Source organism: Oncorhynchus clarkii, chromosome 12 (genome assembly GCF_045791955.1).
Source record: "Oncorhynchus clarkii lewisi isolate Uvic-CL-2024 chromosome 12, UVic_Ocla_1.0, whole genome shotgun sequence".
Lineage (NCBI taxonomy): Eukaryota > Metazoa > Chordata > Actinopteri > Salmoniformes > Salmonidae > Oncorhynchus > Oncorhynchus clarkii.
The window spans coordinates 67,661,715-67,733,486 of NC_092158.1; the positions used below are offsets into that span (position 1 = coordinate 67,661,715).

Consider the following 71,772-nt stretch of genomic DNA (forward strand, 5'->3'; position numbering starts at 1 on the left):
CGTTAGATTAGATGACTTTATTAGTTATGAATGTAAAAAAAAAATTTTTTTTTAAATAATGAAAATCATCTTCCTGGTCCTTCATCATGGTCCTTCACCCTCCTCTTGCTATAGAAGTGTTGTACTGGACCAGAGTTAACTGGAAATAATGTCAGAGGAGATGAGACAGGTCTTGCCCAATTTGTCCAAATGTCGGATCCTAGGAAAGATCCTTGTCACAGTGCATCACTCAGCACTCTAGACCACACATTTCAACACGTTTAATCGTCAAATTAGGTGACGAACAGAAACAGGTATTAATAACCTGTATTAATATATTAATATAATATGAATAACCATGTATTAATAGACTGTAAATGGCGTACACTTATTAATAATATCATGCTTGGAAACGATTGGCCCAGTACACTGATCTCTCTTAGAAAGCCCCTCTCCCTCGACCTCTCACCCAGTTAAAACAACCCTCTCCCCTTCTACCTAGCCCAATATAGTTTGTTCACATGGAAAAGACAAGCTGTGGTCAAGTGGGAAGCGCCATGGTAATATATTTTGGGATGCCAATCATTCAGCATCCATTGAAACCCAAGAAGTGACAGGGCACAAATACATGTAAGGAGTCAGGGATGGTTTTCTTGAAAGAATTTCCTCTTGAAGGACAATACACATCCTCAATCAATGTATCAACCAATGTATGTTTACCCAGTACCTAGTAAACATTTGCTTTTTCAAATGGTAAAGTCATTAAATATGCATTTACCATTATTGATATACTTCTCATACCGCTCAGGAAGGAGACGCGCTCTGTGTCTTAGAGATGAACGTACTTTGGTGCGAAAAGTGCAAATCAATCCCAGAACAGCAGCAAAGGACCTTGTGAAGATGCTGGAGGAAGCAGGTACAAAAGTATCTATATCCACAGTAAAACGAGTCCTATATAGACATAACTTAAAAGGCCGCTCAGCAAGGAAGAAGCCACTGCTCCAAAAACCGCCATAGAAAAGCCAGACTATTATTTGCAACTGCACATGGGGACAAAGATCGTACTTTTTGGAAAAATGTCCTCTGGTCTGATGAAACAAAAATAGAACTGTTAGGCCATAATAACCATCGTTATGCATGGAGGGAAAAGGGGGAGGCTTGCAAGCCGAAGAACACCATCCCAACCGTGAAGCACGGGGGTGGCAGCATCATGTTGTGTTGGTGCTTTGCTGCAGGAGGGACTGGTGCACTTCACAAAATTGATGGCGTCATGAGGAAGGAAAATTATGTGGATATATTGAAGCAACATCTCAAGACATTAGTCAGGAAGTTAAAGCTTGGTTGGAAATGGGTCTTTCCAAATGGACAATGACCCAAAGCATACTTCCAAAGTTGTGGCAAAATGGCTTAAGGACAAAGTCAAGGTATTGGAGTGGCCATCACAAAGCCCTGACCTCAATCCTTTTTTTGTGGGCAGAACTGAAAATCGTGTGCAAGCAAGGAGGCCTAAAACCCTGACTCAGTTACACCAGCTCTGTCAGGAGGAATGAGCCAAAATTCACCCAACTTATTGTGGGAAGCTTGTGGAAGGCTACCCGAAACGTTTGACCCAAGTTAAACAATTTAAAGGCAATGGTACCAAATACTAATTGAGTGTATGTAAACTTCTGACCCACTGGGAATGTGATGAAAGAAATACAAGCTGAAATAAATCACTCTATTATTATTCTGACATTTTACATTCCTAAAATTAAGTGGTGATCCTAACTGACCTAAGCCAGGGAATTTTTACTTGGATTAAATGTCAGGAATTGTGAAAAACAGAGTTTAAATGTATTTGGCTAAGGTGTATGTAAAGTTCCAACTTCAACTGTACATACAGTATGTGGACATCCCTTCAAATTAGTGGATTCGGCTATTTCAGCCACACACGTTGCTGACATGTGTATAACATCGAGCGCACAGCCATGCAATCTCCATAAACAAACATTGTCAGTAGAATGACCTTACTGAAGTGCTCAGTGACTTTCAACTGGCATAGTCATAGGATGCCACCTTTGCAAGAAGTCAGTTCATCTAATTTCTGCCTTGCTAGAGCTGCCCCGGTCAAATGTAAGTGCTGTGATTGTTAAGTGGAAATGAACAACAACTCAGCCGCGAAGTGGTAGGCCACACAAGCTCACAGAACAGGACCTCCGAGTGCTGAGACCACCGAGTGCTGAAGTGCGTAGCACATAAAAACCGTCTGTCCTCAGTTACAACATTCACCACCAATTTCTAAACTACCTCTGGAAGCAACGTCAGCACAAGAACTGTTTGTCCTGAGCTTCATGAAATGGATTTCCATGGCCGCCCACACGCCTCAGATCACCATGCGTCATGCAAAGCGTCAGCTGGAGTGGTGTAAAGCTCGCCAACATTGGACTCTGGAGCAGTGAAAACGCGCGATGAATCACGCTTTACAATCTGGCAGTCCGACGAACGAATCTGGGTTTGGCGGATGCTAGGAGAACACTACCTGTCCGACTGCATAGTGGCAACTGTAAAGATTGGTGTAGGAGGAATAAAGGTCTAGGGCTGATTTTAATGGTTTGGGCTAGGCCCCTTAGTTCCAGTGAAGGGAAATCTTAACGCTACAGCATACAATAACATTCTAGACGATTATGTGCTTTCAACTTGTAGCAACAGTCTGGGAAGGCCCTTTCCTGATTCAACATGACAATGCAATATGAATGGGCTCCCGAGTGGCGCAGCGGTCTAAGACACTGCATCTCAGTACTAGAGGTGTCACTACAGACCCTGGTTCGATTCCAGGCTGAATCACAACCGGCCATGATTGGGCGGCGCACAATTGTCCCAGCGTCATCCGGATTTGGCCGGGGTAGGCCCCCCATTGTAAATAAGAATTTGTTTTTAACGGACTTGCTTAGTTAAATAAAGGTTCAATGATTAGGTTATTTTTTTAAATGTCCCCGTGCACAAAGCGAGGTCCATACAGAAATGCTATGCGAGCCAGGCCTAATCGCCCAACATCAGTGCCCGACCTCACTGATGACCGTGTGGCTGAATGGAAGCAAGTCTCCGCAGCAATGTTCCAACATCTAGTGGAAAGCCTTCCCAGAAGAGTGGAGGCTGTTTTAGCGGCAAAAAGGGGACCAACTCCGTATTAATGCCCATGATCTTGGCATGAGATGTTCGACGAACAGGTGTCCACATTCTTTTGGTCTTGTCGCGTATATCCTGCCTCCACTGTGGCCTAGCTAATAACTAGAGACTCAAAAGCTGAGACTAGTAATATTCCATTTATTTCCATTCAACTCAACAGTTTAAATGAAGTTGAGCAGACATTAAATGATTGGGAGAAGGGCTTTGAGAAGTGCGTTTGATTAGCACAGCGGTATGTCCTGGATGGAGGAAGTTGACACTTCATTTAGACACTGATAGTCTAAATACCCATATACTGTAAATAGATTGTATGACTGTGAGGTAGGCTATAGTTTCGTATTGGTGGATGAGACCTTCTTGATTACGATATCAAGAAGGTCTCAACATGGTCGCCATCTGCTGGCTATATTATATTTTGCATGCAGGACATTTACCACAGAGAAAGAAAGAGAGAGAGAGCGAGAGAGAGAAATAAATAAATAGAGAGAGAAAGAAAGAAAGAAAGAAAGAAAGAAAGAAAGAGAGAGAGAGATTAAGTCAAGGTGATCTATGGCGTGAATGGAGTCTGAGAGGTGGAAGGGATCCCTGTCGACAGATAATGACGACACTGTGCAGTCAACAAAAGCCACCATCTGCAATGATTGCATTATTTTAGAAGTTCCAATTGGTGTATGTCCTGTGAGCAGATACAATAGGGACACTGTAGCATGTAATACATTTTCTACAAGAGTCCATATCTATTTCCCCCACAGTTGACCAAAGAACATCTAAAACCCCTTTCATTTCAATACCTCGTAACTTTGCATATCTGGATCAGAGAGAATTTATTCTCATAAAAATAATCAAGCTCCATCACTCAGTGGGGACAGCATGAATAAATAATGTCCATAATTGAGATAAAATGAATCATCAATCTATTTATACAACAATCTAATCAAGCTTCGACGTCAGCACTTTGTGTCAGAATATATTTTTTATTCTGATTCAGGCAGTTATGCAACCAGGGACACAAAAAGATCCATGAGGCGAAGAATGTGACAATTGAACACTACCTATATGATATGGGGATGTCATGCTTATTTTTTTTGTTGCTATGAATTTGTTATATTCTTGGCCATAAACTCTCAAATGTCGGTGATCTTCTGATGTGCTACTCCTTTGCCATATCTGAACGCCGCTCCAACCCATTTCACCGTCTTCTATTGGTAAAAACTGCTCGGTTCATCACAGAATGGGAGTGTAAAGAGGGGTGGGGTGGGGTGGGGGGGCGTCACAAGCATCCACAATCCAACCATTGTCGATGCAAACCGCAAATGAACGGTGGCGTTTTGACCCCCTTCATCGCTATGGGTTTTTCACAGTATCTCACGAGGAAACGTAAGTGTATCGTGGTATTTGTTTGACAGTTTATTGTTGTGCTTTTGTAGAGTCTTTTTTTAATTAAACAGGTGTTAAGTAACGCTCACGGCAATGTTTTTTAATTTTTATAAAAAGAGCTCGACAGGAGGAGGAAAGGGAAAAGCGCGAGCTCGTTGTTTTAGTTGGGAGAGATGGAGAGAACAGCGTCGCTGTATACAGCCATGTTGTAGACTAGGCTAGCTACTGATTGCGCTACAAAGTGAGAATGGCAACGAGCACTGTGTCTTGCCGTAAGGAGAGAAACGATATAGATGCTCTATTGTGAGTTATCACAGTACAAATGTAGTCTACACAACCACGAATAGCATACGACGTGGTTGTTGGTTACGGAGATATTAATGCACGTGATTGATTGTTGTGTTTTTGGTAACTGTCATGACATAACTATATTATTGTCTCAATGTTGGTGCTTCTGGCTTTGAGAGATCACCACTACCGTACACTGGCCAGTTCCCGACTGGTTTAGCAGCGTAAACAAACTTGCGCTGTTCACATGCTAGTGGTGCTGAATGCTCATGTTGACAATGCTTCAGACCAAAATGGTTGTCTCACTTATACATGTATGTAGAAATACAAACGTAGCCTACATACTATAAACGAAGTTGCCTTGGTAACGATGTCTATGAACCACCCCTATATGATAACAGGCACCAAATGCATTTTACACGGGTAGGTCAACGGAAGTTTATTCAAATTAAAATGTCCTTGATCAAACATGGTGCTTGACATTTTTGTTCAGTTATGTAAACACCATGCGTAGGTCTTTAAATTATCTAAGTTGTCCTGTTTATACGTTGAAATGTCCCTACTATGACAGACCATGACCATCGGAAAAATGTGTGCCATTAACAAAGACAGCTGGACGTGCATTTGTGGAAACAAACAGGCAGAATCCGTTAAATCAGAGGAATCGATCCTTCTGTGCATGGTGTTAAAGCGCGGCTCACCGGTCACTGTGAGTAATTGACTGTCCATTAACCACCCAACGAACCAGTCAGAGGCTGTTAGCGAAAGGATCAGCTAACGGAACCCGCAGTGAATAGCATCTCTAGATGCTTGACATTCGGCTTCGGTGCATAGCCGGTAACTACTGTATCTGGGGGTACTTTGGAGAGTGACGTGTTGGTATGAGAGTATTATTCAGTTAACTTATGTTACTAGTAAAGGTAATGCCTATCGGCTGAAGTATATTTTAGTAAGAAATCAGGTTTGCCTGAAAGTCATGGCTTGATTTTTGTAGCCCCATCTATTCGATGGATTTCAATGATTTCCTTTGATACAGCTGTTTTATGGAAACGTTCAAAGTTAAGTGTCTGGTGTCTTTCTTAAGGTCTAACATCACTTAATGTCCCTCCTGACATCACAAGTAGGCTATTTGGCCACCTTCTGTTCTCAGACCATCATGACCTTCCACATGCCACAATGATGATGTAGACATGTGCACCTAGCAATATTGAACATTCCTCAATGATCTTTCAAACCCACAGCTTTCTGGATGCATTGTCACCAGTTGCTTTTCAGTGTGTAAGTCAAATCCATTACTGGAGAAGACAGTACAGATAGGCCTGTACAGCACTTGATGCATGAGGAAGCATGCTCGTTGAGCCATTGACAGTGATAATGATTATAATGTAGTCTATTATATAACATGTTCCACCAGGTCGACTGTAAGAGAGGTTAAGGGTGTGCGTTCCAAGTGGCACCCTATTCGCTTTATAGTGCACTACTTTTGACTAGGGCTCTGGTCAAAAAATGGCCACTATATAGTGAAAAGATTGCCATTTGGAATACAACCTATGTGGAGGTGAGACACCTCGCCCATCACCAATTGCTGTGTTGTGCCTTTTGGCTGTATGATTGTGTTGGGTTTATTTTGTTTGGAGCACGGCATTCAATTGGGGTTTGTTGTAATGTGAAGGTTGATGGAGAACGGTTGGCTTTCAGTTCGTCACCTGTGTGTGTGTCTGTCGTATAGAGGATTTTCTGCACAGGGCTACTGTGGATTAGGTCGCTGGCTCGTTGCACACACACCTGTCTCGGTGTGTCTGTCCCTGTCTGTGTCCCAGTCTGTGTCCCTGTTTTTCTGGTCTGTCAGAACTAGGTTACCCATCTCCCCATCACAAGCGCATATGCAACATCTATTTAAGCTGTTGGCAGTGTGTGTGTGTGTGTGTGTGACCCCTCCCCCAGTACTGGCCTCAGTTCTCCCCTCACATGTAGGACGGTGCCAGTCCTCAAGGACACCCTCTATCCTTCCATCCTCTTCCTCTCTCTCCCCCTTTCCTTGTTTTGCTTAATCTCTTTCCCTGGGTTTGTCCTCTCATCCCTCCCTCAAATTATATGGGAATAAAGAAATGCATTCCTGTCAAAAGACATTGTTTTCCTGCCATTTGTTTGTCTTTGCAAGGACCATGTACATTCTAAGGGCTCGATTCAATCCGTAGCGCTGGAGACGCGATGCAGCGCAATATCCATTTAAAGGCAATGTTTATGCGTTTGCCCGAGACTGCATTCATGGTAAATGCTGCCGATGTCGGCTCAGCCTAGTGGTTAGAGTGTTGGACTAGTAAGCGGAAGGTTGCAAGTTCAAACCCCCGAGCTGACAAGGTACAAATCTGTCGTTCTGCCCCTGAACAGGCAGTTAACCCACTGTTCCTAGGCCGTCATTGAAAATAAGAATTTGTTCTTAACTGACTTGCCTAGTTAAATAAAGGTTAAAAATATATATATATATATATATATATATATATTTTTTTTTAATAAAAATTGGAAATTACCTTTAAAGCTAGTTGAAACATACATTTTTTTTAAACTTGTAAATTAATGATATACACATTGATTCTTGAACAGTATAATTTATACATGCCTCATGAGCTTAATTCAACTGTCATACCCCACCAGAACCCAAAATATAAGCTTGTTTTACTCCAATGTTTATTTAAAAAAAATGTAAATCTAAACAAACATTCTATATCCTTAAAACTTACATCCATAGCTCTGTGAATTAATTTGAGAGTGGTTACATTTCTACAGGCTCATCCATCAGCTTTTTTTTTTACCGAGGCGGGGTGCCTGCTTTGTCATCGTTTCTATTAAGGATTCAAGCTTTAAAGTGTCCAGTGCCAGTCCTGTACCTTTTAAGTGTCAACCTTTGGCATCGTTCTGCATACACTGAAGTGGCCAATATGATAGATGCAGCCATCCATCTATAAAGTATTTGACCTAAGTACACAATTATAAGCAGCAAGGATATAACCAATTTACTAGAGCAGAGTTCAACGTTCATCTGGAGATGACGTGTAGTCCTACCTGAAGACCAACTCACTGGCCTTGTGGTCAGTGTCCACCCTGAGATTGAAAGAAGGTAAAAATGGGACCCGATCTCTGCTTGGCACTCAGGATTAATGAGATAGATTGGGGGTAAGGCCCTGCGATAGACTAGTGTCATGTCCAGGGGTTGTACTTGTACATCAAGCTGCCTCACACTACAGAAACAGGAGATATGCTCCTGCTTCTATGAGCCGTTCTGGCTCGCTCGTGCGAGGCTACTTGCTTAAGTATAACCAACAAATACAGCACTGAAGCGTACTATGATGCTAAACTATTGCAGTAGCTAGCTTACAGAAGCATAGTGCTAAACAAACACTGAACCAAAGTGTAGAAGCATATTGAATCTCTACAGTACATTTGGTTAGCCTAGTGTTTGCTCGGGGCATCCATTCTGGCTGATATCCGGAACATTAAAATATGAATTAGCCATGTGACATTGACATATGGGCTTGTTCTGATTGGCCCTGGGGTGAATGGGCTCGCTAGCAGCTCCTGTTTGACTGTCGCTACTCTGTCCTCTGCTTTCTCAACAGAGAGAGGATGTGTGTGTGTGTGTGTGTGTGTGTGTGTGTGTGTGAGTCAGTGAGTTGAAGCATGTGTGGGTGTGTGTGTAGGTGTTAGTAAATGAATGTGTGTGCGTGCGTGTACTGTGTGTGTGTGTCAGTGAGTTGATGCATGTGTGGGTGGGTGTGTGTAGGTGTTAGTAAAGGAAAGATGCTTGACCCTTCTCGGCAGAAGTATAACTGTCTCCAGGCTTGGCTTCAGTCGAGGTAGAAACGCAAACCACATGCAACCAAAAGGAGACTTAGAAAAGAAGAAAATTGGCAGAGGTGCCTATTTAAAGGGATTCACATGCACAGAGGCACAAACCATATGTAAGCACATACCATGGGTGGGTCCACAGAAAATGTTGGGCCTCCCCTGACTTAAAACTTTCCAACTTGCACACTGTCAAGTGTTTTGATATTCTGTATTATAAACAACTCTTTGCTCCTGCCTCAGTTCCAGAAACCTGAACAACCGACAAAAAAAAACCCATTCTTAACATACTTTATTGTCATGCTCTGGTGTACAGTAGCCTTAACCAACTCATTCATCCAGTTGTCATCAGTCTTGCACCCACCCAGCTGTCTCCTCCCTCCGGCGATGAATACGTGATAGAGACTCAAACAGCGGAGGGTTGGCAGGGAACGTCTGCCGCTGGGTTACATACACGTTGGGTCGTTGGGGCTCATCCGCCATTGAAACAATAACAAAGCGGGCACCCTGCCTCTGTTTTGGTGAAAAGCTGAAAGATGGGGCTGGTGAAATGTAACCCCTCTCAAAACTGACCATGCGTGATATCAAATGTATAGTTTTAACCATGTTTTGGGGATATACAAGGTTTGTTTACGTTTACATTGTTTCAAAACATTGGAGTAAAACAAGCTTATATTTGGGGTTCTGATGGGGGTACGACGGTTGAACTAAGCTCATGAGGCATTTCTAAGTTCTATTCTTCAACAATCTATGGGTCGACACTGAGTGTACAAAACATTAGGAACACCTTCCTAATATTGAGTTGCACCCCCTTTTGCCCTCAGAACAGCTTCAAATTCATCGGCGCATGGCCTCAACAAGGTGTCTAAAGGTTTCCACAGGGATGCTGGCCCATGTTGACTTCAATGCTTCCCACAGTTGTGTCAAGTTGGCTGGATGTCCTTTGGCTGGTGGACAATTCTTGATACACACAGGAAACGGTTGAGTGTGAAAAACCCAGTAGCGTTGCAGTTCTTTATACACTCAAACCGGTGCGCCTGGCACCTACTACCATAACCAGTTCAAAGGCACTTCAATATTTTGTCTTGCCCATTCACCCTCTGAATACACAATCCATGTTTCAATTGTCAAATGGTTTAAAAATCTTCTTTAACCTGTCTCCTCCCCTTCATCTACACTGATTAAAGGCGATTTAACAAGTGACATCAATAAGGGATCACACCTGGATTCGCATGGTCAGTATATGTCATGGAAAGAGCCAGTGTTCCTAATGTTTTGTACACTGATTTAAGGTTGCAAAATTCCCGGGAACTTTCAATAAGTTACCTGGTTTCCCAGCAATCCTGGTTGGAGATTTCTGGATTCCCTTCTTATTCTGGGAATCCTCCAACCGGGATTTCAGGGAAACCAGGGAATTGATTGAAAGTTCCCGGGATTTTGCGACCCTACACTGAGTGTATATCATTGATTTCAATGTTCAACAGTGCGTGTTGCAACTGCAGATTGCTCCTTTTAACTCAAAAAGCGGCTCGTCTCCAACGGGCGAACCTCGTGGGCGTTTACAGGATGCCACGGCACCACCCACCTGGAGCAATGTGGCAGCTGCAGTTCCGAGCTCCAGGGACAAGGGTGGTTATTTGGGGAAACAACTGGTTGATGTCTGTTAACATGGTTTCAATGCAATCCAATTCAGACTTTATTATTATTCACCCCAGAAGGGACACCTGGGCTGGGAAAGGCTTTGTAAAACAAGGTCCCAGATTGGTTTCTAGTGGTCACTTTCTTTTTGGGGTATACTGATGTTAGAGGAGGGATGTTGACCATGTGGGTACTCAGAAAGGGACATGGTTCACCATGGTACCTGAGCTGGAAAAGTCTCTCTTTCATTGGGCTGTTTCCATATCTATTCATGCCTTTGCCATGGAGATGTTGAATGTTGTTGAATCCGAAATGAGAGAGGCAGCTGGCAGACCCAACAGCATCAAAAGGACACCACTCTCTCGGGTCTCCTGTAATTGTAAATACACAAACCAAGCTGAGCGTAACAACAGACTATGATTCAGTCCTTCAGCCTTTGCAGGCCAGGGGACTTCAGCATGATTATATGTATATGTATGCCCGATGTAGATTTGTTAGTGTATGTATTTGTTTTTGGAGAGGGGAAGGGGAAAATAGTTTAGGGGAATCACATTTTCTATGTGGAGTTGTATGGATACTTTAATATTGAATATATTATCGTTACAGCGTTGGCCACCTTAATGTGTTTTGGACTGGGAAACCTTCCACATACACAGGCAATGGCTGTCTGTATGTGACAGTCGGTTTGGCCTACATCTAGGCTACAGCACGCCATGACGCTTCTTTATATTTCTTTAGTTGACTATTCCAGATTTCCCGACCGAGTGGGGAGAGGGAGCAATAGAAGAAACAAGGTGGTTTTTATGTTTCGGGATGTGGGATGGCATAGCAATCATGGCAACAGCCAATCGGATTTAGCCGGTGGCAGATGGAGTTGGCAATGTGTAGCCTAGCCTAGACTGTGGACAGACTCTGCTGGGCAGGTTTAGCACACGCCCACTCTATATGCCCCGTCGACCATGGCTCTCACTCACACCAGAGCTGTGCCAGGGCCCATTGCTCTGCCATTTGAGCCTCGTTAGCTCCCCCTTCTGCGAGGAGAGTGCTGGCGGAGAGAGGGTAGCGCCGGAACGACCACAGCCTTCTGTTCCCTCAGTAGTGTGTGTTCACTGAACTGGAAGAGGCCTATGGGCAGCTGCCCTGTTGCCTCTATGCTGCGATGAGGTGATATCCTTCCTGTTATCCTGGCCTTCTATGCTAGAGGGCGCTGTGGTCTGTTTACAAGTCAACCAACATGAGTTACAGTGTTGTTTGGTGTTGTTGTTGAAGTGATTGTTCTTCACTCCAAAATACCAGTTTTATAAGATTCTTTGAACTGTGTCAACGCAATCTGTTGTGTTTGTGTAGATCCAGCTATATGTCTCAATCCCACATGAATGGGAAAGAAGAGAGCATTTTCTGAATAAAAATCAAAAATAGTTTCCAAGTGACACCCGTTTGGGACACAGATTGGGTATTGCAGTTCATAACATTAGTATTACAGAATGACTGACTCTAATGACTTTACCCTCCTTCCTGTGTGTCCCCTCAGTTAGCCATTGACCTGCCTGAGGGATGGAGTCTCTCTTTGGGGGCGAGCTGGGCCTCCTGGGCGGGGGCGAGGGGCTGAGGGATGACGGCTGCGGCTTGGGGTCGGGGGTCAACTGGTCGTCCTCACCCATCCAAGACGACATGTACCCCTCCCACTTCGCCCTGGCCGCCGCCTACCATGACATCAAGACGCGATTGGCCAGCCTGGAGCGAGAGAACAGCAGCATCAAGAGGAAGCTGAAGAACTATGAGGTCAAGGTAGGTTGACTGATCTATTCATGACAGAGGCTACTTCCCAAATGGCACCCTATTCCCTTTATACTGCACTACTTTAAAGGGAAGTCCTATGGCCTTATGGGGCCTGGTCAAAAGTAGTGCACTATATAGGGAATAGTGTGTCATTTGGTTACACAGGCATTGATTGGTCAGATTGTATGCAACACTGATGTTGTAGGTCTACATCAGCCATCCAATGTCCCTTTTTGAATATTTTTAAAAGGCATCCCCCTTAAAGGGATAGTTAGGGATTTTAACCCTTTATCTTCTTCCCCAGAGTTAGGTTAACTCTGGATACTATTTTTATGTATCTGAGTCCAGTATGAAAGAAGTTGGAGGTAGTTTCGCAAGAAAATGCTAACTAGCCTAGCACAAAGACTGGAAGTGCTAGTTATTCCCATATACTTCCAGTCATTTTGCTAATGCTAGTTAGCAAACGTGCAAATGCTAGTTAGCAATTGTGCAAATGATAGTTAGCAATTGTGCAAATGCTAGATAGCAACTTTCTCAAAACGGCATGCAGATACATAAAAATGGTATCCACAAGTTCATCTGACTGTGGGGAAGTAGATACAGCTTCATTGCCAAAATCCCAAACTATCCCTTTAACCTCTCTGATCTACCCATCCCGGATCCGGTATCGTGAATACAGACTCAAGCTCATTACCATTACGCAACGTTAACTATTCATGAAAATCGCAAATGAAATGAAATAAATATGCTAGCTCTCAAGCTTAGCCTTTTGTTAACAACACTGTCATCTCAGATTTTCAAAATATGCTTCTCAACCATAGGAAAACAATCATTTGTGTAACAGTAGCTAGCTAGCGTAGCATTTAGCGTTAGCATTATCGTTAGCATTTAGCATGCAACACTTTCACAAAAAACAGAAAAGCATTCAAATAAAATCATTTACCTTTGAAGAACTTCAGATGTTTTCAATGAGGAGACTCTGTTAGATAGCAAATGTTCAGTTTTTCCTGAAAGATTATTTGTTTAGAAGAAATCGCTCCGTTTGGTGCGTCACGTTTGGCTACCAAAAAAACCCGAAAATCCAGTCATCAATTACGCCGAACTTTTTTCCAAATTAACTCCATAATATCGACTGAAACATGGCAAACGTTGTTTAGAACCAATCCTCAAGGTGTTTTTCACATATCTCTTCGATGATATATCCTTCGTGGAAGTGTGCGTTTCGTTCTGAATCCCAGGACAAAATGACCGCAACTGGAGATTACGCACGAATTTAGATAAAGGCCACCGGGCGGACCCCTGGAAAATGTAGTCTCTTATGGCCAATCTTCCAATGATATGCCTACAAATACGTCACAATGCTGCAGACATCTTGAAGAAACCACAGAAAGCACATGGTTGTTCCTGCTGCATTCACAGCCATATAAGGAGACATTTGAAAACAGAGCTTCAGAGATTCTGCTCATTTCCTGTTAGACGTTTCATCTTGGTTCCGCCTGTAGAATGAGTTCTGTGGCACTCACAGATAAAATCTTTGCAGTTTTGGAAACGTTAGACTGTGTTCTTTCCAAAGCTGTCAATTCTATGCATAGTCGAGCATCTTTTCGTGACAAAATATTGCGCTTAAAACGGGCACGTTTTTTTTATCCAATAATGAAATAGCGCCCCTATAGGCTTAAAAAGGTTAAAGCCATCACTGATTTTACATGACTGAATTGGTAAAAGCTATTATATGGAACCTGTGCTTTCACCTATGTAATTGAGTTCGATCAGTGATTACTCCCAGGAGAGGAGGAAGGGAGGATTGATTTTGAAAGTATTGAAACATTCAGGCATACCTGAATGAGGCCATTATTCCGTTGAAACTCACAGTGGAAAAGCTTGTGGTAGAGGAAGGTTATTTCCTAACCTCTAATAATAATCTGACCTCGACTTGCACTCGTGTACTCTTTTTTTTTTCTCTCCTTTTGCTTTTTCCATCTCCTATCTTTTGTGCCGTGACACTCCGTGTCCTATTCTCACCGTCTTCCTTTGATCTACTTTCTCACCTACTCATCTAATTTTCCTCCTCTGTCCTTCTCTTGTACCTCTCCCCTCCTCCTCTCTCCCAGTTCCCTATGATCAGTGAGTTTGAGGAGGAGAGGACCCTACAGTGCTGCTCCTGTGAACCCAAGGAGACCTGCCTACTGCAGTCAGAGACCACCAACCTGCAACAGAGAGTCAACTCACTCACACAGGAGGTAAGAAATGGAGGAAGAGAGGAGAGGGTAGAGGAAGAGAGGGGAGAGTGAGGAGAGAAGAAGAGAGGGGTGAGGGACGCGAGACGGAGGGAGGGAGGGTTGTGAGGGGAGAGAGAGGTAGGAGAGGAAAAAAGAGGGAGAGGGGTGGTAGGAACTGCACATCGAACACATTTTTCTTTCTCCTACACTTTTCCTGTAATGGCATATTTTCTCTATTCCTTCCAATAAATATGACCACTGCCCTGGTGAGAGATGGGCTGTTTTAGACACTCACCCGCCGCAGGCTTTACTGCACGTCCGTAGAGATGATGGCTGTGTGGCACTTCGGATTGCAAGTTTACAAACAAAAGGATGCTTCTTCGTTCAAGAATATAAAACTTAGACTTTCTAATATAAAAGATGGGAAACAAAAATATTCCTTATAATTCCTCTAATTCTAATACCTTATAAGTGGCAATAAATGAAGACTGTTTTGTGCAGTAAATTCAAGATATCATATGAGTAAGTGCGGTCAAAAAACTCTACCAACTCTAACCAAGACTCCTCCTCGTAGGCCTGACTTCCTCCCTCCAATAACCTTTCCTTCTCTTATAGCCACTGCACCGGCCGCAAGGGGGGTATAGTCATCTCCAATAATGGCTTCACACTAATAATTCAACTTATAATGCTCTGGTTATTGTATACAAATAGGCTATTTGGCTTTAACATTCCGGCCCCTAATTGTAAAATGCACAAAATGCATCAGTTACCTAAAATATTTCAAGTAGAGCCCATAACAACAAAAACTATACTGCATCAGAGCGTAATCGTAGTTCATAATTGTCTAAGGTCCTACATAGACCTAGATGTATGGCTGTGTGTCAGTGAAAAATCCATAGTTCCTGAGCTCGACATCTTGGGATGCATGTCACTTAAAAATGGAGGTTGGGGCCCAACATCAGGCTTTTTTCATAGGTTTAGTCTGCCTCAATGAGCAGAGAGAGCTTGGTGATGGGCCTGTCTAAAATGCTAGTCTGTCTAAACTAAGATGCTCCGGACTAGGCCTTTAGCCCCTGGCAGGGCCTTCACCAGGCATCCCATTAACCATGAGTTTCTTGGAGCTATCTCATCCATGATGACAACCAGGTCTCCAGGAGTGAAATTTCTCCTAGTGTTATTCCACTTGCTCATTTTTCTGCATCAATGGGAGATATTCCCTAACCCACCTCTTCCAGAAGAGGTCGGCAATGTACTGCACTTGCCTATACCTTCTCCTGGAGTGCAGGTCTCCTCTCTGGAATAGCCCGGGGGACATGACAGGTTTTGCCCTCAGCAGAAGCAGGTGGTTAGGAGTGAGAGGCTCAAGGTCGTTGGGGTCGTTGGTCACCGTTGTTAATGGCCTGTCATTAATGATTGCCTCGACCTCGCACAGAGTTGTTTGCAAAGCCTCGTCATCCGGTGCTTGTTCTTTGAGGGTTGATGCTAGAATCTTCTTCGCTAGCCGAATCAGCTTTTCCCATACTCCTTCATGGTGGGCTCCTGAGGGAGGGTTAAATGACCATTTTACTCCAACGTTCCGTAATGTGTTCTGGATCTCCTTGTGATCCAGTTCCTTCAGAGCCTCTGCTAGCTCCCTTTGTGCACCCACAACCTCTGTGCCATTATCAGTTCTGATACTAGAGGCTGGGCCTCTTCGGCAGGTAAATCTACGTAAAGCGTTCATGCAAAAAGCTGTGTCTAAGTAGCTAGCAACCTCTAGATGGATGGCACGACAAACAAGGCAGGTAAAAATCACACCCCATCACTTCACAAGAGAGCAGCCTCGCTTGACCTGTATAGGCCCAAAGTAGTCCATACCCACATGTGTAAAGGGTGGCAGGTCACACGGTCCTGTGGAAGGTCAGCCATCTTTTGTTCTCCAGCTTTGGCCTGCATACGCCTACAGAAGACACAACTCTTGATGATCTTTCTTGCCAATGCATTGGCACAGGGCATCCAAAAGCATTGGCTATGTCTGGACAGCATATGGCCCTTCCCACAATGACCAACCTGCTCATGAATCTGTCCTAGGATCAGTTTGGAGGTGCGGGAATCTTTTGTCAGTATCATGGCATTCTTCAGCTCCATAGGCATGGATCCTTTATTTATCCGCCCTCCTACTCTCAGTAGGCCTTTATCCATGATTGGATTGGGTCCATCTTACCGATTCCTTTAGCAGATTGACTCCCTTTCTCTATCTTCAGGTGCTGCTTCTGCTCGTAGCAGATAATTGCTTGCTCAGCTTCCTCCATGTCCTCCACAGTGAGGCTTTGTGTCTTGACAGACAGCTTGAGCTGGGTCGAGCGGGTAATTCAAACCTTCATGTTCTGGCTTGATTGGAGCAGCGGCCCTTTTAGCTTCAGCGTCCAAGCTGTTCCAAGGTGAATAGTGCTCGGTCAGCTTGCTAGTTGGACTCTCCTCTGTCACGCTCACACTCTTTATCGTGAGATCCTTCCTTACCTCGGGGTCGTCCTGAGGGATAGAGCCCAGCTGTGGATTCTTTGGCCATTGTGTTTCTGGTTTCCCAAAACTCTGGTCCTGCCAGCCATCTTGAAGTCAGAAAGGTCTCAATGTCCAGGCCACGTGAGGTGTCGTCAGCTGGGTTCTGTTTTCTATTGATGTATCTCCACTGCTCTCCTCTTGACAGATCACGAATCACAGAGTCTTGGTTCGCTACACAAGTATGGAATCTTGTAGTCTTGTTGTTGATGTATAAAGTCGAGTCTTGTAGTTCAATCTGGACCTCTGTTCTGAGCAGCTGATCTACTCGCACAGCTTGTGTTGATGCTAAATTCCAGCCTGGGGATTGTCTTCTGCTTAATGGGAGTCACTCTGGACTTACCTAGCACAAATCCAATGTGAACCTTTTCTTCTTCGCCTGTGAGCCTCAAGTAGCTTGCAATTCTGCAGCCTTGTTCACTTGCGTCACAGAAGTGATGCATCTGGAGCAGATTTAACTGGACCAAAGTTTTCAGGCTTCATGCATCTATTCACCTGGAATCTGGAAAGCTAGTCTAACTCTGAGAGCCATCTTTGTCATGGTTTACAGAGTTCATCTGGAATGGGCTCATCCCAGCCACACTTGATCTTGCAGAGCTCTTGGAGGATCTGCTTGGCCTTCAGAATAAAGGGAGCAAGGACACCTAGTGGATCGTAGAATGAGCTTACGGTTGATAGGATACCTCTTCTGGTAGCTGCTCGGCCCTTGATCATGACCCGGTAGGTGAGTAGGTCATTCTCGATGTTCCTTTGGATACCAAGCGCTCGTTCGAAAGGTAGCTTTTCTCTGTCGAGATCCAGTTCCTTTATCTGCTTGGCTTTATGTTCATCAGGGAGGGAGGCCAATACAGCACGGCTGTTACTGACCCATTTGGTCAACTCAAATCCACCTTGAGAGCACAGATCCCTGAGATCTCTTGTGAGAGCTATAGCTTGCTGTTTCTGTGCCCACTGACTTGAGACAGTCATCAACATAGAAGATATACAGAACAGTATCGGTAACCTCCTTATCATATTTCTGACAGTTATCTTCTGCAACCATTGTTTGTGGGTCCTGTTGAGTATTTTTTCCATGTTTCCACCTCATTCAGAAACTCCGCAAAAGTTTCCATCTTTGGCTCAAACCGATCAATTGTCTCATTCCTTTAAATTCATCAGGTCACAATATTTGCACCGCTTCATGAGCCTCCTTAAATTCAGTGAGGATCGAATCAAATATTTCAACAGCTTCAATTTACAATTTCAAAACGTCCTTCCTTAAGCAAAGCTTCAAATTCCGTTCATTTTGCGTGTGCACCGTCCATGTTTGCCTCTACGTATAGAGCTGAGCAACTTTAATTCATCTTTATTTTCTGCCATAGCAGTGATTTGGGTTTGCCCGTGAGACATTTATTTCCCCTTTTATTCACTTTGACACTTTGTCGTTTCAATACGTTCACACGTTTTGATTTGCGCAGTTCATTCCTTCCTTTGATTGCGCCTTAGCTCCGTCGGTATATTTTCATTTGCAACACGCAAAGTAATTCCATTTTCATTTATTTGTTTAGTATTTTAGTTTCTGTTTATCAAACATTAGCACCCATCGGCACTTCCATCCTTTGCTTGACCAAACAAATTGTATGGAACCGATGAGTTCCTTCAAAAATTCTCAGTGGTTACTGAGGACTGCAGAATTGTAGGACTTGAAATCCTTCCAGAGAACGGTCCTCCCGGTCCAAGTGCGCTTCAGTTAAAGAACAATAATCCAGCACGTGTAGCGGAGCTTTGGGGCTGAGATTTTTGACTAATGTAATGGCACATTTTCTCTATTCCATCCCATAAATATGACCACTGCCCTGGTGAGAGAGGGGCTGTTTCAGACACACACTCGCCTCAGGCTTTACTGCAGGTCCGTAGAGATGATGGCCGTGTGGCACTTTGGATCGCAAGTTTACAAACAAAAGGATTGCTTCTTCGTTAAAGCGTATAAAACGTAGACTTTCTAATAGAAAAGATGGGAAAACAAATATGTTCCTTGTAATTCCTCTAATTCTAATACCTTATAAGTGGCTATAAATGAAGGCTATTTCGCGCAGTAAATTCAAGATATATCAAGCTGCTTACCTATTGCAGATTCAGTCTTCCCAGCCTGGTGCAGGTCTACAATTTTGTTTCTGGTGTCCTTTGACAGCTCTTTGGTCTTGGCCATAGTGGAGTTTGGAGTGTGACTGCTTGAGGTTGTGGACAGGTGTCTTTTATACTGATAACAAGTTCAAACAGGTGCCATTATTACAAGTAACGAGTGGAGGACAGAGGAGCCTCTTAAAGAAGAAGTTACAGGTCTGTGAGAGCCAGAAATCTTGCTTGTTTGTAGGTGACCAAATACTTATTTTCCACCATAATTTGCAAATAAATTCATAAAAAATCCTACAATGTGATTTTCTGGATTTTCTTTTCTCATTTTGTCTGTCATAGTTGAAGTGTACCTATGATGGATATTACAGGCCTCTCATATTTTTAAGTGGGAGAACTTGCACAATTGGTGGGTGACTAAATACTTTTTTGCCCCACTGTAAGTGCGATCAAAAAACTATACCGCTCCCCCGTCTAACCAAGACTCCTCCTCGTAGGCCCAACTTCCTCCCTCCAATAACCTTTCCTCCTCCCATAGCCACTGCACTGGCCGCAAGGGGGGTATAGTCATCTCCAATAATGGCTTCACACTAATAATTCAACTTATAATGCTCTGGTTATTGTATACAAATAGGCTATTTATCGCTAACATTTCCCTTTGTATATCTCCACCTTTCCCTCAGCTCCAGAAGAGTAAAGAGCGAGAGGAGAGACTCGAGGATGTGATTCAGGCCTATGAGAAGATCCACATGGAGAAGAGTAATGTTCAGAGAGACCTGGACAAGATGGTGAGACGCAGTAGGAAACAGTGCCCCCTCCTGGACACCATGAGTAGTACTGGTAGAGCGATGGCGGGAGGGGACAGTATTATAGGCTAAAGCATTATAATGAAATAGAATCCTTTACATACTAATTTAAGCAAACACTGTATTGACCATCAGTTTTCCATCAGCAATGTACATCAGCGTGTGTGAGACCGATTGTACCGCTACCTGCACACGTGCCACACGTACCCTACATTTGTGTGTGTGTACCCTACAGCTATGTGTGTGTGTGTGTGTGTGTGTGTGTGCTCTCCATCAGACAACACTAGCAGAGCAGCACATGGAGCGTATCTGTGGTCTGGAGTCAGCTCTGAGGCAGAGGGAGGGGTCCCTGCAGAAACTCAGTGCTCAGCTGCACAGCAAGAACATTCATTACCTACAGCTACACACCAGTCTGGACGTGCCTCGTGGTGAGTGTGTTTGTATGTTTGAGTGAGTGTGGACGTGTGTGTGTGTTTCTGTTTCTCACTGTACCTGGATGTGTACTACAGAGCGGAACGGGCGGGGTCCCACCCTGCAGAGCTCTCGTAGTCTGGACGCCGTGTCCGACCTGAAGCTGCAGCGGTTGGAGGCGGAGCTAGAAGGGGCGCGGCAGCAGGCCCAGGGGGCGTGTCAGAGAGAGACGGAAATGAAGGAGGAGCTACAGAGGCTGCAGACAGAGATCAGACAGCTGCAGCAGGATGTACAGACACAGGTCAGATAGTGACACACACACATGAGGTTGGTGGGACCTTAATTGGGGAGGACTGGATCATGGTAATGGCTGGAGAGGAATAAGTGGAATGGTAACATTACATTTGCTACGTTTCAGCCATTATTATGAGTCGTCCTCCCCTCAGCAGCCCCCACTGACACACACACACACACACGTCTGTCTCTGTCCAGCAGGAGGTGACCACACTCTGTGAGCACTGTGACGTGGAGTGGATAAAGAAGGCAGGAGATGAACAGTGAGTGACAGCTGCCCCTCTAATACTCCTGGCATGTAACTATGTCAGTAGAATAACCAAGTCTCAAATGGAAAACTATTCACTATTTAGTGCACTACTTTTGACCAGGACCCATAGGGTGTGGTGCCCTATATATGGAATAGGGTGCCATTTTGGACGCAATCCTAACATTGTCCCTCCTGTGCAGGGTGAACCTGGCGTTGGCCTACACTGAGCTGACCGAGGAGCTGGGTCGTGTGAGAGGTCTGGCTGTCAAACAGACTGAGATCCTCAGGAAGGCATCCCACGAGCAAATGGGTCAGTAGAAAACATGTGAATATTAAAGATTGTGCTCCATATGGATGTTGAATGGAGTGGAATTGCAGTATGCCCAATGAGGGTGCCAATAGGGACACTAATGTAACAATAAATGCGATTTAGCAGATGCTTTCATCCAAAGCGACTTAGTCACGTGTGCATACATTTTACGTACTGGTGGTCCCGGGAATTGAACCCGCTATCCTGGCATTGCAAGCACCATACTCTACCAGCTGGGCTAGAGAGGCACCAGTAGACTATAATAACCATCCCATTCTCTCTCCTCCAGTCCTAAGACACTCCCCAGCCCCCCAGCGTCGCTCCCCAGCCTCCCAACGCCCCTCCCCAGACCGCCTCCACCCTCACCCCTCTCCCTCTCCTCCCCTCTCACCTTCCTCAGCCCCTTCTTGCCCCGCTTCCTACTCCCCCACTGGCCTCTCTTACTCCCCCACCGGCCCAGCCTCCTACTCCTGCCGTCCAACCAGCCAGCGGTTGCGTGCCCGCTTCCAGGGGCGCCGCAGCTACTCGGAGGTGGCCGACTCGTCTGCCCACCAGAGGCCCCCACCCAGGCTGCTCCGTGACCCAGTCTCCACCCTGCCCAAGCCCAGGAACATGGGGGAGTCTGGGGCCTACTCCCGTCGGCCGGCCTCGGCCCGTGGAGCTGTAGGAGGTGGTGGTGGAGGAGGGGGAAACAGCCTGAGCAGTAGTCCCCATCACCATGACCTGGAGCAGGGCTTCCTTCTAGATGCAGAGGTACACACCACATGTGTATATATTTGTTTAAATATAACTTATATAACCTTATTTTGTAATTTTTTTAAAACTCACCACTCGTTTGGATGAGTTTTATTAGGGAGTAACATTTTAAAACATTAAAACAAAAACATTTATCCACCAAGGGGTGCCACTTCTGTCATCTGGAGGATTCCCCGGCCCCCACTCCACTGGTCACCCCACCCCAGTCGTCTGATGATGAGGAAGAGTGGAGATGCCCATCCCCGGTGGCCAGTCCTCCCAGGACACTGGGGGTCATGGGGGTAAGCTCACGGGAACCCCCTCCCTGCCCCTCCTTCTTGGCCCCAAATGGCCCAGCTACTCTCACCTGCCACCTGCCAGGGTACGTGGATGCAGACCACGCCCAGTCCTGGCCCTCCATCAATGTGAGTTGTTGCTGCTAGACTTCAGAGCTCAGTAGTGTATCTCAATAGCAGTAATAAATCAGAGCATCCTTACCTGACATGCAAATAGAAAACCGGTTATTCAGTCATTACAATGAGTACATTTACAGTGTTTACCTTTGAGTTGAGTGTTTACACATCCTAACGGGTGCCGTTTTGTGATTGGCTGCCTGCAGTTGTGGATGGAGACGGAGGAGAACGACACCCGGAGCTGCCCGCTGTGTCAGCTGACCTTCCCCACCGGTTACCCTGACGACGCCCTCATCAAACACATCGACACGCACCTGGAGAACAGCAAGATCTAACCGTTGCCCCCAGACACAGATCTAGGAACAACTTACCCTGCCAAATTCAAACCTAAACCATTACCAGGAAAACACAAAACTGACCTTAGTGTCCAGAGGCGAATTCGTCCTACTCCAGTCTGCTTCGCGTCATGACTCCTGCTGTAAAATACAGGATTCACGATGGGCTCACCCTTAATAAAAGTGACAGCACCACAATTGCGGATCCCCTTGGCAATATGGCACTCGAGAGGAACAGACTCCATCTAACTGTAGAGAGGTGATACTGTCAAGCCTCTAGTCGTTTTCTAAACTGGAAAGTTTCCTTACCTCTGGTTTTTGACCATGTTAGTTTAGGGCTATAACAAGGGCCAGTGCTGTTTCTGAATGCTCCCTCTCTCGCCCATGTTATCAGGTATGGTCTTTGACATGGTTACCTCGCACTGTTTTTAACACCATCAGTAAAATGGGTCACACCCCTAACTACATGCTTCATCATAAAGTTGACTCTCCGTCAAACCAGAAGGAAGTCTTTGCCCAGACTTTAAGGGCACATTCATAGCTGGAGGTACACAGCACTTTTTTTGGAATTTAGTTCAAATGGAAAGAAGAATTTTCTTGAATCTTGATGAAAACCGATCTTTAAATGAATGAATTACAGTATCTCACGTGTCTTCATATAATTCAATGAAACAAGTCAAGGATGACTGATGGGTTGGCGATAATCGCTATAAATGGTTGAGCTATGGCGGGATGTCAAGGACCCTGAAAACAGGGATGGACCACTATAGGTAACTCATAAGAAACTCCTTTGTATATTGACATTCAGGGATTCAGGACATTGTACAACAGTGATTAAAACTAGGGTAAATAACAGGCCGAAGACGTTCTGGTTTGCAGGAGCTGTACAGTGAATCCAGGCTGTTGTTCTCCATGGATGATTTGTGAATCTCAGAATAATGAAGCTTTATATGCAGTCATCTCCGGTACTTGCCTACAGGTTGTCAATACAATTCACAGCAATCCATTTAAAACCCAACGGGGGGGAGGAATTTGACAGATCCAGAACACCAGCGGATTTCTCAACTCAGCCTATTGTGAAATTTGCACAGCAATCAATATGATCCGAATACACTGGATGGGGATCTACCATCAGTACGTTGTCTTACGTCAGATCAGTCGGCACTGATCAGTCGATCGAGGGACGAGCGTCGCGCAGGGTTGACGCCACCAGTCGGAAGACAAAACACCATTAGTATAGATACCATAGAAGGTAACACTGCAATCAACCACAAAAATGCGGGATCGCTTCTGGAGGAACACCAAGACACTCTGCCAATGAGAGAACAGTACGGCGCTACAGGAACCAGCGATCAAAAGGAAATTACATTTGAAAATAGACATGAACCCACGTGCTCACATTGCATTCCAACACACTACAGTATTCCTTCTCTGAATCTTTTCTTCCTTCAGTAGAATCACGAGGCATAGTTTACCCTTTATAGTCATCTTTCGGTTTTCTGTAACGCAAATAATAAAAACCTAAATCTCAAAATGATATAACTGGTTGAACTTCAGCTCATCTCAGTCTTCAATGACTAGTCTTAAACAGCAACTGGTTGGACTGGGTTCCACGCTTCGATTCAATTCATTAGACGTCAACTCATAAGGGAACACGTTGTACACCCATAGGCATTTTACATTCCCTGCATTGGGCAATAGTTAAGAGATCCTTCCAGTTAAACAACTGCTTACAATAGCCACAATATGTTGCAGTGTCAAAGAAAACCAAAATTGTTTGAAGTTCCGTATTTATTTGAAAATAGACTAGAAAACAATTCATTTTGGATGATCCCCCCCCCCCCCCCCCCCCCGCTATAGCCCTCCCAATTGTTTTTACACTGAAATGTAACAATGGTTCTCTTTTCCGTAAAACCCACTGTTGAAACATACATAAAAAAAATACTTCATAGTATCAACCTAAATCAAGGTTGAAAGGATCACCCTAAAAAGCATTAAACATCTATAAACTCACTCTAGATAAATACAAAAAACTAAGGAAAGCAGTGAAAGTGTTATATAGATCACTGTTCTTTAAAACGGGTGAGGAAGGAGACAGACGTGAGGCATTCAGTGACTCAAACCAATGTGTTATTTAAAAACAAGTCCAAAAGATGTAAAGTACTGTACAACTAAATATACAAAAACACAGTAAGACCCATCGAGAGTGCAAGAGGTAGCCCTTCTTACCCCATAAAACCCCATTAAATCCACAGCAGTCTTAAAAACAATCCCCTACCCGGTTAGTTCCTCTTTAGAGTGAGAGTTTGATATCACAAATTGATTTAAATAAATCTGCATATAGACCTAAAAAGTCAATAAGTAAAAGTGTTTAAATATAGACATATTACATTGACAAAAAGCATCATGCATCTCTATAACATGCAAGGTAACATTATTCAAAACTCTCTGTTGGATCTCCGACCACCAATGGGTAAACTTGACAGTTAAATGCATGAACCAATTTCAATCTGGTGATTTTCAAGGCAGTTTATATTTGCGGACACCAGAGCGTTCACTGAGGTGTGGAAGATCGGCATCAATGTGGGAACATCAGACTTGAAGGAAAAGATCCATAGTAGTCCTCATCTACTCCATGTTGACATTTCCTCTCTCCAATGGCAGACAGTCACCCTGGAATGATTCATCCATGCAGTCAAAACTCCCTTCACCTCTCCCGTCAGTGGAACGTTAGTATCTGCGTTCAGTAGTCTCATTGGGAAGTCAGTCTATGATGAAGCCAAAATGACAGGAGGCTCTGCCAGGTCTACTCAACACCACAGATCCAAGTTCTTGGTGTTGGCAAAGCCTGGCTGATTGCGGATCTTCCAGTAGGTTCCGTTGCTCAGCCAGATATCATTCCCGGCCGCATCCAGTTCTTTCCTGAAGGAGGGAAGAGTATATTTACTTTCTAGTGTGAGGTAACCTTATAAAAAAAAGGGGCATCAACAGATACTGTGCATGAACACAATATAATGTCAGTGGTCACCAACACAAGTCATGGAAAAGCTACAGGTGCAGGCTTTTATTCTAACCCTGCCCTAACACACCCGATTCAGCTAATCACAAAGACCCTGGATAAGCAGAGATGATGACCACTGCCTTGCTATTTCTACAATAAAATGCTCTTTGATTGCGTAAGGGACGGTTGGTGAGACTCACCTGAAGAAACGAGGCACGTGCTCCTCTCCCTTCTTGGCCAGCTCCTTTCGTCGGTCCCGCTGTTTCTGCTCTACTTCCTCCTTCTTACTGTCAGCCCCAGCTACATCTCCCTCCTCCAGGATCCTATGGGGAAAGAACAGTGGAGAGATACGACATTCAGCTGCACTCTGCATGACCGGATCAAAAAAGCATTAACAGGGTCAATTGCGTGTACAGTACCATCGCACGCAGCCACATCGGCTGTGGCATCACATCAATGCACAACACAGCTCCCTGACATTTGAGGAAGTAGATGTCACTGAACGATATCACCTACATGACCTACTGTACAGGACCCAGAGTTTCTCCTGGTTAGATACTGTTCAAGAAGTATTCCTAGCCTTACTTCCAATGCATTTTACAAATCTAAATGAAGTGCACACAGCTGAACATCCTCTACGTACGCATTACTGAGCAGGTTGGACGGTGGTCTCACCTCTGGTCTGGCCTGTAGCGGGTGTCTGAGGGAGGTAGGACCTTCTTGAGTTCAGGGGTCAGCTCATTGAGCTCCCTGGCGTAGCGACTGAAGCCGTAGTACTGGAAGTGGTCATCAGGCTGAGGGTCTGGGGATGGGAGAAACAGGGTACTGTGTGAGGCGATACATAGTGCTGGTACTATAGAGTGGATGACGGACTCACGGATTGAGGAAAACATCCATAAGATAGAATTCACTGAAATAGTGTGGATTAGGGAAAATATAATAGGCACAATGGTGTGGATTAATTACACCATTTTATAGGATAAACTATAATATCAAGATCGGATTAGAGATTAGGATTATCGTACATAGCAAATAATAGATCGTTCAGATAATAGCAGTACTCACTGGGCTTCCAGATGCACTTTGGGTTAGGCAGGGTGTCGCAGAAGATGCCCTCATGCCACAGCCCACCGAACCGGTGGACCACCTCTCCCGCTTGGTTCAGAACCTGGCCCTGCACCTCGTTCTTACTGGTCTCTGAGGTCCAGTAGCGGGACTGAGGGAGAGACGCAGGGAGAGAGAGAGGGGGCCGTGTCAATGGAGACTTGTCTAGACCCCATTCAGGCTGTTAACCTTTTATTGTATTCATTATGGGTCCCATTGTGGGGTTATCCTTCAATTGAGCTTTATGTTCTGTGGGCACCGGGTCTCACCTTGACGAAGGAGATCTTGCAGGTGCACAGGTCACTCTTGGTGTTTCTGATGGTCACCTCGCCGTAGTGCTCCAGCCACCTCTGCTGACTCAGGACGTTGTGGACGCAGGTCACCACCTTGTTCCACTCGTAGTGATCCCCATATCTAGAGGGCAGAGGGAGACATGGGTTTAATGCAACTGGATGAAGACGTGCACTCTTCAAATTCATGGACACCTGGGCCGGTTTCAATACTATGAACATTTCATTGAATAAACACAGTAAATGATACTTTCAGGCTTGTTACAGCTCATTTGGCAAGCTAACGCCTTTTCAAATCTTCAATCAGCTCAATCAAAACACTGTCCCCGAACTTCAACTTTGAACAACGGATCAAGACATTCAAAACGACGATGTGAAAGTAGGGTTACGTTACCTCTTTTTTTTGGGGTCAAATAATCATGATTTTGCATAAATTTGCATAAACACTCACTTTGGCAACTTGACATTCACTGGACCAGAGGAGATGATCTCCAAAGACTTTCCCCAGAACTTGTTCTTCCATTGCTGGTCTTGCCAGAAGGTGAAGTTCTCAGACTCTGCGTGCACGGCGGAGCAGGGCGGGTGATGGCTGACCTGGGAACAGAAAGGAAAAACCTTAAATAACTGAATCTTCAGTGGAAGACACCCTGGATCAGTTAAGGGTTACTTGCCGTGCAGATGGAATCTAGGATGATTCTGGGTCAGGATTATTCAAGTCGTACCTGCTCAGCGACGTAGCGGAAGCCGCGCTCCTTGCGGTGGCTCTCGTAAGTCTCTCCCAGGACGGGGTTGAAGGGCTTGTAGCGGTTCCGCCAGGTAGCCCAGGCGTAGCCAGAGATGGAGAAAACGCCAATGTACAGCTTCATGAAAAATAAGGTATGGGAAAATGGATGAGTGAGATCGCACCCATCAAATGGCACCTGAAGAAAACTGCTACCACAAAATACTATAGTATTTTACATGCTAAATCTGCAATTCAAGTTGACCCCATTCATTGTTTGTGGATTTCACAGTTTCTCTTGCAATGGCTCTAATGCACAGACTCTACCCACACACATACTACACTGACACTCCAACAACACACACACGCTGCTGCTATTATGTTTATTATTGATCCTGATTGCCTAGTCACTTTTACCCCTACCTACATGTACATACTGTATTACCTCAACTACCTGGCACCCCTGCACATTGACTTGGTACTGGTACTCCTTGTATATAACCTTGTTATTGTGTTATCATTTTTTTATTACTCTGCATTGTTGGGAATGGGCTCGGTAAAGTCTAAACCGGTTGTATTCGGCACGTGACCAATAGCATTTGATTTGAGAAAGCATAGACCTTTTTTTCAGATTTCAACTAAGCAAATCTACAGGCGCATCAATTCACTTGAATCAGCACCAACGCTGGTATGGCAGCACAAACCTATACTTGAGCTGCTTCGTTTCAATGTCAGGCACACGTCGGGCCGCCTTACCATCCTTTCGAAGGGGTCCTCTGTGCGGTTGGCGATGTCCAGAAGCTCAGAGTACTCCAGCTCTTCGCTCACCCTCTGCAGCAGGTTCAGAGGTTCATTCAGGCCACAGGGCATGGACACACGTGACAGGTCCTTGCCAATGTTGTTGTACAGAATGGTCATGATGCCAATGTGGCTGTTGTCGACACAGTTGGCGGGCAGGACGGTGCGGCGGCCTGTGTTGGTGGGCACGGTGCTGACCATGTCCGGGGCTCTGGACACGCTGGTGCGGTAGTTCAGGGTGGAAGAGGCTGCCAGGGGGAGAGGGCATACAAAGGTTAGATGGAATTCTATACATTTCCTATTGAATCTCACGTTTTTTTACAATTACGCCCAGCACTTAAGGCTTGAACATTTAAAAAAATAGACATGATTCAGCCCTTAAAGGGAGAGTTCAAGATTTTCTCCAGGGTCAGATAAACTTGTGGATACCCTTTTATGTCTGTGTTCAGTTTGAAGGAAGTTGCCAAATAGCGTTAGCACAATGCATGGAAGTCTATGGGAATAGCTAGCATGCTAGCTGTTCATGTTGACTTCGTCATTACACTAACAATAGTTAGCATTGGCTGGCAAAACTACAGGTAACTGGCAGCCCTTGTGGTGTGGGGTGCATTTCCCTGGCATGGTTTGGGGCCACTCAACCCCTTAGAGGGCAAGGTAACAGCCTGTTAATACACAGCCATTCTTAGTGATCACCTTCAACCTACGGTGAAGCATTTATATCCGGAGGGAAGTGGCCTCTTCCAGAATGGCAATAATGCCCCCATCCACAAGGCACGAGTGGTCACTGAATGGTTCGATGAGCATTAAAAACTATCCGTCTCAGTCACCAGATCTCAACCCAATTGAACAGCCTAGCTAACGTTAGCCGCCTAGCTAGAATTCGTAACATCCGTTTTGCAAATTCGTAACATATAATACAAATTGTAATTTGTAACATAAGAAATGGCCGATGGATTCCACAAATGAATACATACCATACGAAACATATGGAGTGTCTTGGATTTACATGACAGAATAATACGAAATGCTCTGAGACCAGGTTGAATTGAACACTTATGGTTGATTCTGGAGCGGCACTTAACAGCATTTTCTACCACAATCGACAAAACACCAAATTAAATGATGGAATTTCTTGTGGAAGAATGGTTTCGCAACCCTCCAAGAGAGTTCCAAGGCTCATTGAAGTAGTTCTGCCAGGCTCGTGGTGGCCCAGCGCCTTATTTAGAGCCATGTTGGCGTATCCTTTATTCTGCCGGCTCGTGGTGGCCCAGAGCCTTATTTAGAGCCATGTTGGCGTATCCTTTATTCTGCCGGCTCGTGGTGGCCCAGTGCCTTATTTAGAGCCATGTTGGCGTATCCTTTATTCTGCCGGCTCGTGGTGGCCCAGCGCCTTATTTAGAGCCATGTTGGCGTATCCTTTATTCTGCCGGCTCGTGGTGGCCCAGAGCCTTACTTAGAGCCATGTTGGCATATCCTTTATTCTGCCGGCTCGTGGTGGCCCAGAGCCTTATTTAGAGTCATGTTGGCGTATCCTTTATTTTGGCAGTTCATTTCATACTGGACGCAGAGACAAAAATGGTATCCACAAGATCTTAAGTAGATAAACAATAGACATTCTGTATGATTGAATGTATGCCAGAGTGCCAATGTCTCTTGTTTTAACTTGCACAGCAACCATTAGAGGACCACAATGGAAACAAATCTTTAGACTTGTGCATATAATCCTCAGCAATTCTTGGTACATTTATTTGTTGCCTTGTTTCTTTTTGCATTTTAAAATTGTCAAAATCAAGGCTTCTTTGCCAAAACGCTGAACCATCCCTTTAAAATGTCTGAAGTCCCAAAGCTGTCAAGGAAACGAGGATGGTGAAACAGGAAGAAAAATTAAGTAATGACAGTCACTCGATTTCTCCATCTCCCAAATTAGAGTTTGATGTTGGATTGAGGTGGAGGGTATGATGTTTAAAGAATGAAATATCTATACAGATTAGACAATGCGTTTGTTAAATTGTCACCAATCCCACATAACCAAAGAGACACCTCAGGAGGACAAAGAGGGAGAAGAAAGAGAGAGATGATAAAATCATGGTAATAAAATGAGTAGACTACTATAGGGCGTTTTCAGGGTCCAATCAGTATGCTTGCATGTACAACATTGAAAATGTACTGTCTTCAAATAAATTATGTGCATCAATGAATTAAACGATCCATATGGGACTTCCAATATGGCCGCAATTCACCACCACTCCACCGATACTTCAGTTTGACCAGTCCCAAAATACCTTTTGTTTGCGGTTGGTCCGGTGATACTGCCTCTGCAGGCAAAGTGGAAGCTATGTTCAGAAAACGTAATAAAAATACATTTGTACACAGATTACATATATACACACCCAATGTTGGTGTCAGCCGAGTTCATGAGTATAACTACCTAGATAGAGCTGGGCGATATAGACACAAATCCATATCACATTAAAATGACTAAATGATCACGGTAAATTGAAAAAGACAAGTTTACAATAATGTGCACCAGTTAATTTTTATATTACCCTTAAAACTACTCATTTGAAGGTTGTGGTCATTAATTGTCTTGTTAACAGCCCACATTCAACAGACATCTCATTTCAAACTACACATTCCTCTAGTAAAGGCTACTTCTTGTTAAAAAGCGATATCAGTAAAACGTCCTCGATAAATGGTTGGTTCGGTCGGTAGTGATCATTTTCGGTTTATCATCCCAGCTGTACTAGATACTGCATGTTTTTACTTATTTTTCAAAGACAAAAACTCAAACGGACCACGTAGACCGAACTGTATTCAAGGTATAATGGGACTGCTCAAACACAATATTATAGAACACATCCTTAGAGTGGCCGTTCTAGTCATTCTACTTCTAGGACCACAGCTGAACAGTGATGTCCAAAGAGTGGCGGCTCACCATGGACCTCGTCTGGCTCAGAGTTACTGGTGGTGGTGATGTCACTCAGCCCGGACTCATCAGACTCCTCTTCTCCGTTTTCAGAGGAGTTCTCACAGACGATGACATCTCTGGCGTCATAGTACTCGGCCATGGAGTCGGCCAGCGAGGGGGTGCGCTGCACCGAGCAACCCTTAGAGGGCGTCTTCTCAGCATTCTGGAGTGAGGGGGGGGTGACCGAAGTAGGAAGAATAAGACTATAGTTAACAGGAAGCATACAAAATCAATGCTTTCAGATGGATAAAAGTGATGTCAATAATGTCTTACAAAAGAAAGTTAACGAAGAAAATCCTGCTCACTTGATAGAGAACCCAATGCATACAGGCACAAACACAGATACAGAGACAGGCAGACAGTACACAGCCAGACACGCATTCAGAAACAAGTGGCAACCTGCCTCTTGCTGAGTGGGGGTTGGCGGCTGAATACACACCTGGTCCTGACGCACAGTGCTGTAGGACTCCTTGGAGCCCCCCGTGGATCCAGAGGAAAGGGACAGGGAATGAACTTTGGTTTGGCAAGACTGCACCTCCAGCTGGATACACACAAACAGTGACTTATTAGTATACTGTAGAGAATTGTATGAAAACCAAGCACAATATTAAGCTCATTTCCCCATTATCAAACTTGGCCCACATGCAGGTAAGTTGGACAAAAATGTACAGTATGCACATTTGGTGGAGGATTTCCCTCAGAACTCTTTCAGCTTAGTCAGATCCATCCAGGACAAAACAATAGATGCAGCGTTCAACCAAAATAAACTATCCTAGTTCCATTTTCATAGTAATTAGTGAAGTTCAGAAACATCTAGTAACTCAGATCAAATAGATACGTTCGGGGGAGGTTTTAAGTTGTTTCACCAAGATAAATCTAATGTTTGAACAAGTGTCTTTACATTTGAAAAAGGCTTTCGTTTCATCCAGGCAGGCTCAAAACAGGAGAGCAGGGGAGGAATGGTTCTGCCCCTGATGGGTAGTACCGAGATGTCCCAGCCCCAAACAGCCCAAACCAGTTCTGGCTGGCTTCTCACACGCTTGAACAGCAGCACACTGAGACGGGACTATATTTTGTAAGGAGAGAGCAAAAGAAAGCGAGAGAATAGGTGTGGCCCATCGAAACGTCTGCTGTGTGTGTTTTAAAAACAGACACCACAGTGTTATTGACTAAATGTGAATAAAGCCTTTCTATTGGTCGCTAGATCTCTTCCTGTTCTTCTTGTTACTTCCGAAAAAACAAAACAAAGAAACGTAGGTCTCGCCTTTGGAGCCATAAACAATGGTTTATGTTCTTAGTGTGTAGCAGGAGGTTCCGTCTCAGCGAGTGTACTGTATATGTGAGTGTGTGTCCGGGGCAGGCCTTTTACCTCAGACAGTGTGCTACACAGGGTGGCCAGTTGATTGGAGGTGGAGGAGCGTAGGTCTGGACCGGTCCAAGCCTGTCGGACCCGCTCACGTTCCAGGGCGAGCACTTCGTGGATGGACTTGAGAGATGCATGAACTAAGAAGATTACGGCAGACAAATGTCATTTCCATTTGATTTCCCGTGTTCATCCACACCAACATAAATCCCTGAGTAACTAAAGTAAGTCAATTACTACCAGATTGCAGTGGTCTACATAGGTCCTCTTTTTTTAATGTTGCAGAACCAGCCTCACTATAACCAGCTCTACACATGACTTTCCTATGAGGAACTTTATGAACACCCCATCGAATGAGCCCCAAAACCCTGTAACACCCCTCTCTTACCCCTTTGGGACAAAGCACAGATGTCCTGCTGGATCTTCTTGGCTTCGGGGGAGGTGATGAGGGGGTTGGAGAGCTGGGAGTACACGTAGTCCGGGATGGACGACACCGAGGCGGCCCCCACACTCAGGTGGTTGGACGATGTGCTCAGGTGGCTGGAGGTAAACTGAGGGAGGAGAGGGGGAAGGAGGGAGGAAAGTTGGGCAGGGGGGGGGGGGGGGGGTGATGTGTGTAGAGAGCCATTTTGTGTGTGTTACTTTCGAGCTTTACATTGATATCGGGACCTTGACAAACGCAACAGTGAGTGATAACCATGAAAACAAAACTGATGGCTAGAATTATGCTCAACAAGTACATTATTCTCCTGGCTTTATCTAGCTCCATCTTTTTTAAATGTTTTATCTTGCCTGTTGCTAGCTCGCTAGGTCAGATGACATCTGCCATGTTGTAGAAGACCATCTAATTACATGTTTGTTAGCTTGCATGAGCTGCCTCTGAAGTTGGAAGTCGTCATTCACTTAAATGTAAACAAGCCCCTTTGGATGCCTAACTGTAAACAAGCCCCTTTGGATGCCTAACTGTAAACAAGCCCCTTTGGATGCCTAACTGTAAACAAGCCCATTTGGATGCCTAACTGTAAACAAGCCCCTTTGGATGCCTAACTGTAAACAAGCCCCTTTGGATGCCTAACTGTAAACAAGCCCCTTTGGATGCCTAACTGTAAACAAGCCCCTTTGGATGCCTAACTGTAAACAAGCCCCTTTGGATGCCTAACTGTAAACAAGCCCCTTCGGATGCCTAACTGTAAACAAGCCCCTTCGGATGCCTAACTGTAAACAAGCCCCTTCGGATGCCTAACTGCGCGTTTCATGACGCGGCCAGGAACTTAGTTTATATATTGTATGTTAGTAGCCTTACTTCTTTTGTAGAATCTCTACAATTTCTATTGCTGAGTTTAACTTTCCTCATCTTTAGAAAAACCCATCTGGTCAGCTATAAATATACTAGGGTGCAACCATCAGATGATTGTTAATGCAATGTGTCAATGTGTTTGTACCGGTCCCTAAACCATACATGAAAATGGAGAGGGGACATGCGGGAACAGTGGGTGAAAGTAGAAGAGGATGACTGAGACAGCCATGACACAGAAATGTCCAGAAAACGTTCTTATCCAATGACGAATGTCTTGAATACTTATGATACACTGTACAACTCCTTAGAGGTCACATTTTCCTGTTACAAAGTGGGATTAAAAAGGATGCAATTGTGCTCTCTTTTTTGTCAACAATCAACACAAACATTAAACACTAATAAACCTTGATGAGAGAAGTATTCACCCCCTTGAGTCATTACATGTTAGAAATACTTTTTTGGCAGAAATGACAGCTGTGAGTCTTCTTGGGTTAGAGCGTTGCACACCTGTATTATGCAATATTTGCCCATTATTCTTTTCAAAATTCAAGCTCTGTCAAGGTGTTGGGGATCATGGCTAGACAGCGATTTAAGTCTTGCCATAGATTTTCAAGCAGATTTAAGTCAACTAACTTGGCCACTCAGGAGCATTTACCATCTTCTTGGTGAGCAACTCCAGTGTAGATTTGGCCAAGGAAGGGGATTCCTCTCCCAGTGTCTGGAATAAAGCAGACTGAAGCATGTTTTCCTTCAAGCTATTGCCTGCGTTTATCTCCATCCAGTTTCATTTTGTCCTGAATCTCCCCAGTCTTTGTCAATGCCCATAACATGATGCAGCCACCACCAGGCTCGAAAATAAGAAGGCAGTTACTCAGTGATGTGTTGGATTTGATCCAAACATACAGCTTTGCATTTAAGCGAAAAAGTAGTCATTTTTCAGGTTTTTTTGTGGGTTTTTTTTCCCACACTAGGATTACTTTAGTGTTTTGGAATATTTTTTATTCTGTATACCTATTTGTATTCATCTTTTCACTCTGTCATTTAGGCCATCATTGTAGAGTCACTACAATGTTGATTCATCCTCAGTTCGCCCATCACAGCCATAGAACTCCATAGTCGTTTTAAAATCACCTATGGCCTCATGGTAACATCCCTGAGTAGTTTCCTTGCTGTCCTGCAGCTCAGTTCAGAAGGACGATTGTATCTTTGATGTGTCTAGGTGGTATAACGCATCATCCACAGCACAATTATTAACTTTACCACACAGAGTTATTCAATGTCCGATTTGATATCGTTACCCATCTACCAATCACTGCCATTCTTTATGAGGCGTTTGAAAAAGCTCCCTGGTCTTTGTAGTTGAATCTGTGCTTGAAATTCAATACTTGACTGAGGGACCTTAGAGGTTCAAATCAAATCAAATCAAATTTTATTTGTCACATACACATGGTTAGCAGATGTTAATGCGAGTGTAGCGAAATGCTTGTGCTTCTAGTTCCGACAATGCAGTAATAACAAGTAATCTAACTAACAATTCCAAAACTACTGTCTTGTACACAGTGTAAGGGGATAAAGAATATGTACATAAGGATATATGAATGAGTGATGGTACAGAGCAGCATAGGCAAGATACAGTAGATGGTATCGGGTACAGTATGTACAAATGAGATGAGTATGTAAACAAAGTGGCATAGTATAGTATAAAGTGGCTAGTGATACATGTATTACATAAGGATACCGTCGATGATATAGAGTACAGTATATACGTATGCGTATGAGATGAATAATGTAGGGTAAGTAACATTTATATAAGGTAGCATTGTTTAAAGTGGCTAGTGATATATTTACATCATTTCCCATCAATTCCCATTATTAAAGTGGCTGGAGTTGAGTCAGTGTCAGTGTGTTGGCAGCAGCCACTCAGTGTTAGTGGTGGCTGTTTAACAGTCTGATGGCCTTGAGATAGAAGCTGTTTTTCAGTCTCTCGGTCCCAGCTTTGATGCACCTGTACTGACCTCGCCTTCTGGATGATAGCGGGGTGAACAGGCAGTGGCTCGGGTGGTTGATGTCCTTGATGATCTTTATGGCCTTCCTGTGACATCGGGTGGTGTAGGTGTCCTGGAGGGCAGGTAGTTTGCCCCCGGTGATGCGTTGTGCAGACCTCACTACCCTCTGGAGAGCCTTACGGTTGAGGGCGGTGCAGTTGCCATACCAGGCGGTGATACAGCCCGCCAGGATGCTCTCGATTGTGCATCTGTAGAAGTTTGTGAGTGCTTTTGGTGACAAGCCGAATTTCTTCAGCCTCCTGAGGTTGAAGAGGCGCTGCTGCGCCTTCTTCACGATGCTGTCTGTGTGAGTGGACCAATTCAGTTTGTCTGTGATGTGTATGCCGAGGAACTTAAAACTTGCTACCCTCTCCACTACTGTTCCATCGATGTGGATAGGGGGGTGTTCCCTCTGCTGTTTCCTGAAGTCCACAATCATCTCCTTAGTTTTGTTGACGTTGAGTGTGAGGTTGTTTTCCTGACACCACACTCCGAGGGCCCTCACCTCCTCCCTGTAGGCCGTCTCATCGTTGTTGGTAATCAAGCCTACCACTGTTGTGTCGTCCGCAAACTTGATGATTGAGTTGGAGGCGTGCGTGGCCACGCAGTCGTGGGTGAACAGGGAGTACAGGAGAGGGCTCAGAACGCAACCTTGTGGGGCCCCAGTGTTGAGGATCAGCGGGGAGGAGATGTTGTTGCCTACCCTCACCACTTGGGGGCGGCCCGTCAGGAAGTCCAGTACCCAGTTGCACAGGGCGGGGTCGAGACCCAGGGTCTCGAGCTTGATGACGAGCTTGGAGGGTACTATGGTGTTGAATGCCGAGCTGTAGTCGATGAACAGCATTCTCACATAGGTATTCCTCTTGTCCAGATGGGTTAGGGCAGTGTGCAGTGTGGTTGAGATTGCATCGTCTGTGGACCTATTTGGGCGGTAAGCAAATTGGAGTGGGTCTAGGGTGTCAGGTAGGGTGGAGGTGATATGGTCCTTGACTAGTCTCTCAAAGCACTCCATGATGACGGATGTGAGTGCTACGGGGCGGTAGTCATTTAGCTCAGTTACCTTAGCTTTCTTGGGAACAGGAACAATGGTGGCCCTCTTGAAGCATGTGGGAACAGCAGACTGGTATAGGGATTGATTGAATATGTCCGTAAACACACCGGCCAGCTGGTCTGCGCATGCTCTGAGGGCGCGGCTGGGGATGCCATCTGGGCCTGCAGCCTTGCGAGGGTTAACACGTTTAAATGTCTTACTCACCTCGGCTGCAGTGAAGGAGAGACCGCATGTTTTCGTTGCAGGCCGTGTCAGTGGCACTGTATTGTCCTCAAAGCGGGCAAAAAAGTTATTTAGTCTGCCTGGGAGCAAGACATCCTGGTCCGTGACTGGGCTGGGTTTCTTCCTGTAGTCCGTGATTGACTGTAGACCCTGCCACATGCCTCTTGTGTCTGAGCCGTTGAATTGAGATTCTACTTTGTCTCTGTACTGGCGCTTAGCTTGTTTGATAGCCTTGCGGAGGGAATAGCTGCACTGTTTGTATTCGGTCATGTTACCAGACACCTTGCCCTGATTAAAAGCAGTGGTTCGCACTTTCAGTTTCACACGAATGCTGCCATCAATCCACGGTTTCTGGTTAGGGAATGTTTTAATCGTTGCTATGGGAACGACATCTTCAACGCACGTTCTAATGAACTCGCACACCGAATCAGCGTATTCGTCAATGTTGTTATCTGACGCAATACGAAACATCTCCCAGTCCACGTGATGGAAGCAGTCTTGGAGTGTGGAGTCAGCTTGGTCGGACCAGCGTTGGACAGACCTCAGCGTGGGAGCCTCTTGTTTTAGTTTCTGTCTGTAGGCAGGGATCAACAAAATGGAGTCGTGGTCAGCTTTTCCGAAAGGGGGGCGGGGCAGGGCCTTATATGCGTCGCGGAAGTTAGAGTAACAATGGTCCAAGGTCTTTCCTCCCCTGGTTGCGCAATCGATATGCTGATAAAATTTGGGGAGTCTTGTTTTCAGATTAGCCTTGTTAAAATCCCCAGCTACAATGAATGCAGCCTCCGGATAAATTGTTTCCAGTTTGCAGAGAGTTAAATAAAGTTCGTTCAGAGCCATCGATGTGTCTGCTTGGGGGGGGATATATACGGCTGTGATTATAATCGAAGAGAATTCTCTTGGTAGATAATGCGGTCTACATTTGATTGTGAGGAATTCTAAATCAGGTGAACAGAAGGATTTGAGTTCCTGTATGTTTCTTTCATCGCACCATGTCACGTTAGTCATAAGGCATACGCCCCCGCCCCTCTTTTTACCAGAAAGATGTTTTTTCCTGTCTGCGCGATGCGTGGAGAAACCTGTTGGCTGCACCGCTTCGGATTGCGTCTCTCCAGTAAGCCACGTTTCCGTGAAGCAAAGAACGTTACAGTCTCTGATGTCCCTCTGGAATGCTACCCTTGCTCGGATTTCATCAACCTTGTTGTCAAGAGACTGGACATTGGCAAGAAGAATGCTAGGGAGTGGTGCGCGCTGTGCCCGTCTCCGGAGTCTGACCAGAAGACCGCCTCGTTTCCCTCTCTTTCGGAGTCGTTTTTTTGGGTCGCTGCATAGGATCCACTCCGTTGTCCTGTTTGTAAGGCAGAACACAGGATCCGCGTCGCGAAAAACATTCTTGGTCGTACTGATGGTGAGTTGATGCTGATCTTATATTCAGTAGTTCTTCTCGACTGTATGTAATGAAACCTAAGATGACCTGGGGTACTAATGTAAGAAATAACACGTAAAAAAACAAAAAACTGCATAGTTTCCTAGGAACGCGAAGCGAGGCGGCCATCTCTGTCGGCGCCGGAAGTAAGGTTTTATTATGTATGGGGGACAGAGGAAGGGTTAGTCATTAAAAAAAATAAAAAATAAATAAAAATCACCCCTATTTTTCACACAGAGTGAGTCCATGTAACTTATGTGATTTGTTAAGCTACATTTTTACTCCTGAACTAATTTTGGCTTGCCTAAACAAAGCATGTGAATATTTATGCAACTATATTTTAGTCATTACATTTTTGTCAATTTGGAAATTGTCTAATTGTATTTTTCACTGACAGAGTATTTTCTGTACATAAATTACTTAAAAAAAAAGTATTATATCCATTTCAGTCCCACTTTGTAACAACAAAATGTGGAAAAACATACTTATGATACCCACTATATAGGACATGAGAACTTACCATGCCGCGGGTTTCGACTCCAGACAGGGTGCGAGAGTGACCAAATATCTTGTTTGTCGTCTTCCTCTCCTTCTTGGCCTTGGGGGTATTAAGGGTCAGATTCTGAAAGACAGGTAGAACAGATACATGCTCAGACTAAAGAACAGCCAACCACTAAATGAATACTCCAATGTCACACTCACAGGTGTACCATTCTTTCCAACCATAGAGAACATCTCATATACAGCACGTGCGATTGTAGAGTAGTGGTTAGGGCGGTGACCTTACCTGCATGTTGATTCGTCGCTCTAGGTCACTGTTGGAGATTGGTTGCTGGTCACTCTCCAGCCAATTGAGCCTCTGGATGAGCTGGGCCAACTCAGTCAAGTCCAACTGAGAACGAGCTAGCTCTGTGGGGGTCAAGGGTCAGAGAAGATTATTGATAAAGCTTTGGAGTGAAAGCTTAGCTCTGAAAATAACTGGATATTCTTTTCATGCTGAATTGTAAAATGATAGCCTTGATTCCCTAGCCTCACCATGGAAGTACCTTACCTTGGGAGCAGGTATCGGACTGGTGGGTCTGCTGGAGCCACGCTGCCACCTTGCCGTTGACCCCTGGGGCTGCTGTGGGCGGAACCTCCATCTCAGCCTGGTAGACCGAGGCAGTGCTGTCATAGTGAGGGTACTGGAACCACATGATTTGGGGACAGAGGAGGGAAAGAGAAAGAAGAGTAGTCAAGTTTCAGTCAAAGCCAATTTGTATAAAGTCCTCTTGTTCTATTCAGAATATACCTTCACCTATTTCGGTGTGACCAGAGCGTATTTGGTTGTAGCACTGCAAGTAGGAGACCACATTGCATCACACCCCTGTTTCTCTGTTCACTCACCATGCCTGGCATGGCAGCTTGGTTCCTCTGGGCTAGACTGGCCATGGCTGGCAACAACGTGCTGTTGCCCATGGTGAGGGCATGGAGGACTCCGTGGTGGACGCCCAAGGCCTCATTCTTCTTGAAGACACGATGGGCACACAGCTTGGTCAGCCATATGTAGAACAAGTCACTGTTCTTGGCCTAACAGGAGAGTGAATTTGACATGAATAATTACGTTAATTGGGGACAACACATGCTACTTCTTCTGGATAAGAAACAGATGTGAAAAGGAAACCGTTGAGCGTGATAAAAAATACATCAGCACTGCAGTTCTTGACACAATCCGGTGTGCCTGGCACCCGTTCAAAGGCACTTAAATCTTTCGTCTTGCCCATTCACCATCAATGCCACACAATCCATGTCTCAAGGCTTTAAAAAAAAAAAAAAAGTGTTCTTCTACCCATCTCCTCCCCTTCATCTACACTGATTGAAGTGGATTTAACAATTGACATCAATAAAAGATTAGCGCTTTCACCTGGTCAGTCTAGGTCATGGAAAGAGCATGTTCTTAGTAACTTGGGATACTCAGTGTACCTTGACGTGGTATAAATAGTCTCCACCATCCAGATCGATGCGATTGGACTTCTTGTTGATGGACATGACAGCGAGGCTAACGTCCAGGGAGCCGTGGAGTTTTCCTCTTTGGATCTGACCAGTGGAACATTAGAATGGATGAACCCCCCCCCCCCCCCATTGTATTGTCCAACGTGTATAAACAAGCATTACATAGCCTGTAACATTTACAATACGGCACTGACCGATTTCAGAATGATTGCAATCGTGAGTTGAATTTGTGTTTTTGGAAATGTATTGTGAATACATACATCCTGCTGTGTCTTGGAGTACTTGAGGATCCCTTTTTCCAACAGGAAGTACCTCTGAAAGGAGAGCGACAGAACCACATCAGACAGGGGTCTATTCATAAGTGCACACCAGTAGCAATGAGAACAGATTTATTTTTTTGAGAGAGGTTTAGATTAGTTTGGGAAACCCTGGATTAGTCCCTTCCAGCCATTTACTTCCATTTGGCTACTAGTGAATCCACCCCAGGAAGTCAGGAGTGATGGTGAAACAGAACTAAAAAGCAAAACTGTGCTTCAAATTGGCTTTCAACTGTTCTTCAAATTGGCTTGCCAAGTATAGCCTTCACATTACCTTGTGCCAGCCATTCAAAGGGTACTTCCTCCTCTTCATCAGGAAGCCCTCACAGATACCAGGTATGCTCATGTCCAGCCCTGACCCGATCCCTGAAGCCATGTCCATGTGGTCTTCCAACACCTCCCAGTTCCTGGAGTTCTATGGGGGGGGGGGGGAATACAGTTTTCATTAGTTTGGCTCCCAAGTGGCACAGCGGTCTAAGGCACAGCATCTCAGTGCTACTAGAGGCGTCACTACAGACCCTGGTTCAATCCCGGGCTGTATCACAACCGGCCGTGATCATGAGTCCCATAGGGCAGCGCACAATTGGCCCAGCGTCGTCCGGGTTAGGGGAGGGTTTGGCCGGGGTAGGCCGTCATTGTAAAATAAGAATTTGTTCTTAACTGACTTGCCTAATTAAATAAAGGTTAAATAAAATAAAAATGTTGCATTGTCCATAAAGAACTTAATACTCACAAAGTGGGTTTCATCCATTCAGCCATCCATTCATAGAGATATTCATGATGGTTATATACATCATTGGTTGCATTATAGTGTAAAGAGGAGACCCGTCATATACAAAAGCCAGGCACACCCCACTCGCACTTTTAATAAAAAGAAACGGCTCAGAAACTACCTGCCGGGAGTTGCGTGATGACCCAGCGCTGTCGTTCCGTGAGTGTCCGGCCTTGAATCCTCCAGAAGGAGACTTGTCCAGATTGCTCATCACTGATTGGCTGCTGTTGAGTGAGGGTGGGCACACCCGAGGGTCCATCATTATGATTGGATGAACAATGTCGCTTAAAGTAAGCTCTGCTTTTCAACAAGGTTCTCTCTCAGAGGAAACACAAATCTGTTGACACAAAAGGAACAGTAATGTGAGGAGACAAAAAAAGGCATTTTAACTGGTTTCACATTTAGCAGCTTCATACACTTTTTAATGTCCCATTTTAAATGATGAGAAATCAGATAAATAGACTTGAGGATGTCTTTTCTTGAAATGCAAGTGTCAGGAACACACATCACGTGTGCTGCCCTGCTGCAGTGGGCCCTTGGATCATAAGTTCAGGAAAATGAGGAAGACAATTTACACATAATCCACCACAACCTCCTCAACCTTATGGTTGGCTTGGCCTTATGAAGACCGTGGTGGACAAAGCAGTACTAGACAAGGTCCAGGAGTACTGACCAAAGAATAAGACAATGCATTATTCAAAAATAATCAGATTCTACTAGCAATTTTTAAATTGGTCAGCTCTTTTTTTAATTTCAGTCAAAACAATATTTTCCTGAAAAAGTTTAAATTAGACCTAATCTACAGCATGAGATATTATCAAAAGTATCAAACAGATATAATTCCACAGTAAAAAGAAAATTGATCGATCTACTGGTACTCCAGCGTTATCCTATTCCATGGAAGAATGTCTTTAGTCCCTTGATAGCATCCAACACCACAGTAACACACCAATGTTGAGATGTAAACACATACAGTGCCTTCGGGAAGTATTAACACCCCTTGAGATTTTTTCCAAATTGTTAGACTTATTCTAAAATAGATTAAATAAAACCGTTTAAATCAGCAATCTACACACAATAACCCATAATGACAAAGCGAAAACAGGTTGACATTTTTACAAATGTATTAAAAACAGAAATACCTTATTTACATCACTATTCAGCCCCTTTGCTATGAGACACCAAATTGAGCTCCGGTGCATCATGTTTCCACAACTTAATTGGAGTCCACCTGTGGTAAATTCAATTGATTGGCCATGATTTGGAAAGGCACAAACCTGTCTATATAAAGGTCCCACAGTTGACAGTGCATGTCAGAGCAAAAACCAAGCTATGAGGTCCGAGACAGGATTGTATCGAGGCACAGATCTGGGGAAGGTACTGTGGCCAGACGGAAGCCACTCCTCAGTAAACGGCACATGACAGACCGCTTGGAGTTTTACAAAAAGCACCTAGACTCTCAGACCATGAGAAACAAGATTCTCTGGTCTGATGAAACCAAGATTGAACTCTTTGGCCTGAATGCCAAGCGTCACATCTGGAGGAAACCTGGCACTATCCCTTCGGTGAAGCATGGTGGCGGCAGCATTATGCCGTGGGGATGTTTTTCAGCGGCAGGGACAGGGAGACTAGTCAGGATAGAGGGAAAGATGAAAACTTGCTCCAGAGTGCTCAGGACCTCAGAATGGGGCGAATGGTTCATCTTCCAACAGTACAACGACCCTAAGCACACAGCCAAGACAACAACAAAAAAATTGCTGTGCAGCGACACTCCCCATCCAACCTGACAGAGCTGGAGAAGATCTGCAGAGAAGAATGGGAGAAACTCCCCAAGTACCAAGCTTGTAGCGTCATACCCAAGACGACTCAAGGCTGTAATCGCTGCCAAAGGAGCTTCAACAAAGTCCATGCCAACAACAAATTCTGAACCTATACATCCATGCATTAATAATTTTATATTACTTAAAGTGTGTGGAAGAGGTGATTTTTATTTTTTATCAACAATGACAATCCACCTGAGTCTGATAACCTGGATGGAAAATTACTGAGGATGATAGCAGATGATATTGCCACTCCTATTTCCATCTCTTCAATCTAAACATACAGGAAAGTGTGCCCCCTCAGGCCTGGAGTGAAGCAAGTCATTCGATCAAACAGCCGACCAATCGGCATGTTAACAACCTTTAGACAACTTTTGTAAAAAAAAAATAATTTTGACTAGATAAAACTTCCTCTCACTGTCAAATGAGTTTATTTTCAGCAAACATATGTTCAGACAAATATTTACACAACAAGATTAAACAACAGACACACTGAACAAGTTCCACAGACATGTGACTAACAGAAATTGAATAATGTGTCCCTGAACAAAGGTGGTGGTCAAAATCAAAAGTAACAGTCAGTATCTGGTGTGGCCACCAGCTGCATTAAGTACCACAGTGCAGCTCTTCCTCATGGACTGCGCCAGATTTGCCAGTTCTTGCTGTGCGATGTTACCCCACTCTCCACCAAGTTCCCATGAAAATAAAGGAGAGCTGCACACTCTAGGAGCTCAGATTCAAAAATGTAATACCCAACGTTTCGACAGCCAAGCTGTCTTCATCAGGGTATAATCACAAACACTGCGGGATGACTCATTTATAGTGTCAAAAGACGCTATGTAATCATGGCCAAGAGTGGCCTAATATCATTGGTTAATTCTCAAATATTAAAATCGCATACAAAAAACAAATGGATAGCATACGATCATAGATTCATTTTAGACTACACAAGCTTACAAACAATTACAATGGCAAAGTCACAATAATCACAAGAATGGCTTCAGATCAAAGTCTACGTTGAGACCGAAGGGAGCAAGGGTCTTTAAGTTAAAGATCCAGGCAGCCTCTTGTTTTAACAATAAATTCTAAAAGGTCACCCCCTCTACTAGGGAGGGTGACGTGTTCGATGACAATATAACGCAGAGGCGAAATCGAGTGGCCTGCCTCCAAAAAGTGGGCCTCAACTGGGTAAGTCAAGTTTTTGCACCTAATGGTGACCCCACTCTCCACCAAGGCACCTACAAGTTCCCATGAAAATAAAGGAGAGCCACACACTCTAGGAGCTCAGATGCAAAAATGTAAAAAATGTAATTTTAAAAAAGACGCTCTGAGATACGTACTTTTAATTCGCGCTTTGTTTTACCCACAATTTTTACCACAAGGACAAATAACTGCCTTAGTGGAGCACGTAATAACACCTTTGATTGGGATCGATTTCCCTGTTTGTGGGTGTTTGAAGGATCTACATTCATAAGTGCCATTGCATTGAGCACAGCCATTACACTTGTAATTTTCATCCAGTAGGGGTGCAAATAGACATTGCTCAGGAATATCTTGGGGTGGTAAATCAGGGTGTATCAATTGGTCTGAGATTTCTGCCCCACGAGAATATGACCAAGGGAAGGTCTGAAAACACATTACAGAGACTATCATCGGATTTTAGAATGTGACAATGTTTGTGAAAGATTCCCTTAATTTGTTCAGAGCGCTTTGAATAGTGGGTAGTTAGAACGCAAGAATGCGTGGTTTTGCAAGACAGACCTTAAAAAAGGTATTGTCTCGTTTTGTTTTAAATTTTCTCAATGGCAAGATTAATCTGATAATTTTTGTACCCACTTTTGAACCTACAAGTTCCCAGACATTTCTGGGGGGGAATGGCCCTTGCCCTCACCCTCCGATCCAACAGGTCCCAACGTGCTCAATGGGATTGAGATCCGGGCTCTTCGCTGGCCATGGCAGAACACTGACATTCCTGTCTTGCAGGAAATCACACACAGAACGAGAAGTATGGCTGGTGGCATTGTCATGCTGGAGGGTCATGTCAGGATGAGCCTGCAGGAAGGGTACCACATGAGGGAGGATGTCTTCCCTGTAACACACAGTGTTACGATTACCTACAATGACAACAAGCTCAGTCCGATGATGCTGTGACACACTGCACCAGACCATGACGGACTCTCCAACTTGATCCCACACCATAGTACAGGCCTCGGTGTAACACTCATTCCTTCGACGATAAACGCGAATCCGACCATCACCCCTGGTGAGACAAAACCGCAACTCGTCAGTGAAGAGCACTTTTTGCCAGTCCTGTCTGGTCCAGCGACGGTGGGTTTGTGCCCATAGATGTTGTTGCTGGTGATGTCTGTTGAGGACCTGCCTTACAACAGGCCTATCAGCCCTCATTCCAGCTTCTCTCAGCCTGTTGCGGACAGTCTGAGCTGTGATGGTGGGATTATGCATTCCTGGTGTAACTCGGGCAGCTGTTGTTGCCATCCTATACCTGTCCCGCAGGTGTGATGTTTGGATGTACCGATCCTGTGCAGGTGTTGTTACACGTGGTCTGCCACTGTGAGGACGATCAGCTGTCCGTCCTGTCTCCCGGTAGCGCTGTCTTAGGCGTCTCACAGTACGGACATTGCAATTTATTGCCCTGGCCACATCTGTAGTCCTCATGCCTCCTTGCAGCATGCCTAAGGCACGTTCATGCAGATGAGCAGGGACCCTGTGCGTCTTTCTTTTGGTGTTTTTCAGAGTCAGTAGAAATGCCTCTTTAGTGTCCTAAGTTTTCATTACTGTGACCTTAATTGCCTACCGTCTGTAAGCTGTTAGTGTCTTAACTTCTTTGGGACTGGGGGGCAGTATTGAGTAGCTTGGATGAATAAGGTGCCCAGAGTAAACTGCCTGCTACTCAGGCCCAAAAGCTAGAATATGCATATAATTAGTAGATTTTGATATAAAACACTGAAGTTTCTAAAACTGTTTGAATGATGTCTGTGAGTATAACAGAACTCATATGGCAGGCAAAAACCTGAGAGAAAAATCCAACCAGGAAGTGGGAAATCTGAGGTTTGTATTTTTTTAAGTGATTGCCTATCCAATATACAGTGTCTATGGGGTCATATTGCACATCCTAAGGCTTCCACTAGATGTCAACAGTCTTTAGAACCTTGTTTCAGGCTTTTACTACGAAAAGGGAGCGAATAAGAGCAGTTTGAACCAGGGGTCTGGCAGAATTTCATGAGCTAAGTCACGTACGCGGCCATGAGAGCGAGCTCCGTTCCGTTTCATTTCTAAAGACAAAAGAATTGTCCGGTTGGAATATTATTGAAGATTTATGATAAAAACATCATAAAGATTGATTATATACATCGTTTGACATGTTTCTACGAACCCTAATGGAACTGTTTGACTTTGAACTAAGTGCCTGCGCCCTGTGAATTTGGATTTGTGAACTAAACGCGCAAACAAAAAGGAGGTATTTGGACATAAATTGACTATCGAACAAAACAAACATTTATTGTAGAACTGGGATTCCTGGGAGTGCATTCCGATGAAGATCAAAGGTAAGTGAATATTTATAACGCTATTTGAGTTTTGTGACACCTCTCCTTGGTTGAAAAATGGCTGTAGGTTTTTCTGTGGCTAGGCGCTGACCTAACATAACTGCATGGTGTGCTTTTTACCGTAAAACTTTTGAAATCTGCCACAGCGGTTGCGTTAAGGAGAAGTTTATCGTTAATTGTGTGTTTACACTTGTATCTTTCATCAATGTTTATGATGAGTATTTCTGTAATTTGATGTGGCTCTCTGCACTTTCACCGGGTGTTTGTTTGAGACAATGCATTTTTGAACATTGTCCAAAAACCTAATTTGAAATTGTTGCACTTAAAGATGAACTTTATCGAACAAAACACATTTGTCTAACATGGAGTCCTGGGACTGCCATCCGGTGAAGATCAAAGGTTAGTGATTCATTTTAACGCTATTTCTATATTTTGTGACACAGCCATTTTCCAAAGAAGGAGAGGTATGTTTTTCTGTGGCTAGGCGCTGACCTAACATAACCGTAAAGCCTTTTTGAAATCAGACACTGTGGCTGGATTAACGAGAAGTTCATCTTTAAAATGGTGTATAATACTTGTATGTTTGAGGAATTTTAATTAGTAGATTTCTGGTTTGAATTTGGCGCCCTGCAATTTCACTGGCTGTTGGCGAAGTGGGACACTACCGTCCCAAATATCCCAGAGAAGTTAACAACCGTTCCACAGGTGCATGTTCATAGTTCTTTGAACAAGCATGAGAAAGTGTTTAAACCCTTTACAATGAAGATCTGTGAAGTTATTTGGATTTTTACGAATTATCTTTGAAAGACAGGGTCCTGAAAAAGGGACGTTTCTTTTTTTTGCTGAGTTTTACAGTAAACAAATTCACAGATTTTCATGGCGCTTATAGGGAAGGGCATTCAAGATGTACAGCACATACACAGATTACGGACGATTGTCTTAGAGACATTTATAAAAAGATTGTGGGAGCTGTTTTCTTAGTTCAGTTTTTGACATTATCATTAAAGAACACAATGGAAGCCTCTCCAACATAATCCAGGTAGAGTCAGGCATTCACCAGGGCAGCTGTCTAGGCTGTATTTTTTCAATCTTTACTAATGACCCGCGACTGGCTCTGAGTAAAGCCTGTGTGTCTATGCATCAGCTACCACAGCAAGTAAAATCACTGCAACACTTAAAGAGCTTTAGTCAGTTTCAGAATGGGTGGCAAGAAATAAGTCCTAAATATTTAAACTGAAAGCATTGTATTTGGGACTAATCATTCACTAAAACAAAATTACAATTGGTCCAGAACCGGGCAGCACAACTGGCCCTTAAATGTACACAAGAGCTAAAATTAGTGTCAATCTGTCCTGGCTCAAAGTTACATGTGTGAGAAGTATTGACATGTTGAATGCCACATGTCTGTTTAAACTACTAGCACACAGTTCAGACACCCATGCATACCACACAAGACATACCACCAGAGGTCTCTTCACAGTCCCCAAGTCCATAACAGACTATGGGAGGTGGCACATGACTACATGGAACTCTGTTCCACATCAAGTGAAAACTGATCAAAATACAACTGATTAAAGAGCCGGGACTGAAGAGGCACAGACACACACACACATGATAACATGCATACTATACCAGCATATCCCAAACTCCATCCTCGGGACCCCAAGGGGTGCATGTTTTGGTTTTTGCCCAAGTACTACACAGCTGATTCAAATGATCAAAGCTTGATAAGTTGATTATTTTAAAAATCAGCTGTGTCGTGCTAGGGCAAAAAAAACATGAACCCCTTGCAATGTGTTGTGAAATGTAATGTTTTGAATTGTGTAGAACTGCCTTAATTTTGCTGGACCCCAGGAAGAGTAGCTGATGCCTGGGCTTGCAAGTGGCGCAGCGGTCTAAGGCACTGCATCTTAGTGCCAGAGGCGTCACTACAGACCCTGGTTCGATTCCAGTCTGTATCACAACCGGCCGTGATTGGGAGTCCCATAAGGCGGTGCACAATTGGCCCAGCATCTTCCGGGATAGGGTCATTGTAAATAAGAATTTGTTCAACTGACTTATGTTAAATAAAATAAATGGGGATCCATGATAAATACAAATGTATCAAGTCTGGTAAGACTTTTGCCATTCTGTTGCATTGGAGTTTGGTTATAATTGTATTGTCGCAATTTATTAAAATCTGCAATCTGTAGGGGACTCCAGATTTTCATGGTTTTAATATAACGGAAATAACTGTTTTATACATGGAACTCGGAAGCACTGAATTGAGTGATTGATGTCATTTGAGTAAAATAGGGGGCTACTTTCCATTTTTAGTGATTATTTTTTTATCTGCTGATAGTTGCTTCAGAGTCCATGAAGGCTATAGGTTCAGTCCAACTTATTTCATTCTGATTTATAAAGAATTTCATAGTAGCTTTTAAAATGGTTATTTATAGCATTGTCTCTATTTTTAGCATTCGTATCCTTATCTTTTCAAATTATAACTGGTCTGGCGTGTATTCTTTTTGTGAGCGCTACGAGGTGTTTACCAGGTTTATTTACCATTAAATAGTATGCTTCGAGTTTAACCTGTAGTTGTTGGCGCTCTTCAAAAGTAAAAGATCATATTCCTGCTTAAATTCTGATGAACAGCCAATAACATGGCAAAATTGAGCTTCTGATGTGATCAGAGCAAAAACTGCCTATAGGAAAGCAAAGAATCAATGACAGTATTGTTGTTTCTAACTGAGGTATGTTACAATTCGTGTCCTGTTTGCACATCAGTTCAAAAGAGTGGAGTGACCTTCCAGGAACTGTGTGTGGGAGAGCAAGCTTTGCTCAAACAGCCCACACAACAGAAAGACATTATAGACAATGAGGTAATCAGAGGATTACATGAAATATTCTGCTAAACCATGCATGCTTATGATTGGACAAAACAGATGAAAATGAGCTTCATGTCAAATTGTGAAACATTAGTTTCACGCGGAATTCTCGTTTCGTTACATTTGTCAACTAAAATGAAAAGTCATTTATAATAGGATTTTTCCAGGGCTTCTCGTCTTGTCATCTTCATTATTTTGTCAAGAAAAATAGGTTGTTGACGAGTAAATTTCATGGTAGTTATTGCTGACAAAATTGACTGAGGGGGCATCATCAGAGTACAAAAAAACAGAAAAACTCCAATATCCCGCAGATTACATTTAGCCGAGGAGGCCATTTTGATTACAGTTTCTCCATCAACTGGTGGTAAACACAAACAACTTTCTAGGTAATTGACTGTATTTTCTCATTTCTACAGGGAGTAATACGAGTTGCTGTTGCTGATTATTTACAATATGTCATGAACAATGTATTACATACTGTAGTCAACTGAAACTAAACTCACTTGGGTGGCTTTGAAATCATTTTAAAATATACTAAAATACAGCCATCAAACAATGGCATTCCTGAATCTCGCAGACCAAATGACTTGAGGCTTATGCCGTCATGATACATGGTCAGCTTTATGCTAAGTCGGGACGAAGAAGAATGTTACAGGGACTGACACACACAATAACGATGTGGAATATGTCGTTCAACCAGATAACAAGGATACAAACAGACTTCTTTTGAGTAAGAGGGCAACTATGTTTCTCAGGCCTTTTAAAAAACACGCGGACTGAAAGTGTGGTGACGTTTGGGGAAAAAAAACAAGAGCTTCCTGTCAGCATTGATAAAGGGCTCTTGATAGCCGCATCTCTTATGGTTTGAATCAGAGAACTTCTAACTATTGACACATACCTGACACCAACAAAACATGAGCCTGTTCTGGATGCTTGGTTCATTTGGATCTGGATCAAATGTTCTGAACAGCTGTGTGCAGTAACACAACCATAGCAACTGCCGAGTTACTCCTAACAACCAAGAGTAAAACGTCTACAAACAACCCCGCCGCTGTAGCTTACTCCTGATGCAGTCCAGAGTAGCAATCACAACATCGGAGTCTTGGTTGGAAGAGGAACGCCTAATAATCAGAATGATCTTTGAAGCAGATCACGGGAACACCAAGGAGAAAACTGCCAGAAGAGATAAAGAAAGTCACGAGAGAGAGAGAGAGAGAGAAAGACAGCATCAGGTGCCGGAGGCATAGGGTGATCAAACAGGTTCCTGTGCTCCAGGAATGTGCCTGAGCTGCATCAACACACAGGGCCCCTTACAGCCGCAATGACACTGCTGCTGCTACTGGGACACCTGGGATGTTCCACCTTCTAGACTAGGTTCAAGGTTTAGAAATACAACATGAGGCATACAATGAAAGTGTTGTGGGGTAAGGAGGATGCTTTTTGAAGGGATTGCCAACATAAGCTTTGGCGGCACTGCAAGTTCCAAGCCTGTTCCAAGAGAATTCCAACATGGCTGACATTGTGCAGGACTGTATCTATGGCTGTGGGACATACTCGTACCGTAGCATTGGTCAAATCACATTTGATGGGCCCACATGCATACCATAGCCACTCCCTTGTCCACAACTTGGGTTTATCAGAACCAGAATCAGGGGTAGACACACGGTGCAACCTTCAGTAAGGCCGGGATACAACATTCCTAAATGCTCACCCTGGCTGGCCATCTGTAAAGCATTATATAAACCATAGGCATTCAGCATTACCCATATATGTTCTGATGGAAGTATGGACTGTCACCTTAATCACCAACTAGGCCATTAACTGTGTGACTGACAACCTTCCTCATCAAAATAGCTAAATATACACTAAAGAGCCAGAAATGTGTTTATAGCCAACTTGTGCATATTCCTAAAAGCAAATATGAGCGCAATACAAATGTTACCATTTTACCTTAGAATGTTACCAAGACTAGGACATGGGCAATGGAAGTTCAAGTCCTAAATGAGTTGAGGACAGAGAGTAACTGGATGCATATATTTCTACAAAGATGGTAAGCAGAAGACACACGAGTGAAAAGCAGAGATGGAGAGTTGAAAATAAACGGCATTTGATAGCCTCATTTTCACTGCATCTCAGAAGTCTGTGAGAATAAGCAACAATGTTATAGCATGAACAAGAAACGTATCACTAGATCCTCCCTGTATCCCACGCGTTGATTAAAAACTAGTTTGGCACCTGGATTTGAGCACATTCGTGTGAACACGCAAGCGCTTCAAAGCCATAGATAGCTAATAATGTTACGCCAACGGGGCCAATTGCTGCTCAGAAAAGGTAGGCCTAATTACAGTACTGTTGTGGCTTCAGAACATTTTTGATAAAATGTTGAGAACGCTTGAAAAGGCCAGCCAGGTCACCCGTGATACAAGTCAATAGTCGATGTCCCTCCATGTCTGAGGACATCGGGAAGTGACGTGAAAACCAGCCACTAGGGGCAACGGTGAGCATTGTGGATGGCGGATGGGCATCTGTCTCCGATTCTTAAGGTTGCAACGAACTCGAACTCAGCAACAGGAAGATGTTTGTGTTTTTTGTTTTAAACCCATCCCCAATCTTAAACATTAGGAGTTTATGCCTAAACTTAACCGTAAACACTTCGAAATGTGACGTTTGCTAAAACTTCCAAATTAGATGTTTTAAGAAACATGGATTAACGTCTAATTATGATGTGGGACTGTGAGAGCTAATTGCAGCACTCACTTACATCTCCTATGGTGGCACAGTTGAAGTTCAAGGTGTCCAATCTCCAACAAATTATGAGTTGTTTTACTTAAAACAGGCCTAAGCAAAGTAAACAAAAACACTCGCAAAATCAAACGCAATGGAAGCAAAACAAACAATTACTAATAATTCTCTAAATCAAACATTCGTTTCAACCAATTAAATGCACTTGCATTATGTTCATTTATTCCCTATTGTCAATTAAATAAGAACGAAAAACTAACCTGAAACCCGTGGATAACCAAGGGACGTGGCCAGCGTGAAAGAAGACTGACTTTTTTTTTGCTTCCTCCCCATTTGTCATATCGTAGCACTACGTCACTCCGTCGTCGAAATCCGAGTGTCCCAGGTGAGAAAGGTGTGCCCAATCCATATGCCTCGTTCAAAACAACTGTGAACTCGGAAATGTCCAACTTCAGAGTATTCAAGACAACTGGGACTCGGGGAAAAATGAACTCCGACTGGGAAAAATCCAATTCGGAATTCCAAAACTTCCCAGTTGCCAAAACACGCACTAGTTATAAACCCTTAACTCTCAAAATTCCTGACGCATCAGAGAAAGATAACATGAATTTAACAGGTCATTTTTACATCAATGTTGTGACACATGATTTAATTGACTTTGCACGAATTAGTCAGTACAATTAGCCAATTATTCGGCTATTGGTTTATTCATTTTAAGAATTGTATGTTATATTCACTAGTAATATATTTTACATGACAATATTGTTTACCAGAGTAGACCTAATAAACCACATGTTTACAAAATGAAGTCACACACAGAATAGTATTTTTTTTATTTTGTAAAAAGATAGCATTTGTTTGGTGTTGTTTTGGGGGGGAAATAAAACACCTAACTTTTCCTCATAAACAAAAAGACACTCCAATGTGTTATTATTATTACATCACATCCATATATACATGCAAGATAGGCAGTGACTCTTCACATAGTAAACTGCCATCTCTCTCTCAAGTGCTACAGGGTTGTGAACCAGCTTATGTGGTGGGCAGGAGAAATCTAGTGATAGTTAGACACAAGATGCACTGTTAATAGGATGCCTGGGCCTTGCTAAACCGGTATGACCAACACCTCAAGCATAAGCCCATGCCACTGCCACCAAGCACAGGGCCTAGAATGGGCCAATGAGAGTTGCCCTAGCAATGTGAAGGAATGTAAGGTATTCTCTCCCTCAGCTGTTGACAGGCGTATCAGAGGATGTGCATCTCAACTTAGGTACATTCATGTATGCAGTGCTGCTGAGTATGTGGTCACACGTGTTGGCTACATTTGAGTAATTTAGCAGACACTCTTATCCAGAGCAACTTACAATAGTGAGTGCAAGTATTTTCATTTGTACTTGTCCCCTGTGGTAATCGAACCCACAACCCTGGCGTTGTAAGTGCCATTCTCTACCAACTGAGCCACACGGGACTACACACAGGCTTTACACACTCATGGAAAAAATGCATGTATATACATCTAAATACACACAGAAAAAGTACCAAATTGTCATGCTTAAGTAGAAGTACCTTAATAGTACCTTAATAGAAAATGACTCAAGTAAAAGGGAAAGTCACCCAGCAAAATACTACTTGAGTGAAAGTCTAGAAATATTTTGATTTAAATAGACTTAACAAAAGTAAAAGTATTATCATTTCACATTCCTTATATTAAGCAAACCAGGCGGCACAATTTATAGATTTTTTTCTATTTCTTTTTTTTACAGATAGCCAGGGTCACACTCCAACACTCGGACATCATTTACAAACAAAGCATTTGTGTTTAGTGAATCCACCAGATCCGAGGCAGTAGGGATGACCAGGGATCTTCTCTTGGTAAGTGTGCGAATTGGACCATTTTCCTGTCCTGCTAAGCATTCAAATTGTAACGAGTACTTTTGGGTGTCAGGCAAAATATAAGGAGTAAAAAGTACATTATTTTCATTAGGAATGTAGTGGAGTAAAAGTAAAAGTTGTCAAAAATATAAATAGTAAAGTAAAGTACAGATACCCCAAAAAACGACATGAGTAGTACTTTAAAGTACTTTTACTAAAGCACTTTACACCACTGACACAGTGAGTACAACTCAAAGCCGTGTATCCATTATTCGGAAACACTTATAACACATTCACTGAAATACACATGCATGAGTACAGTAGCCAATCTAATAATACAGGGGAGATAAAAGTCCCATCTGAGATAAACATTTCAGAATAGGTGATCTTAGAAGTTGTGTACATGTATTATTTGATAAACGCAGTGGTCTAAAGTACTTTAGTAAAAATAATACTTAAGTAGTTTTTGGGGTATCTGTGCTTTACTATTAATCTTTTGACTACTTTTACTTTTACTTCACTACATTCCTAAAGAAAATATTGTACTATTTACTCCATACATTTTCCTTGACACCCAAAAGTACTCTTTAACATTTTGAATGCTCAGCAGGACAGAAAAATAGTCTAATTCACAAATACTTCTTAAGAGAACCTCCCTGGTAATCCCTAATGCCTCTGATCTGGAGGCTCACTAAACACGCATGCTTCGTTTGTAAATTATGTCTGAATGTTGGAGTGTGCCCGTGGCTTTCCGTAAATAAATAAAAAAACAGAAAATGGTGCCATCTGGTTTGCTTAATATAAGAAATTAAAAATTATTTATACTTTTACTTTTGATATTTAAGTATATTTTAAACCAAATACTTTCAGACTTTTTCTCAATTTTCTATTCAGGTATCTTTACTTTTACTCAAGTTCGACAGTTTGGTACTTTTTCCACCACTGGATAAACGTATTGACAGTAATATTTTATTGTGAGAGAAATCTGATATTGATAACGGTTGAAGTCTGTCTTTAAGACCCCACTGGGCACACACTGGTTGAAGAAACGTTGTTTCCACCAACGTGGAATTCCTGTAGCCAGACAATGACACCTGGTTTAAAGACGTGAGGTCCTCTGGCAAATAACTATATACATTTCCAGCTTCACAAGAAAGGCACGACGTGGAATAGATGTTGAATTGACGTCTGTGCCCAGTGGGACAGTTGTACAGAGTTGAGGAGGGTGTGTGGACCTTATGTAGGCCTACAATGGTGTTTCTCTTGGCCTGAGCCAGTGTACTGGAATATATTGACTGAGTTGGCTAGCATGAGTAAGCTAGCGTGAGTAAGCTAGCATGAGTAAGCTAGCGTGAGTAAGCTAGCATGAGTAAGCTAGCGTGAGTAAGCTGGCGTGAGTAAACTAGTGTGAGTAAGCTAGCGTGAGTAAGCTGTGATGTATGACCAGTAGTTGTTCCTGTAAAAATGCTACATTTATGACAGGCTTACATTTTCCATAGCAGTTGCATTTTGTTTTCTTGGAGCTTATGATTAAGGTGTCCAACATACGGATAAACAGGGGTCAACCCATCGACTCACCTGTGACCTGACCTTGGTTAAGTGGCCTTACAGATAACTACTTGACCTACAGCATGTATTTTCTACATCCTGACCTTAAAACCCTTGAACGTCCAACTTATACACACACGCACACACACTGCACGTCAAGTACTTTATACATAAACGTGACAACACATCCATTTGGTAACCTCCATACCACAACTAATTGGTGGAAGGAAAAGGTGAGATGCTTCACAAGTGTTGTTATCGCCTAAAGGCCCGATCACTGATGAATAGCTACTGCATAGTTACTAAAGAAACACAAAGCCGAATACACATGTCTGTAGAGGTCAGTTGTTTAACATGTGTCTTACATCTCTGTCAAAATGACAGCATTTTTCTCCGCCTCAACTGAAGATAAAATAACAGGTAGTTCGCTCAGTACATGGATGTAAAAAGTCCACGGGAAGAGTGCGCTTACAGTAAACTGTTGTCCTGACTCATTTAATGTGGAATCTCTCCAGCTTGATGTTTAGAACAACATATGTGAATGGTGCAAATGGGACTTGTCTTTGGAGGAAGTTTGTGGAGGACCTATACTCCCAGAAGAGCAAAAGGTTTTAAATCAAGTAAGACGTACCAATCTCTTTTTTGGTTGAAGTTTCCTTTTGATAATAGAGTGTTCCTGTGGCACCCTCCAGATTGTATAGGGGAGAGTGGGGTAAGTTGAGCCATTTTTAACATTCAGCATCACTACATCAAGGCAAATATAGTAATATTTCAAACAAAGATATCTACATACATTTCAGGACGTTGTGTATCACTGGAAATAATCACTATTTGTTTAAACAGAACAGTTTTGAAAACCTAGCTTGTCCCAAAAAAGTGGACTCTTGGCACACATGGGGTAAATTGAGCTTATGGACAGGGTAAATTGAGCTTATGGACAGGGTAGGTTGAGCTTATGGACAGGGTAAATTGAGCTTATGGACAGGGTAAATTGAGCTTATGGACAGGGTAGGTTGAGCGGCCTTGGGGTAAGTGGGTGATGGTGTCCTGTGACAGTGTGTGATGGTGCTGGTAGGTCAAAGTTTAAATCAAGGAATGGGGGTGTGGTATATTGTATATCTTAAATATATGCCTACATTCAGATATACACTGAACAAAAATATAAACACAACATGTAAAGTGTAGGTCCGCTGTTTCATGAGCTGAATTAAAAGATCTCCGAAATATTTCATACGTGCAAAAAGCTTATTTCTCAAAAATGTTGTGCACAAATTTGTTTACATCCCTGTTAGTGAGCATTTCTCATTTGCCAAGATAATCCATCCACCTGACAGGTGTGGCATATCATGAAGCTGATTGAACAGCATGATCATTACACAGGTGCACCTTGTGCTGGGGACAGTAAAAGGCCACTCTAAAATGTGCAGTTTTGTCACACAACACAATGCCACAGATGTCTCAATTTGGAGGGAGTTTGGCAATTGCCATGCTGACTGCAGGAATGTCCACCAGAGATGTTGCCAGAGAACTGAATGTAAGTGTCTTTCTCTACCATAAGAAACCCATTGTCATGCCAATGTTGTTTTAAAGATTTTGGCAGAACGTCCAACCGACCTCACAACCGCAGAACACGTGTATGGCGTTGTGTGGGCGAGCGGTTTGCTGTCAACGTTGTGAACAGTTTTCCCCATGGTGGCACTGGGGTTATGGTATGGGCAGGCATAAGCTATGAACAATGAACTCAATTGCATTTTTCTCTATGGAAATTTGTATGCACAGAGATACCTTGACGAAATCCTGAGGCCCATTATCGTGCCATTCATCCGCCGCCATCACCTCATGTTTCAGCATTATAATGCACGGTCCCATGTTACAAGGATATGTACACCATTCCTGGAACCTGAAAATGTCCCAGTTTTTCCATGACCTGCATACTCACCAGACTTGTCACCCATTGAGCAGGTTTGGGATGCTCTAGATCAAGGTGTACGACAGCGTGTTCCAGTTCCCGCCAATATCCATCTACTTCACACAGCCATGAAAGAGGAGTGGGACAGCATTCCACAGGCCACAATCAACAGCCTGGTCAACTCTATTCGAAGGAGATGTGTCACACTGCATGAGGCAAATGGTCATATCAGATACTGACTTGTTTTCTGATCCAGGCCCCTACTTTTGTTTTTAAGGTATTTGTGTCCAACATATACATATCTGTGTTCCCAGTCATGTGAAATCCATAGATTAGGGCCTAATGTATTTATTTCAAATGACTGATTTCCTTATATGAACTGTAACTCAGTTTAAATCTTTGAAATTGTTGCATATTGCGTTTATATTTTTGTTCAGTATACTGTACTCTGTTCAATATAACTTACCCTTCTATTTCTTGACTGTTGTTTCGATGTGCCAATTCGTAAGCAAGTTCTCTGCATTTGAGGCTACTAAAGCCCATGAAACTGGTCCACGAGATTCTTGATATGTTTAGCAAGTTCAGACTCCATGTCATCAGACCTTATTTACCTATGCTACTCTATCCTAGCTTCTTTCACACAGGCACACATTCATTTTCCTTTTTGTCAATGTGCCTCTTCAATGTCATTCATTCTATTTTATCATCCCTTGTTGCTCCTCTAATTAACTTCTCCCCTTATCTCTGCCTGTTTCTATTTTTCTTTCTTTCTTTCTCTCTTTCTCTCTTTATTTCTCTCTATCTTTCTCTGTCAAAGGAGTTTTGCGCATGGCTCTGATTTCCCTGCCTTATCACTGCCCTCTGGTGGTAGTTGATTGCCATAGCAGACTTGTAAAATGTTGGATCATAGCCTTAGGATATTTTATTGTACAAGTGTATTAAATGTATGATATTATATTTTAATGTACAGGATATTCCATCCTTTATAATCCCTAATATAATTTACAAATACAATTTTGATCATAGTAGGACTACCTACACACCGATGAGCCTGGATATGCAGGTCCAAAGGACAGTATTAGCATCAAAATGACATGTATTAATATTTTATAACTGATACGTAGTATAAGTTGTTAATTGTGTATTGTTTCATGTTCCTGAAGGGTTCATGTGAATTAACAGTTTGGGATCCACTGCCATAATAGACCCTGCCTAGCAGGGTTGGGGTCAATTCCATTTCAATTCCAGTCAATTCAGCAAGTACACTGAAATTCCAATTCTAAGTCTCTTCAATGCTTTTCAATAAGGGAAATGTCGAATTGGAATTGGATTTTGGTTTACTTTCTGAATTGACTGGGATTAAAATGGAATTGACCCCAACCCTTCTGTCTAGATCGAATGTACCAACTTTGAGATAAACATTGGGCTTGTTCCCACTAGAGGGCATCATTAACTGTTTTATCACCAAAGCCCCATATACTACCCATCACTGCGACCTGTATGCTCTCGTTGGCTGGACCTCACTACATATCCGTCGCCAAACCCATTGGCTCCAGGTCATCTGTAAGTCTTTGCTAGGTAAAGCCCAGCCGTATCTCAGCTCACTGGTCACCATAGCAACACTCACCCATAGCACACAGTCCAGCAGGTACATTGCACTGGTTATCCCCAAAGCCAACACTTACTTTGGCTGCCTTTCCTTCCAGTTCTCTGCTGCTAATGACTGGAACAAATGGCAGAAATCTCTGAAGCTGGAGTCTCTCTAACTTTAAGCTTCAGCTGTCTGAGCAGCTTACCGATCACTGTACCTGTACACAGCCAATCTGTAAATAGCACACCGGACTACCTCATCCCCATATTATTACTTACACTCTTGCTCTTTTGCACCCCAGTATCTCTACTTGCACATCATCATCTACACATCTATCACTCCAATATTAATGCTAAACTGTAATTATGTTTGCCTCTATTGCCTATTTATTGCCTACCTCCCTACCTCTAGATTTTTCTTTTCTTTTGTGTTACTGACTGTACATTTGTTTATGTGTAACTCTGTGTTGTTGTTTTTGTCGCACTGTTTTGCATTATCATTATCATCCTATAAGAGGTAATGGAATGAGTTCACAGTAACACAAGAGAGATCCTTAAGCGTTTCAATAAAATCATATGTATATTTTATTTATAAAACAAGTCTGCATTTATTTTACAAAATTATTCAAAATGTACAGCACCCTTTCAATGAAAGGGATTTTTGTCATTAAGTGTAGAAGGTGAAAATGAAATGAAAGATACTTTTTCAGTCTTTGTAGAGGAGGGATCTCATGTGTAGTTATAGCAAAGATGGTGGATAAATGAAGAGAGTTCACTCAGGCCTTCTACCACCGAAAATAAATAGTCAGTTCCGGTCTACTTAACTGGGTGTGTCTCCCATAGCCACCAATGCAATAGCAGCTAGGTCTGGTCTACTTACAGTACTTCATTGACTTTCATTGAACAAGAAAAAAACAGCAATTGGGGTGTCTCGCTTCCTCTTCCATTTCTGGTTTTGTGTTGGCTTCAGTGTCTGCCAATATCTTGCAAATACTAAAGCAACACTGGAGAAATGCATAGAACTTGTGTTGAAACCTTGCAGTCTATCTATGAAGCAGTCCTTGACTTTTACATTAGAAAGTGCAATTCAAAGAAAAACTGAAATGTTTGTCTAGTTTGAGATTACATTTTAAAGGGATATAGAGATGTCAAGTGTATATATATATATATATATACACTCAGGTTTTAAAACTCAGGTTAGTTTTAGAACAATTGATTTTAGAACAATTGATTTTTGAGGTGACATGTTTGTGAATGACACGTGACACAGTCTGCCGTTATGGAAACCAGTCAACCTCCAACAGTCGGTAACCATGTCCTCTAGGTCATAAAGCTGTTATGCAAACATCTGTTTCATACGTTACCTATTTGCTTTGTACAGATGACAAACTTAGCAACACCAGTAAAGTACACATTCTGTACCGTACAATGACTGTACAATGTAATATGCATGCCTCTCTGTTCCTGTGATCTGTTGAACATTTAAAACCGAAGATGACTAATAGCACCTCATTAAAGGTTGTCTGTTCATGTAAACATGGCCTAGGTATGAAGCAGACAGACAGGGGAGAATCAGGTGTCGCCATTCTTCCACTGATTATAGATGGAAGAGACAGAGTGTGATACCAAGATGCATACAAAGACTCCCAGTCAGTCCCACATTTATAGGGAATAAAGAACAAAGATCTCTGGCTGGATTGACACAGACGACATGTCCCAATGGGATGCACTGCCCTCCATCTCTATGAGTGTTACTGAGTGTGATAGAGGGCACCGTATGAAATGGTGTGACCAATGAGGGAGAGGCAGAGAACGTCTTCTGTGTTTGAGTGTGCATGAATTAGTTTAATAGAGAAAGCCATGAATTTTTGGTGTGTATGCATGTGTGTGTGTGAACTTTGTTTCCCAGCTCAGAGGTTCTCGTTGCTAGGCTCGTGACCAGGGAACAGATCAGGGGTTTCTGCTAACGTGGCCCTGACCTTCTTCTTCTCTTTAAAACGTCCTGAGTGGGACACTTTGACATGGCGTCCCTTGGTGGTGGTCTTATCCACTATCCTCTCCAGACGGGCGTTCAACTGGCTGTCCTCTGTGGCGCCCTCTACTGGCCCGGGGGCTCCGCCGTGGGATGTGGTATTGCTGCCGTACTCCGCTGGGATCTCGTACAGTACCTTGGGCTCCGACTTCTTCTTACGTAGGAAGGTGAGCTTCCACCAGCCAGGCGATGGGTCAGCCATGACCACACACAGAGAGAGGAGGGAGAGTGGGATGTAAGAATGGAGGGGCCTTGGGTAGGGAGAGAAAGAGCGAGAGAAGTTTAGTAATAAGTTAGTTAACTGTAGCTTTATAGCTCCAACGTTTACAATGAAGATGGATCAGACATGAGTCATGACCTCTCAGAGAGAAGAATGAGGGAGGGAGGGAGAGTTACGTAAATCCCTTCACTACTCCCTTCCCATTCCCCATTCAAACTCCTGCCACACCTCTTACCATAAGCCCTAACCACAGTAACCTGACTCCCAACACTGCCCAGCTCAGATCGATCTGTGTCAGATAGATCTGTGGAACAGACTAAGCTCTCCTGAATATTTCAGGGGAACTCAATAGGCACCATATGGTGGAGGGATGACAGGGCACCGCTGGTGATTGGGTTACTCCTATTGTGTGTTGGCCAAGCTAAACGTGCTGGCTGCTAATACAGCGCCTCATATTTCAGCTAAACCCTTTCTACGATGGGGTAACACTCACGGGTTGCCCAATCTCTGGTACTGAGGTGCTGCTCTTTGAATAGCAAGCGCCGTGCTAACATTGTCACTACTTCTGCCATTATCAGTCCCTCTAACATTGTCACTACTTCTGCCACTACTATTCTGATTACAAGCATTTCGCTACACTCGCATTAACATCTGCTAACCATGTGTATGTGACAAATAACATTTGATTTGATTTGATTTACTACTGCCATTATCAGTCCCTCTACCATTGTCACTACTTCTGCCACTACTACTGCCATTATCAGTCACTCTACCATTGTCACTACTTCTGCCACTACTACTGCCATTATCAACCCCTCTACCATTGTCACTACATCTGCCACTACTACTGCCATTATCAACCCCTCTACCATTGTCACTACTTCTGCCACTACTACTGCCATTATCAGTCCCTCTACCATTGTCACTACTTCTGCCACTACTACTGCCATTATCAGTCACTCTACCATTGTCACTACTTCTGCCACTACTACTGCCATTATCAGTCACTCTACCATTGTCACTACTTCTGCCACTACTACTGCCATTATCAGTCCCTCTACCATTGTCACTACTTCTGCCACTACTACTGCCATTATCAATCCCTCTACCATTGTCACTACTTCTGCCATTATCAATCCCTCTACCATTGTCACTACTTCTGCCACTACTACTGCCATTATCAATCCCTCTACCATTGTTGCCACCACTATCACAATAGATATGACTACTACTGCTACTACATCGACTACTGCTAATGCAAACCTGAGATTGGGGTTAGTTCCATTCTGATGCAGTCATTTCTGATCATTTATATACTTCTGTTTCCAACTGAAATTCCCCTGGCCTTGGTTCAAATCCAACCAGTCATTAGAATAATTCTTTCAACAGGAAGTTTCAGTTTAGTGTTTCATCTCAATGGACGTGTCCCTGTTAGGACTAGACAGAAAAGCACTGTGGTGTCAGAGAGTGAAGAGCTTTTTAAGCTCCAGGTAAACCGTTCTGCAAACAAACACCAAAGGGACTCCCAGAAATCACGTGTTCTGTAGTGTGTCAGTGCAGGTTAAGTGCTCTTGCTCGGACTGTAGAAGTCGTGGGAGAGTTTGGCGGCTCATTGTGTGATACAGGCAGAGCAGGTTGTATTGTCTGTCCTGTGGGTTTTTACACAAGTACACCTTCCCACTTTAGCAAACATGTACTGATTTACCAACACACATGCTGTATCAACACAAATGGACATCTAGAAGATGAAGACCAGACTAACTATGTGAAGCGCAGACAAAGGCGAAGGCCGAACACACACATGCAAATGGAGGGACACACATATAGCAAACATGTAGTGAACGTAAAGATAGACACGTGCGCGCGCACACACACACACACACACACACGCTAACACAAACATACACAAACACATACTGCTCTGCCCTCGCTGCACACAGATAAAGCCTCTGCTTGGTGCCACTCTCCCGCCCAGAAGAAGGGTGTAGGCTGTTACCCGCCGGTCGCCTAGCAACGGCGTGGAAATTTCCATAGAATATGCTAATGTAATTTTGGTGATCTGTTTGGGGGCTGATCAGTGGTGGAAAAAGTACCCAATTTTCATACTTGAGTAAACGTAAAGATTCCTTTTTAAAAAAATTACTAAAGAAAAAGTGAAAGTCACCCAGTAAAATACTACTTGAGTAAAAGTCTAAAAGTATTTGGTATTAAATGTACTTCAGTATTAAAAGTAAAAGTATAAATCATTTAAATTGTCTTATATTAAGCAAACCAGACGACACGGTTTTCTTGTTTTTTAAATTTACGGATAACCAGGGTCACACTCCAACACTCAGACATAATTTACAAACAAAGCATTTGTGTTTAGTGAGTCCGCCAGATCCGAGGCAGTAGGGATGACCAGGGATGTTCTCTTGATAAGTGCATGAATTTGACCATTTTCCTGTCCGGCTAAGCATTCAAAATGTAATGAGTACTTTTGAGTGTCATGGAAAATGTATGGAGTAAAAAGTACATTATTTTCTTTAGGAATGTAGTGGAGTAAAAGTAAAAGTTGTCAAAAAATATAAATAGTAAAGAAAAGTACAGATACCCCCCTAAGATATATATATATATACTTAAGCACTTTACACCACTGAATCTAGTGACTTTTGGCTTGATAGCTGAGGGTTGGGTTTGCGTGTGTAGATGAACAAGCGGAAGCCAAGACAGAGTTTCTTCTCTCATGACAAAACTGCAGATACACTTGGCCAACATGTTCATGTTTGAGTTCCTTTGACTGGTTTCCTGCCAGGGTGAAACGTTCAGAGGCAAAGCTAGTCTGGGCTACAAAGTCTTTTTATCTGCCTCAGCATAATAGTCCGTCTAAGATATGTCTAGTCTTAAATATCTGGCTTTAGGTGAGATCATTTCTTGTTTACAGTTGATAGTTTTACTGGTCAATTGTTATTCAAGCAGACATATTTGTAAGGATAAATTGCTTATCTGGGTTTACTAACACATATGTCAGTCACCGGACTTTGTAGTACTGCCCTATGTGTGGGTGGTTATCTTACAGTCAAAGTGCAACCCATTTTATGACCCTTCTCAAGCGGTTTTCCTTATTAGTTCTATTGCCCATTATATTGCCCATTATATTGCCCATTGGAATGCCAGTCAGTCAGCGACATTCAACATAGCTCATTCTCAGGTCATCCACCCTGTCTGTCTTTCCGTAATTCCATCCACCTCTTGTCCTTTAGCCATCAGTAACCTAGATTTCCCACATCACCCCCCCCCCCCCCCCCACCCCCAGAGCAGAACCTCCGTCAAGTAGCGGGACCATGTCCTGGACTAGTCGTTGGTACAGCCAGTCCAGCTCAGCAGACAAGGTTCCTTCCAGTAAAGCTCCAAGTACTGAGTTGGATTAAATGATGTCATGAGGACTTCCATAAGGAAACATTAAATCTCCATTTTAGAGAATGTCACGACTCCCACCGACGGTGGCTCCTCTTCCTGTTTGGGTGGCGCTCGGCGCTCGTCGTCACCGGTCTACTAGCCGCCACCGATCCCTTTTCCCTTTTCTATTGGTTTTGTCTTATTGGTTACACCTGTTTCTTGTTTAGGTTTTTAGTTGGGCTATTTAAGCCGGTAAGGCTTGTTTGTTTGTGTGTGGTAGTGCGTTTCAGTTTTGGTTTTTCTCCGGACTGGTTAGGTGCTGGTTTTGGGCCAGTCATTTATGTGCGCCCTGTATTGGCCGTGTGCTATTTTCTCTGTGCCAGAAATTAAAGCATTGTTCTGTACCTTCTGCCTCCTGCGCCTGACTCCGCACCCACTACGCCTAAGTGCGTCACAGAGATTCATTCATTTTATGGCTGTGGCTGTGTGGCGTGACTATTTGGAATGGCCAAAGGCTAGGCCAGAGGCAATCCCTTCAAGGTAACAATGATCATGCCCATATTCCTTATCCAGAAAATCGATCAAACAATCAGAATCACAATTTCACTCCATTACAGGTAGTAAACCTGCACTTAGAGCCCAGATTTCTAGTGAGACCGTATCACCGTACACTCTGTAGCAATCCTTCCAGTCATGTGGAAAGTCTACGCTATGGTAAACATCCACCTGTGTGTGCAGACTGGGGTTAACGCCACTGATAGGAAAGTCACCTTTGGTGATAACTCTGTCTGCAATAAAGCCTATAGCTCCATTCCCATGCAAACGTTAGACTCTTATCTGGGAATTCAAATATTTACGAAATGTGGAGCATGGTCAAGCATGAGGGGAAAGTCCCTAAAAAATTACAACCTCACTTCTCGTGCATCTGTCAACTATTGCATTAAGCAGGCTTTGACACAACAGTGGCCAATATGCTGGCCATTAGGGCAGTGGTCAAGCCCTCTAAGGATATACTATACGTGTTTTGGTATGTGTTAAAATTGATGCCGTGACTAAGATTATACTTATTACTTATTAGCGAAGAGTAAGATGTCAAGGCGAGTTACGCAAATGACGGTGTCATGTTGGTATTTTACAGCTGACGTAGTTTGCGGGAGCGTTGTATTGAATCCCTACAGATGTCGACACATCGGCATACGGTCACCAAGGCACAGTGCAATCAGTTAGGTGCAGTGTGTGCTAACAGCTCAGTGTTTACTCAGTGTGTGTACGGTCAACAGGCTCAGCGTTCAAAGGTCATTATTGCTAACTGGAGGGGCCCAAGGAAGCCTATCGTGTCTGAAGTCCACTTTCAGTCAGTTTAAGAGGTGTCCGTCTGAATTAGGTATGTTGCGTGAAGGGTGCAGCAAGAACAACATTTGACGTTGTGGAGAAAGATACAACAACCTCTTCAAATTTGATCATCCATATTTTGTTATTGCAATCTTGCTGTACATCTGGCAAAATTGTGTTAATTGTGTACTGTCAAGGTACAGCTTAGGGTGTGTGTGTGTGTGTGTGTGTGTGTGTGTCACAAGCATAGTAAACAAACAAAAGATGTTGTTGGTCCCCACAAACTTAAATGCTATTGGTTGGGGGTTTAGGGTTAAAGTTAGAATTAGTGTTAGGGTTATGGTTACGGTTAGGGTTAGGAGCCTGGGTTAGTTTTAGGGTTAGGGTTAGGAGCCTGGGTTAGTTTTAGGGTTAGGGTTAGGAGCCTGGGTTAGTTTTAGGGTTAGGGTTAGGAGCCTGGGTTAGTTTTAGGGTTAGGGTTAGGAGCCTGGGTTAGTTTTAGGGTTAGGAGCTAGGGCTAGGTTTAGGGTTAAGGTTAGGTTTTCAGGTTAAGGTTAGCGTTAGGTTTAGGGTTAGGGGCTAGGGAAAATAAGATTTTGAATGGGACTGAATTGTGTGTCCCCACAAGGTGATTGTACAATTGTGTGTGTGTGTGTGTGTGTGTGTGTGTGTGTGTGTGTGTGTGTGTGTGTGTGTGTGTGTGTGTGTGTGTGTGTGTGTGTGTGTGTGTGTGTGTGTGTGTGTGTGTGTGTGTGTGCAATAACCTCACCTGTGTGTATGTAGAGATCTGGAGGCGACCTTCCTCCCAAAGCTTAATAGTTTATGGGAGAAACCCTGCTGGCAAAGCCAAATTCATTGATTCAAATATCAGATCATTCCCACTCCAATATCCACTCCAGAATCCTCTTCCACTCTTATCCTTTTACTGCTGTCCTTCCCTTCGTCTTCTTCGTCCTCCCCTGTTCAGTCTATTCTCTCTCTCTCTCTGATAGTCAGGTGTAGAGCTACAGGTACAACCTTTGTCCCTCCTCCTGTCACACAAACACACACTCAGCTGAGTTGAACACTGTAGACTCCACCCACTGGGACTTGGGCAAACACAACCAGGGTGACAGTGAGACGAGAAGAGCGTAGATAGATGCTCAGTAGATCCGCTCGACCCATTACATGTTCTGCCAAATCACTCTGCCAACCCGTTCACCGTGTCTGCTGGTCCAGTCAGACAGAAGGCTTGGTAATACCAACTATGCAAAGCCTTGAGAGGTGAGAGAGGACAACCATTTTTTTATGGTTATACCGGAGATCTGCACACCATTAGATATCATGTTGTGTCCATGTCGATTTTCATCATGCCTGGCGTTATAGTTTTCAATACTCCCTCAGAAGTAGGACATCCGTTCATATGTAACCAAAAGGCTTAGCCCTCGGATGCTTTACGGAAGTGCATCTTCATGGCTTCAATTTGTATTGGCACCATTGTTGGATGTCAACGTGTTGTTCAGAAGCTCTTGGATACATAAACCACACGTGTATCAATATCGTTCACCTGAATATACAACACACAAGTTCAGACACATACAACGACGGGGCAAAAAAAGATATACTTCGCATTTTTATCCGAAGGGTAAGACAGCAGAAGTCTCGTACAACCCTCTCCAATATCCCCAAAAAGTGAAACCTACGCAAACACAAACGTCGGCTACACAATAAAACCATCTCCAAGACAGCTTGTGAGAAGGCTTGAAACTGGCAGATCACATGTCAGTTGAAAGCATCCTTATGACCCAAAATGGCTGCCATTAAAACCAAAGAGGCCTATATAAGCCAGCTCGTCTCTCCCCCCATACCCTAGAGAGCATGGCTCCTTGTGTCCAGCTCCAAGTAGTCAACCATCTGTTTGCTGAGGCCCATAAACCTGTGATCGTGTGATTACGTGTCTCTAGAAGGGCGATGTGGACAAACAACACAATCGAGCCGTGTCTTTTGGGTGAACGTGTTTGTTGTTTCACATACATGTTTCGCCAGTGACTTTCCCTGAAGCATAAGGGTGACAGTGGGCAGTTTCTCTGACTATCTACATCGTGTAGGCTACAACTTGAACCAACACAGATGTGAACCCATTATCCTATATCATAATATCCTGTTTTGACTATCTGAACTCTACAATAATGCATTTATTTGACACAGCGCTATGAGCATTATTGAAAGATCAGATTGAAGAGGGAGGAAATAGGCCTGAGCAGCGCCCCTGTCCTATCAATCTCTGCCACGGGGCACATCATGTAAAACTCCCAAAAATGCCATCCTTAGATCTCAAGCATATCTCAGCTTCATATCAGTTTGCATGTTCTGGGCAGAAGTGGTCATGCTCCCTCCCTCCCTCTCTTTGATCTCATCTCTCTGTCTCTCTCTCCCTCTCTCTCCCCCTTTCTAGGACAGGCTGGGCGTGTGCCTCGGCAGTGTTTTATTGGCAGATGCCTGGAAAACAAACACAATTGATAGGGACACACCATCCAACACCCAACAGCGCTGTCTTTTACCAGCACTGCACAAGGGTTCACGTGGCTCTATACATACTGTTCCTTCTGACCTCTGACCCCAAATTAGTGTTTCAGTTCTTCAAACCAATAGATGTTTGGAGAAGGAGAAAGGGCCAAAGGGGTCACGTGTGTGTTAGTATGTGACAGAGAGGGGCAGAGAGGAGGAGAATGATTATCTATGCATAGTCACTTTACCCCTACCTACATGTACAAATTACCTCAACTAACCTGTACCCCCACACGTTGACTCAGTACCAGCACCCCCTGTATATAGTTACTTTTTATTTTATTTTTTATAGTTTATTTAGTAAATATTTTCTGAAATCTCTTTCTTGAACTGCATTGTTGGTTAAGGGTATTTCACGGTAAGGTCTACCTGTTGTATTCGGCGCATGTGACAAATACAATTTGATTTGATTTGAATTTCAAGGTGACAGGGGCCTTGGACAGACAGCAGCATGTTGCCCTACAAACGGAGCCTTGTTGATCACAGAAAGCACAGAACAATTCTGCTCTGGTCTGTACCTGGGTGGGGAAAATGAGAGTGAACTTTACCTCTACGACTGGGTCCTAGTTGATGATACTGGTTTGGTTTACTTGGTGGATAACAAGAGAGCTGGGGGAGAAAATAAACCGCAGAGACCATGTCATTCACTTGTGAGAGAAGATCTGATTGAATATCAACAGTAACGTTACCGTTCGCTGATGCCAATTTGACGTGACTGTTTGCTGAGACTGGATTATCAACTCTACGTGAAAATATAGTCAAGTGCCCACGCAATGAAATGTTCATTCAAAGCAGGACAGAACTGTAGCGACGTAGATAAGCAAATATACATCCCGGCATCAATCACAACTGTCTCGCAGATAAAGGAAAGCCGTGCCAACGAGCCAAACAGAAGATTCTTTCCTGTCAAACTGATTCTACGTGCAGTATAATCTACCTGTCAATCTACTAGAGAAGCTGGCACTATCACATCGCACTGTAAAGGCATGTCAATACAATATGCACTGCGTTTTACACTAGATGTATGTTATTCTTGTCATTTTGCCTGTGTGAGTGTCTGTAGTGTTTTGATTTCGATATGTTGTTGGTTAGGCATGTGTTGTTGGGCGTTGTCTGCCAAAAGTCAACCAGTGGGTATAAATAGTTTATTGAGTTGAAGTGGTTTTTGCAACAGTACCTCCTTGTGGACAGAGATTAGAACTGCACATACACACAATGGCAGAAGAGACATTGCAAGGATTCTATCACATTGCCCCCCACCTCCCCAAAAAAAAGGCAATGTGGCCTCTCTAAAATAAACTGTAATAGTCTCTCTTTGTAATCTACCACAGGTGCCAGACTAGGCATTTGGGTCAAATATTTCCTTAGTACAACAAGCCCCACTAGCAATAGAGACTATCAAATAGCATGTCACCGGATGTAGTACTCACATTACCCAGCAGAGAGCATCCAACCAGCATTGTACATGACATCACTGGGCACTGCTGGGCTCTCTGCCATCACACACAGGGCTGGCACTCTGCCATGGCAGTAACTTCACTCGTGCTGTCCTGCTGGTGGCAGACCTCTAAAGCGATTAGGCCGTGCTGCTCTCTGGCGCTAGGAAACCTCCATGGCACCTCCGTGCTGCTCTCCCATGTGGCACATTGGCTGTGGGTCCACCGGGTCAGTCTAGCACAGCTAGGAACTCTGGGTCTTTCTCCAAGTCCTGGGGAGCGTCTTACAGACTTACAGACTACAGTCCACTGGTTGCTAGTGGGGCTTGTTGTACCACGATGCCACCAAAATGACTGATGTCAGGAGAAGAACCAGGTTGAGTATGTTAGGTGTTTTTTTTTGTCTCTCGTACCAGTGGCTGTTGTCTGCGCAAACGAGATGGTTGAAGTTGTAAAGGGAGTCTTAAAGTAACACTGCCACCCCGTGGTCTTACCCTATCGTTGCAGGGAAGCTGATCAGATGGGGACAATGGTTTGAAAGGTTTTTGTACTGTCTTTGTTTGCGGTAGTATGGTGATAGGACACCAGGTGGCAGTTGAGAATATTTACACTCAAAACCTCGTGATTTCATAATAACAGTTGAGAATGTTCTGTATGTTTTAGGATTCAGACACACAGTTTTAGAAATACAGTATTCAACTCAATCAGAGGAAACAGCAGTGAAGAACATTGGGTGGATCATTGGTAGAATAATGAAGAGGGAGAGTGGAGGGAAGAGGGGAGAGTGATGTTTATTTATTTTCCCTTTTGTACTGTAATTATTTGCCCATAGTTACAGCACTGTATATAGTCACAATAGGACATTTGAAATGCCTCTATTCCTTTTGAACTTTTGTGAGTGTAATGTTTACTGTTCATTTTTATTATTTATTTCAGTTTTGTTAATAATCTATTTCACTTGCTTTGGCAATGTCAACATACGTTTCCCATTCCAGTAAATCCCTTTGTATTGAGCGAGTGAGAGTGAGAGAGAGAGGTGCTCTGTAAATGTGATTCT

The 71,772-nt window shown here is 43.5% G+C and overlaps 3 protein-coding genes across 8 annotated transcripts; 1 reads left to right on the forward strand and 2 right to left on the reverse strand.

The window, feature by feature from the left end:
- The first annotated feature begins 4,440 nt into the window (after positions 1–4,440).
- LOC139422176 (TANK-binding kinase 1-binding protein 1-like) lies at positions 4,441–24,024 on the forward strand. 2 transcript variants are annotated; one of them, XM_071173333.1, is made up of 11 exons: positions 4,441–4,521; positions 11,822–12,078; positions 14,181–14,309; positions 19,622–19,726; positions 20,022–20,172; positions 20,254–20,456; positions 20,651–20,712; positions 20,900–21,009; positions 21,299–21,762; positions 21,909–22,169; positions 22,364–24,024. In XM_071173333.1, exons 2-11 carry the CDS (start codon positions 11,845–11,847, stop codon positions 22,490–22,492), a joined length of 1,848 nt encoding a protein of 615 aa, XP_071029434.1. In that variant the 5' UTR covers positions 4,441–4,521; positions 11,822–11,844; the 3' UTR covers positions 22,493–24,024. The 2 variants fall into 2 exon arrangements, with proteins under 2 accessions (XP_071029434.1, XP_071029433.1); XM_071173332.1 differs by having other exon boundaries at positions 4,448–4,521; positions 20,648–20,712; positions 22,364–22,674.
- Positions 24,025–24,330: 306 nt separating this feature from the next.
- On the reverse strand, positions 24,331–53,168 carry LOC139421089 (oxysterol-binding protein-related protein 7-like). Of its 5 annotated transcripts, none has more exons than XM_071171618.1 (22): positions 53,112–53,168; positions 41,978–42,193; positions 41,359–41,499; positions 41,028–41,081; positions 40,738–40,851; positions 40,162–40,344; positions 39,827–39,959; positions 39,563–39,684; positions 39,296–39,397; positions 33,126–33,288; positions 32,744–32,877; positions 31,814–31,915; positions 31,342–31,525; positions 30,689–30,739; positions 28,365–28,654; positions 27,610–27,747; positions 27,339–27,481; positions 26,867–27,011; positions 26,559–26,709; positions 26,169–26,295; positions 25,694–25,816; positions 24,331–25,414 (listed from the first exon to the last, which is right to left on the reverse strand). In XM_071171618.1, the coding sequence occupies exons 2-22, from the start codon at positions 42,116–42,118 to the stop codon at positions 25,303–25,305; spliced, it is 2,853 nt and encodes a 950-aa protein (XP_071027719.1). In that variant the 5' UTR covers positions 42,119–42,193; positions 53,112–53,168; the 3' UTR covers positions 24,331–25,302. The 5 variants fall into 5 exon arrangements, with proteins under 5 accessions (XP_071027719.1, XP_071027720.1, XP_071027718.1 ...); XM_071171619.1 differs by having other exon boundaries at positions 30,689–30,721; positions 31,342–31,537; XM_071171617.1 differs by having other exon boundaries at positions 31,342–31,537.
- Positions 53,169–61,229: 8,061 nt separating this feature from the next.
- Positions 61,230–67,743, reverse strand: LOC139422177 (proline-rich protein 15-like protein A). The gene is made up of 2 exons (XM_071173334.1): positions 67,502–67,743; positions 61,230–62,053 (listed from the first exon to the last, which is right to left on the reverse strand). The coding sequence occupies exon 2, from the start codon at positions 62,002–62,004 to the stop codon at positions 61,681–61,683; it is 324 nt and encodes a 107-aa protein (XP_071029435.1). The 5' UTR covers positions 62,005–62,053; positions 67,502–67,743; the 3' UTR covers positions 61,230–61,680.
- Positions 67,744–71,772: the final 4,029 nt, after the last annotated feature.

What these genes read in the sequence shown, in the direction of transcription:
- LOC139422176 (XM_071173332.1), top strand. Translation starts at nt 11,845, where the DNA reads ATGGAGTCTCTCTTTGGGGGCGAGCTGGGCCTCCTGGGCGGGGGCGAG. An exon ending in CAGTCTGGACGTGCCTCGTG is followed by an intron (nt 20,173 to 20,253) that starts GTGAGTGTGTTT and finishes TGTGTACTACAG; the next exon opens with AGCGGAACGGGCGGGGTCCC. An exon ending in GCTTCCTTCTAGATGCAGAG is followed by an intron (nt 21,763 to 21,908) that starts GTACACACCACA and finishes TTATCCACCAAG; the next exon opens with GGGTGCCACTTCTGTCATCT.
- LOC139421089 (XM_071171617.1), bottom strand. Translation starts at nt 42,118, where the DNA reads ATGATGGACCCTCGGGTGTGCCCACCCTCACTCAACAGCAGCCAATCA. An exon ending in CTTTGAATGGCTGGCACAAG is followed by an intron (nt 41,082 to 41,358) that starts GTAATGTGAAGG and finishes CTCTCCTTTCAG; the next exon opens with AGGTACTTCCTGTTGGAAAA. An exon ending in CACGTGCCTCGTTTCTTCAG is followed by an intron (nt 25,415 to 25,693) that starts GTGAGTCTCACC and finishes TCCCTCCTTCAG; the next exon opens with GAAAGAACTGGATGCGGCCG.
- LOC139422177 (XM_071173334.1), bottom strand. Translation starts at nt 62,004, where the DNA reads ATGGCTGACCCATCGCCTGGCTGGTGGAAGCTCACCTTCCTACGTAAG.